At 36.7% G+C, this 72,089-nt stretch overlaps 1 protein-coding gene across 1 annotated transcript; it reads right to left on the bottom strand.

Moving 5' to 3' along the window:
* Positions 1–34,195: 34,195 nt before the first annotated feature.
* RAB18 (RAB18, member RAS oncogene family) lies at positions 34,196–70,106 on the bottom strand. The gene is made up of 7 exons (XM_047065007.1): positions 69,936–70,106; positions 65,157–65,212; positions 45,460–45,521; positions 40,908–40,980; positions 39,590–39,708; positions 39,451–39,517; positions 34,196–35,503 (listed from the first exon to the last, which is right to left on the bottom strand). The coding sequence occupies exons 1-7, from the start codon at positions 70,001–70,003 to the stop codon at positions 35,328–35,330; spliced, it is 621 nt and encodes a 206-aa protein (XP_046920963.1). The 5' UTR covers positions 70,004–70,106; the 3' UTR covers positions 34,196–35,327.
* Between the last annotated feature and the right edge of the window lie 1,983 nt (positions 70,107–72,089).

Below are 72,089 nucleotides of genomic sequence, written 5' to 3'. Positions count from 1 at the left end.
AATGGAAAGTAAAGAAACCAGTAAAATCATGACATCTTATTCTATATTACATATACTTAAGAAGCCATTTCTCTGAAAGTATGGGAATCATGGTTTTCAAACAATACAACTTTGCAGTTACAATTTCACATGTTTTTCAGAAAGTAAATTCAGTGGGTAGGCAAAGAGGGGTATTGAACTATGCTAAGATCCCTGACTGTTCAGACTACGAAAGAGGCAGGTAAAAAAGATGAATTGTCAGCGTTGACAGAAAAATATAAGGTTACCAATTTGAAGAAGAAGAAAAAGTTATATAACTTTGAAATCACAAAAATATTTTAAAAGGAAGACTAAGAGGGATGAAAAGATGGGGGAGAGGTAAGAAAGAAGACAGGATACGAAATAAGGTCACTTGATATGTTTAAAAAAAGTACAATAAATGGGAGGCATACACCAACATTAGAGGTATAAAGACTAAATTTACCAATTACTGCAGTAAAAATAAATGGGTTAAATCCAGCAAAAGAGAGAGAGAGAGAGATCTTTAGACCTAAAACCAGAAACAAATGAAATTCAGGGGTGCCTGGGTGGCTCAGTTGGTTAAGCTTATAACACGGCTCAGGTCACAATCTTGTAGTTCATGGGTTCAAGCCCCACATTGGGCTCTCTGCTGTCAGCACAGAGCTCACTTCAGACCCTGTGTCTCCTCTCTCTGCCCGACCCCTGCTAGCACACGCCCTCTCAAAAATAAACATTACAAGATGAAATGAATTTCAGCAGCATGCTGTTTACAGAAAACATATAAATCAAAATGACACAGAAATGGAAGATAATGCAGTCAAACAGATAAATGAGGTGAATGCTAACGCTGCGGCCCTACCAATGTCAGCCTAAACATAATCAAAGCAGAAAACACATTTTGTTTAAAGATACAAACAAGGGGCTCCTGGGTGGCTCCGTCAGTTAAGCATCCCACTTTGGCTCAGGTCATGATCTCGCTGCTTGTGGGTTTCAGCCCCTCGTGGGGCTCTGGGCTGACAGCTAGGAGCCTGGAGCCTGCTTTGGATTCTGTGTCTCCCTCTCTCTCTCTGCCCCTCCCCGCTCATGCTCTGCATCTCTCTCTCTCTCTCTCTCTCTCTCTCTCTCTCTCTCAAGAGAACTGCCTTCTGTGTAATAGGGAGAGACATAAACTAAAAAGCAGAGGAGGCTCTATAAAGCAAGTCAGCAGTGGGCGAATGAGGACAAAAGAGTGAGAGGAGTTATCAGAACACCAGTGTGGTACACTCAGAAGGTTCTCACTAAGCTGGGGAGGTGGTTGCAGGGGTGCAGGCGGATAATTACAAACTATGCCCTACGAAGGAATTTAGGCTGAGCAGTTTTACATGAGGCAGGAGAAATATCACTTTTTTTTAACTGATGTCTTACTGATTCATTTTTATTCGATTGAGATCTGAGAATAAAATCTGTAACATTTCATTCTCTTGCAAGCCATTGAGACTTGTGGCACAGCCCAGGATATGACCCATTTTGGTGAATATTCCATGTGTTTTTTAAAAGAATGTATATTCTGGGGCACCTGGGTGGCTCAGTCGGTTAAGCTTCAGACTCTTGATTTCAGCTCAAGTCCTGATCCCAGGGTGGTGGGATGGAGCCCTGCATTGGGCTCCATGCTGATTGTGCAGCCTGCTTGGGATTCTTTCTCTCTCTCCCTCTGCCCCTCTACCCTGCTCACTTTTTCTCTTAAATAAGTAAGTAATAAAATGTATATTCTGCAATTATTGAAATAATGTCTTCTAAAAGAGGTTGATGTTGTTCAATTGTTATATCATTCTAATTTTCATATAAATTAAAACATGAATTTCTGAGAGAGGGGTCAATGGGGCATCCTACAAATTACCTGACTGGTACTCCTCAAAACTGTTAGGATCATCAAACAGAAGGAAAGTCAGAGACACTGCTACAGCGAAGGGAAGCCAAGGGAGACATGATGACTAAATGTACTGTGGTACCCTTGATGAAATATTAGGACAGAATAAGGATAGGTAAAAACTAAAAACCATGCACTTTAGTCAATAATAATGAATCAATAATGGTTCAGTAATTGTAATAGTTGTACAGGTACCATGTTAACATAAGATGTTAATAATAGGGAAATTGCGTGCAAGGTACATGGGAAAACTCTATATAATTTTCTCAATTTTTCCTGTAGATTTAAAACTATTTCAAAAGGACAAGTTCATAGAAAGAGGTTAACGTGAGAAGCTAGTGGCACAATTCCCTGACATTACCAGAGTTAATCACAAGGATCCACATACGTTAGAATGGACATGGTCAAGACCCCTGGTCTACCGTGGCTCTGTTGTATTGCCATCACAGTAACTAGGAGAATATTCCGAGATGACTCTTACATCAAAGAACTAAAGGTAAATTTGGAAACTACTTCAGGTGATCTCTAAGAGTTTAGAGGCCGAAAGTCCTAGGTTGGAAATCCATCCTTGATCCTTTCCAACTGTGGGTTATACAGGTTATGATCATCTCCATTTTTTCAAATGTAGAATGGGAAAGACATCTACTTTATGCTTTTGTTCTGAGAATTAAGCGAATTACTACATATAAAAAGCCATAATAATATCGAAGTCAATAAACAATAGTTATTTGCTACTAAAAATGGTTCATTGCCTTTTTAAGAAAGAGAAATTTAAAAAGGTGGTCTTCGACATTTACCCACACATTTACCATTTGGGTGTTCTTTCATCTTGTTTCCAAGTTTCCACCTGTCGGCACATTAATCTGAAGTACTTTCTTTAGACTTTTAGGCACAGGTATTCTGGAGAAAAATTCTCCAAGTTTTCATTTACCCCCAAATTTCCTTATTCCAACTTCAGTTTTGAAGGATATTCTAGACTGATATAAAATTCTGGGTAAACATACTTTTTTTTTCAACATTTTATATGTTGTTTCATTATCTCTGGCTCCCTTTGGTCTGACGAGAAATAAAACATCCTTGTTCTCTGGTTTCAGAGATACTCTCTCCAGCCCTGGTTTCAGAGTTTTATTATGTCATATCTAGTGGGTTTTCTTCAGATTTACCTTACTTTAAGTTACCTGAGTTTGTTTGTTTGTTTGGTTGGTTGGTTGATTTTGTTTGGGTTTTTAGTTTTTTTGTTTGTTTTTTTGTTTTTTGATGAGTAGGATGGTATTTTTAAATTTTGGAAATTCTCAGCCAGTATACCTTCAACTATTCTCTCCATTCTCACTCTCTTCCATTCTGGGACTGCTGTTACACATATATGAGAGTACTTGGTATTGACCTATGATGCCTGATGTTTTCACCATTTACTGTAATCTTTTTTCTTACTGTTCTTTGGATCAAATGCTTACTATTGATTTGTCTCCAGCTCATAATCGTTTTTTCCTCTCATCTCTAAATCTATACTTAAGACCATCCAGTAAATACTTCATTTCAAATATACCACCTTTAGGGGCGCCTGGGTGGCGCAGTCGGTTAAGTGTCCGACTTCAGCCAGGTCACGATCTCGCGGTCCAGGTCACGATCTCGCGGTCCGTGAGTTCGAGCCCTGCGTCAGGCTCTGGGCTGATGGCTCAGAGCCTGGAGCCTGTTTCCGATTCTGTGACTCCCTCTCTCTCTGCCCCTCCCCCGTTCATGCTCTGTCTCTCTCTGTCCCAAAAATAAATAAACGTTGAAAAAAAAAATTTTTTTTCAAATATACCACCTTTCACTTCTGGAACTTCAATTTGGTTCTTTTTATTCATTTCTCTGCTGAGATTATCCATCTTTCACTAATTCTGGCCATGTTTTCCTTTAGTCTTTGCATATATTCATACTAGCTGTTTTTAAATTCCTGTCTGCTAATCCTAATATCTGGCTCTGTTCAGGGTTGGTTTCTCTTGACTATGGATTATATGTTCTTATTTATTCACTTGCCTAGTAAATTTTGATTGTGTAAAAAGATTGTGTAAGTATTTAGTCTCTAATGTGCAACTCCTTTAACAAACATCGTCATTTTTGCCCTTTAGAAAAAAATATTCTAGTAACACTGTGGCACTTAAGTCGAATAGAGGAAGATCATATTCGGAGAGATGAATTAGAGTATTTTAATATTCTAGGATATAATTGTAATAGGAGAGGTATTTAATGAAGACCTGGACTAAGGATAAGCAGTGAGAATTAATGAAGAGGAAAGAAATTAGAAATATTAATGAGAGAGCATCTACTATAAATTGTCAATGGACAAAGTAAGTGGAAGGAATCTGGGACCTCTTCTTAGCTTGATAGCTTGGGTCACTTATGTTGAGATAGAGAATATGCAAGGAGGGAAATTGTTGGGTTAAGCAGGTAAAGAATAGTCAACTGACTTTTAGAAATGTTGAGTTCAAGGATCCTGTGAGATCTTCAAAAGTCGGCTTTAGTGATTCAAGCTTCAGAAAATGGCCTATGTGAGAGATAGAGACTTTAGGATCAAAAGTTGCAGACATTAGTATAGATGAGATAACTCAACCAGAAGATATAGAACAGGATATTATAACCCCAGGCTCTTGAAGATGTACACAAAATTAACATGGAATTTAAGATGAATGACAGTTTGAAGAAAATATTTGTAAAAACTGTCCTAAGTTGCAAGACTCCTACAAATCAATACAAAAAACCCTAAATCCAAGAAAAGATGGACCAAAAAAAGCAATTCAAAAAGAAAACATTCAAGTCAAATAAGCATGTAAATAAATGTTCAACCTCAGTAATGATAAGAATTCAAATTAATCAGGTGCCCCTTGCCATCATTGTGATAAACTAAAAAGATGATAATACCATCTGTTGGTGAGGATGTGAATAAACAGATTCTCACATATAGCATGGAAACTGCTATAGACTCTTTGGGGAACAATCCAGAGTATCTATGAACATAGAATATGCCCATTATATTTCTTTCCTAGTATACACTCATGGTCCATCATTTAAAACAACTAGACAGAGAATTTATTTCTTTTCAAACACACATGGAACATTTACAAAATCAACTGTGTATTAGGCCGCAGAGGAAATTATCACAAAAAGTGCAAAATGGAGAAAACATTAAGTTCACAGTTTACACTCAATGCAATAATATCAAAAATTGATAACCAAGTAAAGCCTCATTCTCCTCCACCAAAATTCTATCCCTTGGGGGGAAAAGCTAAATTAAACATTTTAGAATAAAGAGCTCTAAGTCTAAAAGGATAAGAAAATTTTAAGTACCAATGACATATCAAAAAGTATGGAATGCAGAAGTAGAGCTAGTAAAAAAAATGTAATCTTAAATGCAAGAAAGAATGAAAGTGTTTGACTACCATTCAAACCAAAAGTTTGAAAAGAAGTAGAGGGTTCTGTTCTAGCATGTCAGGAGCTTAGACCTTGCCACTCTGCCCTAACAAGTACAAAGTTGAACAAATAGAAAAATCAATAATTCTTCTCAGATATGGCAGAGAAGTAAGGTCACAGGGCAAACCACTGTTTCCAAAATTGGAAAGACAGGTAGACAGAATTGCAATGTACTGGCCCAAAGACACAAATAGATTAAAAGTAAAAGGATATAAAAGGATATTCCATGCAAATAGTAACTAAAGGAAAGCAGGAGTGGCTATATACTACTATCAGAGGAAATAGACTTTAAAATGTTACAAAATACAAAGGACATTGTATATTAACGAAAGTTTCAATAGAGCAAAAAGATATAAAAATATTAAGCATCTTGTATCTTCATAATAGGCCATTAAAGTATATGGGGCAAAAACTGACAGAATTGATGGCAGAAATAGACAGTTTTATAATAATATTTGGGGAATTCAATACCACAGTCTCAATACTGCAAAGAACAACCATACAGATCAGTAAGGAAACAGAAAACTTCACACAATAAACCAACCAGATATAACACACATACACAGAACACTTTGTGCAACAATACAATACATATTTTTTCAAGTCCACATGGGACATTTTCCAGGATAGACTATAAGTTATTCCACCAATCAAGTCTCAATAGATTTAAAAAGATAGATATCATACAAAATGTCTTTGCCAACTACATGGGATAAAATTAGAAATCAATAACAGAAGTAAATAGAAAATTCACAAATTTGTGGCAATTAAACAGTGAACTCTTAAATAACCAATAGTTCAAAGAAAATCACAAAGAAAATTAGAAGACCCTTAGAGATAAATGAAAATGAAAACACAGCATACCAAAATATATGTGACACAGTAAAAGTGCTGAGTAGGAAATTTATAGGTTTAAATGCCACATTAAAAAAAAGGACCTCAAATCAACAACCTAATTTTACAATTTAAGAGCCTAGAAAAAAGAAGAAAAAACCAAACCCAAAGCTAGCAGTAAAAAGGAAATAATACACATTAGAGCAGAGATTAAACAAACAATGGAAACACAATAGCGGAAGACAACATAACAAAAAGTCAGTTCTCTGAAACGATCAACAAAATTGACAAACCTTTAGCTAGATGGACTAAGAAAAAAAGAGGAAAGACTCAAATTACTAAAATCAGAAATGAAAGTGGGGACATCAGTACCAATTCTACAGAAATAAAAAGGACTATAGGAGAGTACTGCAGCACCAAAACCCGTAAAATACCTAGGAATAAACCCAACCAAAGTGAAAAATCTATACACTAAGAACTATAGAAACTTATGAAAGAAATTGAAGAAGACACCACAAAAAAGCAAAAATCATTCCACGCTCATGGATTGGAAGAACAAATGTTGTTAAAATGTTGACACTACCCAAAGCAACCTACATATTCAAAGCAATCCCTGTCGAAATAACACCAGCATTCTTCACAGAGCTAGAACAAACAATCCCAAAATTTGTATGGAACCAGAAGAGACCCCAAATAGCCAAAGCAATCCTGAAAAAGAAAACCAAAGCTGGAGGCATCACAATTCCAGACTTCAAGATGTATTACAAAGCTGTAATCATCAAGACAGTGTGGTACTGGCACAAAAACAGACACATAGATCAATAGAACAGAATAGAGAACCCAGAAATGGACCCACAAATGTATGGCCAACTAATTTGTGACAATGCAGGAAAGAATACCCAATGGAATAAAGACAATCTCTTCAGCAAATGGTGTTGGGAAAACTGGACAGCGACATGCAGAAGAATGAACCTGGGTCACTTTCTTACACCATACACAAAAATAAACTCAAAATGGGTGAAATATTTAAATGTAAGACAGGAAGCCCTCAAAATCCTAGAGGAGAAAACAGGCAATGACCTCTTTGACCTTGGCCACAGCAACTTCTTACCCAACATGTCTCTGGAGGCAAGGGAAACAAAAGCAAAAATGAACTATTGGGACCTCATTAAGATAAAAAGCTTCTGCACAGCAAAGGAAACAATCAGAAAAAATAAAAGGCAACTGATGGAATGAGAGAAGATATTTGCAAACGACATATTAGATAAAGGGTTAGTACCCAAAATCTTAAAGAATTTATCAGACTCAACACCCAAAAAAAACAAATAATCCAGTGAAGAAATGAGCAAAAGACATGAATAGACACTTTTCCAAATAAGACATCCAGATGGTCAACAGACACATGAAAAGATGCACAACGTCACTCATCATCAGGGAAATACAAATCAAAACCATCTCACACCTGTCAGAGTGGCTAAAAGTAACAACTCAGGAAACAACAGATGTTGGCAAGGACGAGGAGAAAGAGGAACCCTTTTGCACTGCTGGTGGGAATGCAAACTGGTGCAGCCACTCTAGAAAACAGTGTGGAGGTTCTTCAAAAAATTAAAAATAGAACTACCCTATGACCCAGCAATTGCACTACTAGGTATTTATCCAAAGGATACAGCTGTGCTGTTTCAAAGGGGCACCTGCACCTCAATGTTTATAGCAGTACTATCAACAATAGCCAAAGTATAGAAACAACCCAAATGTCCATCAACGGATGAATGGATAAAGAAGATGTGGTAGATATATACAATGGAATATTACTTGGGAATCAAAAAGAATGAAATCTTGCCATTTGCAACAACCTGGATAGACTAGAGTGTTTTATGCTACAAGAAATTAGTCAGAGAAAAACAAATATATGATTTCACTCATATGTGGAATTTAAGATACAAAACAGATGAATATAAGGGAAGAGAAGGAAAAATAATATAAAAACAGGGAGACAAACCAGAAGACTCTTAAATACAGAGAACAAACTGAGAGCTGGTGGAGGGGTGTTGGGTAGGGGAATGGGCTAAATGGGTGATGGGCATTAAGGAGCACTTGTGGGGATGAGCACTGGGTGTTATATGTAAGTGATGAATGACTAGATTCTATCCCTGAAATCATTGTTACACAATATATTAACTCACTTGGATTTAAATTTTTAAAAAAGAGTACTATGAACAGCTGTAAAATAACAAATTGGATTAAATGAAATAGACAAATTCCTAGAAATATAAAACCTACCAAGGTGAGAAATAGAAAATCTGAATAGATCCATTACCAGTAAAAAGATTGACTCAGTAATCAAAAATCTCTTGTCAAGGAAAAGCCCTGAAGCAGATGGCCTCACTAGTGAATTCTACCAACATTTAAAGAACAAATAACATCAATACTTCTCAAACTTCTCCAAAAAATTGAAAAGAAGAAAACACTTCCAAGTTCATTCTATAAGGCCAATATCACTCTGATACTAAAGCCAGACAGACACTATAAGAAAACTACAGACCCATATCCCTTATGCACACTGATGTACAATCCCCCTAAAATACCAGCAAACCGAATTCAGCAGCGTATTAAAAGGATTATATACCATGACCAAGTGGTGTTTATTCCTGTGATGTAAGGATGGCTCAGAATACAAAAACTGATCAATATAATGCACCACATTAGCAAAATGAAAGACAAAACCCATATGATTATCTCAAGTGATGCAAGAAAAGCTTTTGACAAAATTCTATACCCTTCCATGATAAAACACACACACACACACACACACACACACACACACACACTCAACAAACTAGAAATGGAGGGAAACTATCTCAACATAATAAAAGCCATCTGTGAACAATTCACAGTGAACATCATACTCACTGTTGAAGAGCTAAAATCTTTTCCTCTAAGAACAGGAATAAGGCAAGGATGCCCATTTTTACCACTTCTATTCTACATAGTACTCTAACTTCTATCCAGAGAATCAGGCATAAATAAATAAATATAGTATTCAGATTGAAAGGAAGAAGCAGAAGTATCTCTGTTCACAGATATGATTTTTTTTTAGTTTATCCTCAAAATGGATTTTTCTTTTATATTTTTTTAATGTTTTCAGTCATTTGTTTTATTTTTTTAGCATTTTAAAATTTTTATTTAAATCCAAGCTAGTTGACATATAGTGTAGTAATGGTTTCAGGAGTAGAATTTAATGATCCATCACTTACATACAATACCCAGTGCTTCATCCCAGCAAGTGCCCTCCTTATTGCCATCACCCATTTAGCCCATTCCCCCACCCAACACCCCTCAGTTTGTTTTCTGTATTTGAGTCTCTTATGGTTTGCCTCCCTCTCATTTTATCTTACTTTTCTTTCCCTTCCCCTGTGTTCATCTGTTTTGTTCCTTAAATTCCATGTATGAGTGAAATCATATGATATTTATCTTTCTCTGACTTATTTTGCTTAGCATAATACAATCTTGTTCCATCTATGTTGTTGCAAATGGCAAGATTTCATTCTTTTTGATTGCTGAGTAATTGTGTACATACATTTTTTGTATCCATTCATCGGTCAACGGGCATTTGGGCTCTTCCCATACCTTGGCTATTGTTGATAGTGCTGCTTTAAACATTGGGGAGCATGTGCCCCTTTGAATCAGCATTTGTGTAGATGATATGATCTTCTATGTAGAAAATCCTAAAGATTTAACACACACACACAACAAACTGTTAAAACTAATAAATGAATTCGGTAAGTAGCTACATAGATAGATAGAGTCAACACACAAAATCAGTTGCATTATATATATTAGCAATGAACAATCTGAAAAGGAAATTATAAAACCTATTCCATTTATAAACACGAAAAAGAATAAAGTTCTTAGGAATTAACCAAGAAGATAAAATATTTGTACAATGAAAACTACAAAACATCGCCGAAGGAAATTAAAGAAGATATAAATATATATATTCCATATTCATGGATTATAAAATCTAATATTATTAAGATGTCAATACAATCCAAAGCAATCTACAGATGCAATGCAACCCCTATCAAAGTTCCAATGTCATTTTTTTAGAAATAATAAAACATCCTAAAATTCCTGTGACATCTCAAGAGACCTCACATAGCCAAAACACCTATTTAAGAGAACATAGCTGAAAAATATAATAAAAAAATTAAAAAAACAATAAAAGAACGAAGCTGTAAGACTCACACTTCCTGATTGCAAAGCTTATTCCAAAGTTACAGTAATCAAAGCAGTGTGGTAATGGTATAAAAACAGACTTATAGACAAATGAAATAGAATAGAGATACCAAAAATAAACTCTTATATACATGATCAAATGATTTTTGACAAAGTTGCAAAGAAATTAATGGGGAAAAGATAAATGATGCTGGGAAAACTGGATATCCACATGCAAAAGAATGGTTGGACTCTTATCTAACTTCATAGAAAAATTAACTCAAAATGGATCAAAGATGTAAATGTAAGACCTAATACTATAAAGCAAAAGCTTCACAACACTGGATTTGGCAATGATTTCTTGAATAGGACACTGAAGGCACAAACAACAAAAGAAAAAACATGAATTGAACCTCATGAAAACTTTTAAAATTTATGCATCAAAAGGCAATATCAATATAGTAAAAAGGCAACCCACAGAATGAGAGGAAATATTTGCAAGTCAAAAATGTGATAAGGGATTAATATCCAGAATAAATAGAGAACTCCCAAAAGTTAACACTATAAAAACAAACAACTTGATTCAACAATGGGCATAGGACTTGAGTAGACATTTCTCCAAAGAAGATATACAAATAGCCAATAAACACATGAAAATATGTTCAACATCACTAATAATTAGGGAAATGGAACTCAAAACCAAAATGAGATGCCACTTCACACCCACTAGGGAGGCTACTATCCAAACAAAACCAAAAACAAATACAAAAACAAAAACCCCAGGAAATAAGCATTTAAAACAAAGTGGAGGTGTTGAAACCCTTATGCATTGGTAAAGGGAACACAGCCACTGCAGAAAATAATATGGTGTTTCCTCAAAAATTAAATATAGAATTACCATATTTTCTAGCAATTCCAGTTCTTGGTATATACCCAAAATAATTGAAAGTAGGGTCTTGAAAAGATATTTGTATACTCATGTTAATAGCAACCTTACAGTAAGCTAAAACTTGGAAGCAACCCATGTGTCCATTGGCAAATAAATGGATAAGTATAATGTGGTATATCCATATGATGGCATTATTCAGACTTAACAAGAAAGGAAATTCTGCAATGTGCTCCAACATGAATGAAACTTGAAGACATTGCGCTAAGTGAAACAAACCAGTCAAAAAAAGACAAATACTGTATGATTCCACTTAACATTACCTACTTCAAATAGTCACAATCATAGAGACAGAAATTAGAATGGTGGTTGCCAGGACTGGGGAGAACAGGTTGCCAGGAACGGGGAGTTACTATTCAATGGGTATAGGAGTTCAGTTTTACAAGCTGAAAAGAGTTATGGAGATGAATGGTGGTGATTGTTGCACAACATTATGAATGTACTTAATACTACTAAATACTGTTCTTAAAAATGGTGAAGATGGTAAATTTTACGTTATGTATATTTTATCAAAATGAAAAAAAATTGGAAAAAAGATATGCTCAATTTCCTTTATAATTAATCGAATAAAAATTAAAATAACAAAAACAAAAAAGCTAGAGGTCAAGACCAATGTAACAGAAATCAATAATGCCTTTGATATGCTTATTAGTAGACTAGACACTGAGACTAAGAACCAAAAAGCCACTGAGCTTGAGAATATGTCAATAGAAACTTCCAAAACACAAAAACAAAGAGAAAAAAGAATGAAAAACAAAATGGAACAGAATACCCAAGAACTGTGGGACAAATAGGTAAAACATACACATAGCAGAAGTACTAGTAGGAGAAGAGAGAGAGAAAGGTACAGAAGAAATATTTGAAACAACAATGACAGAAAATTTCCCCAAATTAAAGTCAGACATCAGACTACAGATCCAGGAAGCTCAGGAACACCAGGCAGAATAAATGCAAAAACAAAACAAACAAACAAAAAAACCAAAAACAACAACAAAAACCAACCACACCTAAGCATATCATTTTCAAACTCCAGAAAATCAAAGAGAAAGAAAAAGATCTTGAAAGAAGCCAGAGGAGAAAACCTTGCTTATAGAGTAGCAAAGATAAACCTTACCTATAGAGGAGCAAAGATAAGAATTATATCAACTTCTCAGAAACCATGTGGCAAGAAGATAATAGAGTGAAATATTTAAATTGTTAAAGGAGGGCATCTGGGTGGCTCAGTCAGTTAAGCAACCAACTCTTTTTTTTCTTTTAATTTACATGTAAGTTAGTTAGCATATAGTACAACAATGATTTCAGCAGTAGAATCTAGTGATTCATTCCCTGCAGATAACACCCACTGCTCATTCCAACAAGTGTGTCCTCCTTAATGACCTTTGCCCATTTAGTCCATCCCCCCCACCTAAAACCCCTCCAGCACCCCTCAGTTTGTTGTCTGTTTTTAAGAGTCTCTTATGTTTTGTCCCCCTCCCTGTTTTTATATTATTTTTGCTTCCCTTCCCTTCATCTGTTTTGTATCTTAAATTCCATGAGTGAAATCATGTATTTGTCTTTAACTAATTTCGCTTAGCATAATACCTTCTAGTTCTATCTATGTTGTGCAAATAGAAAGATTTCATTCTTTTTGATTGCTGAGTAATATTCCAGTTTGTGTGTGTGTATACACACCACATTTTATTTATCCATTCATTAGTCGATGGAAATTTGGGCTATTTCCATAATTTGGCTATTGTTGATAGCACTGCTATAAATAGCATCTTTTCAGGTGTCGGTTAGCTATCTGGATGTCTTCTTTGGAAAAGTGTCTATTCATGTCTTTTGCTCATTTCTTCACTGGATTATTTGTTTTTTGGGTGTTGAGTCTGATAAATTCTTTAAGATTTTGGATACTAACCCTTTATCTGATATGTCATTTGCAAATGTCTTCTCCCATTCTATCAGTTGCCTTTTAGGTTTGCTGATTGTTTCCTTTGCTGTGCAGAAGCTTTTTATCTTAATGAGGTCCCAATAGTTCATTTTTGCTTTTGTTTCCCTTGCCTCCAGAGACATGTTGGGTAAGAAGTTGCTGTGGCCAAGGTCAAAGAGGTCATTGCCTGTTTTCTCCTCTAGGATTTTGAGGGCTTCCTGTCTTACATTTAAATATTTCACCCATTTTGAGTTTATTTTTGTGTATGGTGTAAGAAAGTGACCCAGGTTCATTCTTCTGCATGTCGCTGTCCAGTTTTCCCAACACCATTTGCTGAAGAGATTGTCTTTATTCCATTGGGTATTCTTTCCTGCATTGTCACAAATTAGTTGGCCATACATTTGTGGGTCCATTTCTGGGTTCTCTATTCTGTTCTATTGATCTATGTGTCTGTTTTTGTGCCAGTACCACACTGTCTTGATGATTACAGCTTTGTAATACATCTTGAAGTCTGAGATTGTGATGCTTCCTGCTTTGGTTTTCTTTCTCAGGATTGCTTTGGCTACTTGGGGTCTCTTCTGGTTCCATACAAATTTTGGGATTGTTTGTTCTAGCTCTGTGAAGAATGCTGGTGTTATTTCGATAGGGATTGCACTGAATATGCAGGTTGTTTTGGGTAGTATTGACAGCAACTGACTCTTGATTTCAGCTCAGGTCATGATCTTACAATCATGAGATCGAGCCCCATGTCAGGCTCTGTGCTGGGCATGGGGCCCGCTTGAGTTTCTCTCCTTCTCCCTCTGCCCCTTCCCCACTTGCTTGCACACATGCCCACATGCGCTGTCGTTCTCTCTCAAAAAAAAAAAAGTGATGAGAAAATAGAAACTTTTTCAGAAAAACAAAAATTGACAGAATTTGTTGCCAATAGATCTGTCTTGCAAGAAGTGTTGAAAGCAGTTCTTGAGAAAGAAAGGAAATATTGTGGGTCAAAAACTAAGACCTACAGGTGTGGCTAGCTGGCTCAGTTAATAGAGCATGCAACTCTTGATCTTGGGGTCGTGAGTTCAAGCCCCACATTGAGTATAGAGTTTAAAGAAATTAAGATCTACATAAGGAAATGAAGAGCATCAGAGAATGAGTAAGTGCAGGTAAATAAAAGCTTTTATTTTTTTATTCTTATTTGTTCTAATAGAAGAGTTTGTTCAAACTAATAATAGCAACAATGTATTTGATTACACATGTTTTTGTGTATACTTATGTATAAGTCAAATGAATGACAGCAGTGACACAGGGATGAGAGCAAAGAATTAGAAATATTTTGTTTTTATAAAATATTTGTACTACTCATGAAGCAGTATAGTATTACTCAAAGGTGGACTTGGATTGTACACTTGTATACAAATATACACTTTTAAGTGTATGCTGCAAAGTCGAGAGGAAACACTAAACATTTTTTTTTTAAATTTTTTTTTTCAACGTTTATTTATTTTTGGGACAGAGACAGAGCATGAACGGGGGAGGGGCAGAGAGAGAGGGAGACACAGAATCAGAAACAGACTCCAGGCTCTGAGCCATCAGCCCAGAGCCTGACGCGGGGCTCGAACTCACGGACCACGAGATCGTGACCTGGCTAAAGTCGGACGCTTAACCGACTGCGCCACCCAGGCGCCCCTAAACATTTTTTTTTTCAATGTTTATTTATTTTTGGGACAGAGAGAGACAGAGCACGAACGGGCGAGGGGCAGAGAGAGAGGGAGACACAGAATCGGAAACAGGCTCCAGGCTCCGAGCCATCAGCCCAGAGCCTGACGCGGGGCTCGAACTCACGGACCGCAAGATCGTGACCTGGCTGAAGTCGGACGCTTAACCGACTGCGCCACCCAGGCGCCCCTTTTTTTTTTTTTTTCAATGTTTATTTATTTTTGGGACAGAGAGAGACAGAGCACGAACGGGCGAGGGGCAGAGAGAGAGGGAGACACAGAATCGGAAACAGGCTCCAGGCTCCGAGCCATCAGCCCAGAGCCTGACGCGGAAACATTTTTTAAAAGAAGTGTAATTGGGGCTTCTTGCTGACTCAGTCAGTAGAGCATGAGACTTTTGATCTTGAGGTTGTAAGTTTGAGCCCAACATTGGGCGTAGAACTTACCTAAAAACAACAACAACAAAAGTGATGAGCTCTAAGGGATGCATAGAATTGTTGAATCACTACTGAACACCTGAAACTAAATAAAACACTGTATGTTAATTATACTGAAATTTAAAATAAAATAATCTTTTTTAAAGAAGAGTATAGGGGCACCTAGGTGGCTCAGTTAGTTAAGCATCTAACTTTAGCTCAGATCATGATCTTGTTCATGGGTTCAAGCCCCACGCTGGGCTCCACACCATCAGCAGCTTGGGATTCTCTCTCTCCCTCTCTCTCTGTCTCTCCCCCACTTGTGCTTTCTCTCTCAAAAATAAATAAACTTGGGGTTCCTGGGTGGCTCAGTTGGTAAGCGACTGACTTTGGCTTAGGTCATGATCTCACAGTTCATACGTTTGAGCCTCGCATCAGGCCCTGTGCTGACAGCTCAGAGCCTGGAGCCTGCTTCAGATTCTGTGTCTCCCTCTCTCTCTGCCCCTCCCCCGCTCATGCTGTCTCCCTCTCTCTCAAAAATAAAGATAAAAATAGCATAATTGATATGCTTAGAAACAAGAGAAAAAGAAATCATATAAAAAATTCAATTATGCCCAGAGAAGGCAGAAAAAGAACGGAAGGGGTGCCTGGGTAGTTCAGTCAGTTGAGTGTTTGACTTTGGCTCAGGTCATTATCTCACGGTTCGCTTTGTGCGTTCAAGCCCTGTGTGGGGCTCTGTGCTGACAGCTCAGAGCCTGGAGCCTGCTTCGGATTCTGTGTCTGCCCCTCTCGCTGCCCCTCCCCGCTCACACTTTGTCTCTCTCTCCCTCAAAAATAAATAATAAAAACATTAAAAAATTTTTTGAAAGAAAAAGAGAAGAAAAACAAGAACAAAGAGCAAGGGCAACAAATAGAAAACAGTCGCAAATATAGCAGACATTAAACTGTACCAATAATAGCTTTGACTGCCAAAAGTTAAAATGTACCAATTAATACACAGAAATTGTCAGTGTGATGAAAAACAAGACCCAACTATATGTTATCTACAAGAGACCCTCTTTAAATATAAAGACATGGGGGCGGCTGGCTGGCTTAGTTGGTAAAGTACATAACTCTTGATCTCAGGGTTGTTTGAGCCCACCATCAGGTATAGAGATTACCTAAAAATAAAATCTTAAAAAAAGAGAGAGATTAATAGAGAACGGAGATACACCACACTAACACTAATCAAAAGAAAATGAGAGTAGCTATATTAATTTCAGACAGATCAGACTTCAGAGCAAGGAAAGTTATTACAGATAAATAGGGGCATTAAATAATAACAAGGGGGTCAATTTTCTAAGAAGGCATAACAAATGCCTTCTTAATGTGTATGTACCTAACAACACAATATCAAAATGCATAATGCAAAAACTGATAGTTTTGCAAGGAGAAATAGATGAAGCCACGATTATAGTGGGAGATTTCTTCTTTTGTTTGTTTGTGAGGCTTATTTCCTTTTGAGAGAGAAAGAGAGAGAGAAAGACAGCATGAGCAGGGAGGGGCAGAGAGAGAGGGAGACACAGAATCCGAAGCAGGCTCCAGGTTCTGAGCTGTCAGCACAGAGCCTGACTTGGGGCTCAAACCCACAAGACGTTGAGATCATGACCTGAGCCAAAGTCAGACACTTAACCACTGAGCCTCCCAGGCACCCCTGTAACTGGAGATTTCTACATCTCTCTATTCGAAATGGACAGATCCAGCAGGCAGAACATCATTAAAAGCATAGTGGAACTCAACAGAACCATCAATCAACTGGTTATAATTGACAGCTGTATATTCTCCTCAAACTTATGTGGAACACTGATTAAGACAGACACATTCTGAGCCATAAAAAAAAAAAAAAGACCATAACAAATTTGAAAGAAAATAAATCATCTGCTCTCAGATGACACTGGAATTAAACTAGAAATCAAGAAAGGGAAAATAACTGGTGTGGGATGTTGATAGTGGGGGGGGGGGCTGTGTATATGCAGGACAGGGAGTATAGCGGATCACTGTTCTTTTGCTCAATTTTACTGTGAACCTACAAGTGCTATACAAAGTAAAGTTTATTTTTTAAAAGTAGAGAGAAGAATTAATACAGAAGTAAAAGTTAAGGAAATAGAAATGTTACTAATAAAAATGTGGACGTTATCGGGGCGCCTGGGTGGCTCAGTCGGTTGAGGGTCCGACTTCGGCTCAGGTCATGATCTCACAGTTCGTGGGTTCGAGCCCCACATCGGGCTCTGTGCTGACAGCTTAGAGCCTGGAGCCTGCTTCAAATTCTATGTCTCCCTCTCTCTCTGCTCCTCCCCCACTCATGCTCTGTCTCTCTCTCCTTCAAGAGTAAATAAAAACATTGAAAAAAAATTTTATAAATGTAGACATTATCAACAAAACCAACACCTTTAAAGTGGCAAGCATGATCAAGAACATTAGTGGAAAAAAGACTTCGGAACTTTCTAAAAATGACTTTACCATGATGAACATATATTTATATCAAGCATGTCTGTCGTTACTCAAACCAGAAATAGTGTCATTTAAGCAAAGTAAGCAGAGAAAGAAAGGTAGTGCCAGATTCTGATGAAGAATACAATGACAGAATTGTCTTATAATTCAAAACATTTGGAGAAGGAAGCATATTAGAATTAAATGTATTCAAAATACTGGAGTCCAAATCATCGAACAATTTAGTTTTAAGTTTGGTGGAAAATGAAGTGCAATTTTAAATCCTTTAACTGAGTATTTCCAGAAAATAGTTCCATCCACAAAAAAAGACTAATATAATCTCATCTTTAATCTCTAAAATGATTTTATAGCAAAAAAATATAAAAGTAAATAATTTCAAAGCCTTAAAGTAAGTGTTTTACAAGACATTGGTGGCATCCACATTTTATCTGTAATGCCTCTATTTAATCCCCTGAAACTTCTCTTTAAAAAAAAGATAAAGGCATATCATAGGAAGGAAGCAATCCTCTCCCCTAAAATGCAGGATCAATTACGTTTCCATTTTCTCAGTCTCCAGCCAAGCCAACCTCTGTAGATGCTGAACTGTAATTTGGCCCCGAGGACTGTTGTGAAATCTGCCTGTTGACTTCAGCATAAGTAGGCCATTTCAGAACAGGAAGGCTCAGATCTAATAAAAAGGTGATCCATGGCTGAACTTTGCCAAAGAAAAAAAAGAAAAAAAAGAAAAAACAAGAATGAGAGAGAGAGCGAAGGTGAAGAAAGGACAGAAATCTGGCAACAACAAAAAAGCACAACCTGTAAAAATTCTCAGTTGGACAGTCTGAGTGTTTGAACGTGACCTTCACTACAGGATTTCTCAGATAACTGAAGAGCTGCTGCCACCTCATGGAGAACTGGAAGATCTCAGTTAGAGGTATCGATTCTGCCATCACACGTTTACATCCTGCCTTTTCTCTTTTAATGGGCTGTTTTGTCCGTTTGTTTGTTTGTTTTGTTTTCTTAAAGATAACCACAAACATTTCTTATAGAAAGTTCATGTCCTTCTTGATGTATAATATTCCTTTAAAAATAACTGATTCCGTTTTTGATGACCATATAGTATACACATATGAAAGGCATAAAATACAGAATCTCTTTTAAGTTATTGTTACTTGGATTTAGATAGATCATCAAATTCTGTTCTTCAAACATGACTATACAGAGAAGTAGTCTGACGTGACAGGCTACAGTTAGGCCTTGAACACACACTTTACAAATCTAATAGCTGAATTTCAAAACTTAGAGAAGAGCTAAGTTGAAGTTACCTTGTGGTCCATATCCACCTTCCCTGCAACATCCTGACTGAAAATCTACAATCTTTCCTTCTTATTTTTTGTGTATTCTGTCTCTCCCCGGTCTTGGGTCTTATCCCAAGCCATGCGATCCTAGCAACAGAAATGGTCAAGCTCAAGAGTTACAATACAAAAATGAATTCATTTCCAAGAAACTTTGAAGTCTTAGTGGCAAAGCAATGCACTTTTTTTTTTTTTTTTTTGGCGGGAGAACATGCTATAGTGTAGATTTTGATATAAAAAAAAATGACCTCAAAATCTTTTTTAAAATTCCTTTTCATATTTATTTATTTTTCAGAGACGGAATGAGACAGAGCATGAGCCAGGGAGGCACAGAGAGAGAGGGAGGACACGGAATCTGAAGCAGGCTCCAGGCTCCGAGGTGTATGAACAGAGCCCGACGCGGGGCTCGAACTCACCCACCGTGAGATCGTGACCTGAGCCGAAGTTGGACGCTTAACTGACTGAGCCACCCAGGCGCTCCATGACCTCAAAATCTAAATGTAATTTTTTTTCTATCTCATCCCACAAGAATATAAATTCCGTAGGGAACTTGTCTGTCTTGTTCTAGGTTGTAGGCAATTAAAAATATTTCTTAAAATTTTTTTAAAAATTAAAATATTCCTTGTGTGAATGAGAAAGTTAATACTGGTTATGCAAGGAGGACCATTACTTTTTCACTGGTAACTGCATCTCCATCACATTCCCATGTTTATCAAAACATCTGATGCTGTATGAGTGGAAATATCTCCACTCATCCAAAATACAATTGGTTTTCTTTTAAATTCAAACAGAATCTAGAATTTGATACAATTTTAGAATCTCCTGAATTTACTTCAATCTGTTTTCAAAGACTAACCTAGGAACTGTAATACTTATCCTTTATCCTTTGTAAGTCAAGACCCATTCTTGGAAAAAAACAAAAGCTCTTTTTTACCCCATTTTATTGACGTATAATTAGCAAATAGAATTGTAAGATATTTAAAGCATACATTATGATGTGTATACATATGATGAAAATATTCCTCCCATCTAGTTAACTGACACACCTGAGATATAACTTACACAATGATACTCATCAGTGGAGACGGAAATGGGGTTTCCAATAATTGCATCTTAACCATTTGGAACTAAGTGAGTTTTGGTATTTCCGTGTCCTTCCCTTTGAATGCTGTAACCAGTTCCTTTTCTCCATGACAGTGGTGTATAAAAGTAAGATTTTTTTTACAGGTTTGTTCACTTACCTTTGATCCCAACCTAGTCCCCTACTCTCCTGGGCTCACTTAAAGCTGAAAACAGTTTGATAACAAAGGGACACCTGCGCCCCTATGTTTAAAAAAAAATAAAAAAGAAAACAGTTTGAAAACAAATCTGAATTCCTATATTTACATATTCTTCAAGTTTTTCCAAACTTGGTAGCAAAAATCTAATGATAAGTATTTGTTTTTTATATTATCACCAAGGCTGATTTATAGAGAACTTGTAATTTCCAAAATTAAATTATACTATATGCATACATACTCCCACACAAATAGTAGGACTTCAATGTGCATTCATCATGTTATTCTTTGTAACATATCTACATTATCTAGGCTCTTTGCTACTAACATGGAAAAAAATCCAATGAAATAAGCATATAAGAATACTATATGGTTGCAATATTATCATCAGATTAGCCAAAATTCAAGACCCTAACTAACAAAATAAGACAAAGAGGGAATATTATGTAATGATGAGAGATATAATCATAAAGAATATATACATTGTGTTTCTTTATGGACTAAACATAAAGCTAAAACTTATTGAGTTACAGGAACTTGATAAAATCATCTATCATGGTAATATACGTAATACAACTCAGAACTTGACAGCTCAAGTAGACAAAATAACAATGCTATAGAAGATGTGAATGATACAACATGCTTTACTTAATAGATGCATATGTATAAACTTTGTTTTCTATAAATCATATACACTAAATTTCTTATATCCATGAAATATTTTTAAAAATCAATCAAAATCCCAACTCTATTATTAGTTTTATAACCTTGGAAGTTACTTAATCTGAATTTCCATTTCCTTCTCTATAAAATAAAAATTTTCACACCTACTCACCGGATTCTAAGAGTGTAATGATTTGTTTTTGTAGTACTCTTATAAACATGTTTAATACATGTGCTTTAATATAATATATTCCATACAGTACAGTGTGGTGAACACATTGAAAGGTTTAATGATTAATACAAGTGAAAGCCAAGCACAGGACCTGGCATCTATGAGACAGTGGATAGTAGTGTTTTCTCTTTCTGTAATTATATTTCTTCTTGGTCTCCATCTTTCCTGACTTGAGGACTAAGTAAGTACCTTTTGGTCCCTCTTTGTATGACAGCTCTCCTCTACTTAGAAAGACTTTAGATACCCCAAAATGAGCAACCCCAACAGATTGTCTCATTGTAGCATGCCAGATGAACTGCTCTTGCCCTTGGCTGTCTTGGCCTACCCAAATGCAAGTTTAAAATATAATGATCAAATAGGAACCAACCAGAAAAAAGAAATCAAATTCCTGGCCATCAAGAAAACCCTAATGAATTCTAAAAAGTAGAGAGATTTTTATGTTCCACATTCTCTAACTATAACTGAATTGTAAAGTAGAAGTTTGTAAGAAGATGAAAAAATAACCTACAGGGAAAGAAACAAAACAAAGTTCTTACAATATGAAATTAAGCTACACTCCTTGAAATGGTTCTTAACCAAAGACATAACTAAAACTGACATTATAAATAAAAAGAATACTTGATATAAAAATAGATCAACTGTAGACAGTAGAAAATGGCTTAAATGTTTCTATTGCTAAAAAAAAATTGCCTATAGGGGTACCTGGGTGGTTCAGTCAGTTAAGCGCCTGACTTAGGCTCAGATCAGGATCTCACGGTTCATGGGTTCAGTCCCCTCATTGGGCTGTGTGCTGACACCCAGAGCCTGAAGCCTGCTTCAGATTCTGTGTCTCCCTCTCTCTGCCCCTCCCCTGCTCACACTCTGTATGTCTCTCTCAGAAATAAACATTTTTTATTTTTTTTTTCAACGTTTTTATTTATTTTGGGGACAGAGAGAGACAGAGCATGAACGGGGGAGGGGCAGAGAGAGAGGGAGACACAGAATCGGAAACAGGCTCCAGGCTCCGAGCCATCAGCCCAGAGCCCGACGCGGGGCTCGAACTCACGGACTGCGAGATCGTGACCTGGCTGAAGTCGGACGCTTAACCGACTGCGCCACCCAGGCGCCCCAGAAATAAACATTTTTTAAAAGTTTAATATAAAAAAGATTGCCTATAAGTATGCAATTAAAGAACATTTTTAAAAACTATAATACACGAAAACAAAGTCACAGAGAATTAAGAATCGAGGACAATGACAGCACACCCACACTCCTTGACACTTCCATCCACACAGTGTACACAATTGTTCATAGCAGCATAGCCCTAAACTGAAAACAATTAAAATGCCCTACAATAGGTTAATGAGTAAACAAACTATTTTAGAGCAAACATGTTATCACTACTCAGCAAGGAGAAACGAAAGAACTGCTGATACGCACAACAACTTAGATGGATGAAGGGCATATGTAGAGTGAAAAAAAGCTAATCCTAAAAGGTCACATACTGTATGAGTCCATTTATATAACATTCTTGACATGACAAAATTATATAGATGGAGAACAAATTACTGGTTGCCAGGGGTCAGGGATGGTGGGGGGAAAGGGGGCAATGGTGACATAAAGGGATAGAACAAGGGAGAGCTTTGCAGTGGTGGAATTGTCTGTACCTTGAATATAGTGGTTACGACAACTCACACATAATGTAGCATAGAAATATCTACACATGAATTGCACCAATGTAGATCTCCTGGTTTTGATATTGTACTACAGTCATGTGAGATGTAACTGTTGGGGGGAAACCAGGTACAGGGTACATGGGACCTGTCTGCACTATCTTTGCAACAACCTGCAAATCTGTAACTATTCCAAAACAAAAAGTGTAAAAAACCAAGGGATGAAATTTTAAAATAGAAAGTAAAAATAAAATAAAATCTTGTCCTTTCAAAATACAAATAAAGTAGATTAAATACCCAAGTCTGACCAAGGCAGGGAGAGTAAATAAAAATATACAATTAGATATAAGAAATAAGGTATATCCCCAACTACAGAAGAAATTAAGAGATCTTACAATTCAACAGCAATAAATTTGAAAATTTAGGGTAAACGGATCTACTATGAGTCATTTTTCTATTAGACGGTCTCCCTGGATCGCCACAGAGTTTGTGCTCACAGAATCCCTTCCCATAAAACACAATGGAACACCTAGAAGTCTACAGGGTGGAAGGGAGAAGCATAATTATATGTACGATTTGCCCTTTACAAATAAATTCACAAGCCATGGTCCATGTAGCTTACAGATGTAAAAATTATAAATATATAAGCTGAATCCAGAAGAATATTTTTTAACAGTATAATTCATAGAAGTAAGATATATTCCAAGACTGTAAGGATGGTTTTGTAACAGGAACTCTTATATTAAACCAAGCAACAAACAATTTACTGCTGTCAAAATTAGATGGTGGAAAAAAAAATAATTTGAAAAAATTCAGCTGCCATTCCAAATACGATTGAAGTAAATTATTAAAAGAATGAAGTCACATCATCATCCTAAAACAGAAAGACTATACCTTGAAATAAAACAACAATAGTACATTTAAAGGCAAAATAGCAAAATGATTGTCATAGAATCAGGAGCAAACAAAATTATCTTTATTCACACATAATTATGAAACTAGGAAATAAAAAACACTAAAGAGATTGGTATTAATAACAATTTTGGTAAGATGATCTTTTTAAAATTTTTAAAAAATGTTTCATTTATTTTTGAGAGAGAGAGACAGGGTGCAAGCGAGGGAGGGGTGGAGAGAGAGGGAGACACAGAATCCGAAGCAGGCTCCAGGCTTTGAGCTGTCAGCACAGAGCCCTATGTGGGACCCAAACCCATGAACGGCGAGATCATGACCTGAGCTGAAGTCGGATGCCCAACTGACTGAGCCACCAAGGCGCCCCAGTAAGATGCTCTTTATAAGATATACATGCACTAATTTTTTTATTACTGAAAACAATTAATGAGATATGAAAAATTTCAAAACCCCTTGATACAATGTAGGAACATAAACATGACAAAACGCCATCAACAAAGGTAGCTACAAGATATATATGAAAGAGATTCTAAAATTTTACTGAAGGATGTAAAATAAGAACTGAATAAATGGAAAGATATGCCATGGATCTGGATAGCAAGGCTTTTTTAAATGTCAGCTTATAGGGGCACCTGGGTGGCGCAGTCGGTTAAGCGTCCGACTTCAGCCAGGTCACGATCTCGCGGTGCGTGAGTTCGAGCCCCACGTCAGGCTCTGGGCTGATGGCTCAGAGCCTGGAGCCTGTTTCCGATTCTGTGTCTCCCTCTCTCTCTGCCCCTCCCCCGTTCATGCTCTGTCTCTCTCTGTCCCAAAAATAAATAAACGTTCAAAAAAAGAAAATTTAAAAAATAAATAAATAAATAAATGTCAGCTTATAAATTAATATATTTAACACCGCTCCTGTCAGAATTCCAAAGGATTTTATTTTGTAACTGGATAAATTGATTGGCAAAACAAGTTGTTAAAAAAAGTAGTGAGGGGCAGAGCTTGATTTATAAATATTCTGTAAAGCAAAACCAATATTCTGTTGATTCTGGCATAGCACTACACTGTCAGAACAGAATAGAACCTGGAAATAGATTCAACTGTGTATCTACTGATTGAAAAAAACATACATGATCCACCCGGCATCTTGACCTCCTCACTTCCAACTTCTATTCTTCCACTTCCTCGGGTACTCATACATGGTTATAATCTTGATTTACTCCCCAAATCTCTAAATCAAGCATCTGACATTGCCCAGCTTTCCCACTTACTTGCTTTGGTGTATCCATTCCAAAATATTGGCCTCATTATGAACCCCCATCCTTTGATTCTACCTTTTTTTTTTTTTTCCTATCAACAATTCCTTGTTGACCTCACTAGTTAAAAGACCAATGACTGGTTTAGTTTAGGAGATACACCCAAGCACGTTCGTTTCTATGCCCTCCCAAGAACATTTTAAAAATAAAGGAATTGAAGAACAAATCCTAATAGTAAAGGCACTGAAGCATATTATCATATTTCTGCATTTATGCAAAATGGAGAAAAGACAATGCCTTTAAAAGGAAAGAAAAAGGAAGTCTAGAGGAGCACCTGGGTGGCTTGGTCGGTTAAGCAGCCGACTTCACCTCAGGTCGTGATCTCGCGGTTCGTTGGGTTGGAGCCACAAGAGGCTCTCTGCTGACAGCTCAGAAGCTGGAGCCTGCTTCAGATTCTGTATCTCCCTCTCTCTCCTCTCTCTTAAAAATAAATAAAACGTTTTTAAAAATTAAAAAAAAAAAAAGGAAGTCTAGAATACACAGGTGAAGACTATAATAGAGGCCAGAGCCAATCTGCCTGGAGTCCAGAGAGAAAGCCCCAGGCAGCATCAGGTACAGCAGAGGTGAGAGGAAGAAGGGAGCCAAACATTACAAACAAGTGACCCTTTTCGTAATAGGTATGTCCCCTATCTTTATTGTGATAGTGATTATGCAAGTTTATGTATCTATTAAAACTCATCAAAATGTGATCCCCAAAATGGATGTTGTTCATATTATCTGAAATATACTGTAAGATTTTAAAAATTGATTTAGAAACTTATCCAGAGAAATGAAACAAACACAGTTATTCACCATCCATTCATGGGCCACTCATTGAATTAACTGCAATCCACAATGGGCTTACAACCATTAAAAAAAAAAAAAATGAGGCAGAGTCCCAGACTGATGATATATGGAGTGATTTCTTTAGTTCACATTAAAAAGCAAAATTCAAGAATGTATGTAATATGCTACCCTTTGTGTAGGAGATGGAAAAAAAGAATACTGCATAATTTTTATAAAAAGAAACAGGAGGAATAAACCAGAACTTAGTGATAATGACTACATATGAGGAGGGTGTGAGATCAGGATGGAATCAATAGGAATGGGAAAAAATCAAATAAATTAAAAGGAATGAAAAAAGCCCTTAAACACAGATGAAAAAAAGCCATAAAATTGAATATAAATAGGAAGAAAGGAACTTCTATCAAATAGATAACAAAACCATAAAGTATTCAAGTAATCTGAACACTTGATTATACATCTATAGTGAAATAACACCTAAGGACACAAAGAATGTAAATGAAGCTTTATATTCTTTAGCAGGTTTGTGATTAGCAGTTCTACTGGTATTGGAACTCAAATCATTTTGTAAGAGTGATTTAATCATATTTCTATTAATATAAAGTGAGCTGTGAGAGGTAAAGTGAGAGGTAAGTGTAAATGGACCAGTTTATAAATGTACATCTATCTAGTACTACAAGGCTAGTGTTGCTTTACAGAAAACTTAGATGTCGGCTGTGTTTAACCTAAAATAGGTGGTATGAGTGTGACACGTGGGAATATTTAACTAGCTTAAAATTTCTAGCAAAGAAAATATGGCTAAAGGAACATGAATCTAAAAAGAACATATGTCTTGTGGCAGAAGCCTACGCTATTTCCTGACACAGCAAGGTGAATGCTTGGAGCTCCTGTGGTGTGTGTAGACGAGAGTGCCAGGACACATAGGATGTTGTGAGGCCTGAGGTGAGGCCTGCTGTCGCTATCTAGGCCTTTGCAATAAAAGGAACTCGTAAGTATTCTCAACAGGCCCCTTAGCTGCATTTATCTACCTAGAAATCTACCTAGGTAGAAATTTATCCACCTAGAAATCATTATATCATTTATTTCCAGCTCACTGTTCTAGACTACTGTTTGCCTGTTTAAAAGACCACAGAGACAAAATGCTTTTAAAAGAAAAAAGGAAAACACACATATACACACACAGAATGAGAAACTGTAACTCTAGAAAAATAATTTTTTATTTATTTTTGAAAGAGTGAGACAGAGTGCAAGTGCAGGAGGGGCAGAGAGAGAAGGAGACACAGAATCTGAAGCAGGCTCCAGGCTCTGAGCAAGAGTTCAGCACAGAGCCTGATGCGGGGCTCAAACCCACAAACCACGATATCATGACCTGAGGCAAAGTCGGACACTTAACCAACTGAGCCACCCAGGCGCCCCTAGAAAAATAATTTAAAAAAAAAAAAATTTTCACAGTTCATTTATTTTTGAGACAGAGAGAGACAGAGCATGAACAGGGGAGGGTCAGAGAGAGAGGGAGACACAGAATCCGAAGCAGGCTCCAGGCTCCGAGCTGTCAGCACAGAGCCCGACGCGGGGCTCGAACTCACGCACCGCGAGATCATGACCTGAGCCCAAGTCGGCCGCTTAACCTACTGAGCCACCCAGGCGCCCCGAGAAAAATAATTTTTAAATGAGTATGTCCTATTTTGTTTCAGAAAAAAATTTAAATCTCAAAAAAAAGTATTGTTTTCTGTGAGTTATAAAAATTAAGAACAACAGAAAAACCGAGGCAGCTAGTAACCAGAATATGCTATAACAGCTAACACTTCTTGAAGCACACAGTGCCAAGCTCTATATTCCCTAGCTCATTTAATGCTCACAACCCTACGAAGCTGTGGAGACGATTATCCCATTTTCAATATGAAGAAACTTGAGACCCAAAAAGATTAAGTAACTGGCCCAAGATCGTAACAGCCATAAGCTGGAATAAGAGACTACTCTGATGTCAAATGGCCACATTCTTAACCATTATGCCATACTGACTTCTAGGAAACCTACACTGAACAGGCAATTTCCCTTTTTAAAATTAAGTATTTCAGCGTGGAGAAAGAAGATACAATCTTCCCAATTTTATGAATCTCACGACACATGAAGTTATCAGCAACAGAAACAATAGCCCAGTCTCACTATTAGTACATTAGAAAAAAGTCAGAAACTGGTGGATCCCAGGGAGAGCTTGGCCCATGGAAATCCAAGAGCTATGGCTTGGGGACAGTTGGGAGATCTGGGTGCTACTGGCCAAGGAGCTACCATGAGTGGCCTCTACAGAAGGCTGAAGTGTGCAGGCCTTAAGAACTGGTGTGAAATGGGAGGTTTCCTCTAAACAGTTTGTCAGGGCACACATTCAAAACATCAAAATAAAGCAAGGTGCCTGCAATTTCTTCTAAATAAATATATATTTTAAAATAAATTACATTTTTGTTACTTTACCTAAGAAATCAAAGAAACTAGTTTAAACCAAAGCATCAAACTGATTAGGCACCTGGACAGACAGAAAAAGCAACTACATAGATTCTGAAATAAGAAAACCAATTCTATTCACACTAATGGGGAAAAAAAAATCCTGAGAATAACTTTTAAGAAGGTTCAGGACATATGCAATGAAAACTGTGGAATTTCAAAACAGTAAAAAACCTGAATAGACAGATATCCCATGTCTCCTAATGGCAAGTCTTACCATTAATCAGTTTTCTCACAATAAATATAGAAATACGTGATTCCAGTTAGATTCCCAGTTTAAAAAAAATGATAAAAATGACTAAATTTTTGGCTTAAAATGTTTTAATTATACAACATTTCAAACAAATTCAAAAGAGAAACCACTAATTGGGAAAAGACTTCAGCAATACATATTAATGGCAAAGGATTAGTATCCAGATCACATTTTAGAAAAAAACTTTATTAAAAAAAAAGATCCACAAAAAAAAATGGGCAAAGGATAAAGTGATGTTTAAGACTCATATGTGAAATCAAATTGAAAAAGAGTGAGAAAGGACTTGCTTTACAGCCAAAAACACATTATAGGGCCACTAACATCAAAACTCAGGCACCTGAGACAGTGGGATGAAACCTGCAGAGTCCTTTTAAGAATGTTTTTTAAAGTATAAAATGATATACATAGGATTAAAGAAAACCAATTACACTGAAATATGTAACTTTCCAAGGTTAAGAGACCCCCAAAACAGGAATTTCATCTAGGACAAAAGTGGTAATTCAGCTCAGCAGGGAAAATAAAATTTAATGTGTAGTGTAGGCACACCAGCTATCCATATGGAGTAAGATGGCTCCCTATTTTGAGTCATAAGCAAAAATAATTCCAAGTTTTTAATAGTTCAAAATAAAACAATCTCAGAAGACGCTAAGGAGACATCATGTACAACCTGAAAGTTGGGGAACCCAGAAGGTACAGAATATAAAAAAATAACTTGTAAGAAAAATCATATCATCATCAAAGGGAAAAAACATAGGTCAGAAAAAATGTTTAAAACATACACATATGGGTTAAAACCTGTACTATACAAAGAGCTGATATCAGATAAGACCACAAAAACTGAACAGAAAAACTGGCAAGAATATGAATAATCCTTTCAAAAGAAGGCCAACTACAAATGGCCCACACACATGAGAAAATGCTCTACAGAGATGCAAACTAAAATAAGTTACACCTTGCAAATACAAAGTAACAAAAATTAAAACTTCAGAACACTTCCTGCTGATGCTGGGAAATGCTAATAGAAATGTTCATCGTTACAAATTTTTGGAAAGGCATCTATAAAATACATCAAACCTAAAAAATACACATTTTTGTTTGACCCATGGATCCAACTCTTAGATACATATCCCACAGAAACAACAAGATCTGTGGATAGGATTTTTATTGCAGTACCATCTGCAAGGGCAAAAAATGGAAACTATATAAACGCCCGTTTCTATGGGAGTGGTTAAATAGTGGTAATCCATACCACGGAATAGTAACATTGCACAATCACTAAAATAGAGGTTAGATGCATATAAATTGGTTTGAAGTGATTTTCACAATGTACGGTTAGGTAAGAAAGGAAATAGGAGGAAATACACAGATGATACCATTTTTGTGTGACAATGTATATACATATTTTTGCATTGGAGGAGAGCTCGGAGGCATGGAGAAATGCAAAAAGGGTATATACATGCCAGGTAACACTGATTCCCTCAGGGGGGAGAGAGGTAAGTATTCATGTGAGTATCCATGTGACAGAGGAAACTAAATCAAAACACAGGAGACCTTAGAAACAAAGAAGTCCTGGGGCGCCTGGGTGGCGCAGTCGGTTAGGCGTCCGACTTCAGCCAGGTCACGATCTCGCGGTCCGTGAGTTCGAGCCCCGCGTCGGGCTCTGGGTTGATGGCTCAGAGCCTGGAGCCTGTTTCCGATTCTGTGTCTCCCTCTCTCTCTGCCCCTCCCCCGTTCATGCTCTGTCTCTCTCTGTCCCAAAAATAAATAAACGTTGAAAAAAAAAAAAATTAAAAAAAAAAGAAACAAAGAAGTCCTTAAAATCACATGTATGAATGTAACTCATTTATATGTCTATATCTATAAAGAAATACATGAGAAAGTAACCTCACTAATACTAAGCTATTTAAGAGTAATGGTTCTTTAAGTGATAGTTTTACTTCTTTCTTCTCTATGCAAATAAATATCAACATATTGAACTCAGTGTACAAAAAGCCCCTACTAATAAGAACACATACACTCATGTGGCATACATTTGGTTCCAAGAAAAAAGAAAATCCGACTCAAATTGGCTTAAAACACAAAAGGAATTTATTGGCTCACATAAGTAAAAAGTCCAGAAGCAAATCTGATTTCAGGTCCAACTTGATCCAGAGGTTCCAAATTGCATCAGGGCTCCAACTTAGACTCCCTCTCATTTTCTTGGTACAGCCCTGAGGCTGACTCTTTTGTAGTAGAAAAAATTAGCTGCAGCAAGTTCAAAACATGAGTCTTTGCACCGCACTATCTCCAAGAAGGTATCTTCTTTCAGCAGGTCCTAAGGAAGCCTCAGCAAATATCTTGTATCTAAGAAGCCTGAGCTGGGTCAGGTGACTATCCCTGAACCATTTATTTTGGGGGGTGGGGGAAAAGGGAGAGTTAGTAGCACTGGTTAAAGATAACCAGGTCAACTCTAGCTGGAGGTGGGGGTGTGACAATCCCATCTAAACCACATGCATGATGGGAGGAAGTTGGTTATCCAAAGAAGACATGGAAGTGAATGCTGAATCGGCATACATGAGCAAGGAATTAAAGAAAATACAAATATCCGATAAAATACTAAAAGTGCCCAATCTCACTAGTAATCAAAAAAATACAAATAAAATTAATCTGTTGCTTATCAGGCTAATAATAAAAAAAAAAAGTACCGTTTGTGTGTGAGAGAGGTGTGGGAGGGCAGGACTGACAATAGGTGCTCACACAACTGGAAATGTGTGTGTAACAAAACAGCTCTAAGAGGCACCCAAACTTTATACCACAACCAGAAACAACACCGATTCTTAAATATGAAACAGAAAGCTAATAACAATAGGAAAATTTAAAGCCCCATAACAGAAGTTGACTCCTTTTCTCCCCCTCCGAAGAGATGTTCCCATTTGGACGGGAAAAAAAGAGATCTGGGTAAATCTGTATTTATATTCCTTAGCTCCAAGTCTTGATTTAGCCTACTTCTTCTTATTCACTTCTTTCAACATTCTTAGACAAAACCCAGGATAGAATCTCTAGTTAATAACCCAAGGTGTGGCTGGGGTCAGAACTAGAATGTCTTCTGGAAACATTAAATGCTTTTATCCCTCTATCTAAACAGATAAAAAATTTCCAAAGTATGACTAGTGAAATGGAACCCAAGATACAGAAGCATAATATTTGAATACTGAGAAGACCTATAAATGAAAGGACCTAGAGGAATATACCAGTTTACTTGAAAATCAGAAAAACTATACAGTAAACTGTGTTTAAAGATACTATGTTGGGCGGGCGGTGGGTGGGGGGGTACCTGGATGGCTCAGTTATGGGTAAGCATCCGACACTCTTGATTTTGGCTCAGATCATGATCTCATGATTTATGAGATCAAGCCCCGTGTTGGGCTCTGCACTGACAGCACAAAGCGCTTGGGATGCTCTCTATCCCCCGCCCCCTCTGTCCCTCCCCCACTCATGCTCCCTCACTCTCTCATTCAAAATAAATAAAAAACATTAAAAAACATCTTTAAGGATATCATGGATATCCTACATACTCGAAATGAAAACATCCCCCTCCCCCCCCCAGATTTCAATTTTGAGCAAAAGACTGTTCCCAGATTTAATTTCTTTTCTCAGGGCCAATTAAAAAGTTAAGGTCCCACATGTCTCCTGCCTTTGTATCTTTCCTAAACCAGGGATTTTCATTCAATCCTGAGAAGGCCAAAGAACTAAAAGACTACCCACTCTCCTACCTTAACTTTTAGGTCAAATGACTTACCTGGTTAGTTTATACCAGTGGAATTTACTTAATAGAAGTAGTTCAGATTTTATAAAGTAAATAACAAAAGAATGATTTTTTAAAAATAGGGGAACTCCTTTAACCCTGCTGTGTTAAAACAAAAAGCTAGTAAACAGCCACACAAAAGGAACAGTGGTTAGGAGTATAGGCATATAAAAAATGCCTTCACTGGAATCCAGCTCCATCACTGATTAAGCTATGTGATCTTTGGGGAGTTACCTAACATATCTAGGTTTCACTATCCTCATTTTTTAAATGGGCATAACAGGTGTAGCAACCAATCTCTTAAGGTTGCTGTGAGGCTTAAGGAATTAATCCAGCACTAAGAACAGCACCTTGCACCAAGGAAGCTTTCAGTAAATGTTAACTATTACTCTCAACATAAATTAAATATTTATTTATTTGCTTAGATCTGTGTCAGCACTCCTAGAATCCCAAACACTGTATTCCAACTGTTCTAATTTGCACCATCTGCAAAAGGCACTTCTAAACTACTTCCAATGATGTGAAAATGAAGAACTGACAAAATCCTCAGCTATTTAAGTGGCCAACTTTAGATGCTATAACTACTTCACTTAGAAAATCTCCACCACTGGGGCGCCTAGGTGGCTCAGTCAGTTAAGCATTTGACTCTCGGTTTCAGCTCATGATCTCACAGCTCCTGAGATCAAGCCCTGCATCCGACTCTGCACTGACAGCACAGAGGCTGCTTAGGATTCTTTTTTTCTCCCTCTCCCTCTCTCTCTCTATGCCCCTCCCCACTCGCTCACTCTCAAAATAAATAAACACTGGAAAAAAAGAAAAAGAAAGCCTCCACTATGAAACAATAAGCTTGCAACAAAATAGTAAAGTGAAAGCCATATGACAGAATAGAATCTGAGTCAGACTACATTCAGATGTTCCTCAGCCAATGAATGTAACAGGGAGATGTAGAATACTTCCTTCGCAAATGCATCTAGGGAAAGCAGGCTATATTTATTTCAAAAACTACAAAAGGTTACAATATAATTCTATCAAACAAAATTAGTGTTTAAAAGTGACTCATATGTATCCAAATTTTGACCAAATCAACAGGACAATCCAATACACAAAAAGATTATTATATAGCTCAAAGAGCAAAAAGCACAAAGAAATGAATGTCTTGTCAATACAAACACTACATAAATACACAAATCTACAGCTGTAATGTGACACAAACAAATCATAAGTACGTGTTAGCTACCTTTCTCCAACAGTAAAGGAGTAAATGTTTTATATTTAGTAAATACATATATAACGTATAAAACCTTTAATCACATGTAATGTAGTCTAAGAAGTGTGAACCAAGTAGAATGTAAGATTCTCTTACGTGAAGGTGTACATTTTAGAACCCAACTTGAAGTAAATCCACTATCACGAGTATTGCAAAAGTGACCCCCAAAAAGTATCACCTGCAACTCTATACAATTAGTATTTGTACCCAGAAATTAGTTATCAGAAATTTTACTGAGGGGGTATCATGGTAACCTGCCTGAAAGGACAAATAACTTATTCAGGGGCATAAAACAGCAGATATCAATGTAAGTTAAATAACATACGAGTGAAAAAAAATATGCAATGTATAATAGCAAGAGGTTAGAAAACTGTATACTGTGGAAAAGATTTATTAGTCTGGACAAGTTGGTTTTGATAAACTATTGGCTACTTGTTACAGTAAATTACCAAGATTTTCATTGCAACAGTATTTTCCCACACACATCAAAATCTGGAAGCAATATGTCTTTCTCAAATGGTCATTTAGTGTTCTTTTTTTCCCAACCCTCAACACACAGAAATAGGTTTTTGAATCAACTAGCCATTTAGGGGAGTCGTAAGATACAGATGTTCATAAACATTACACGAGCTACAATTGAGGTACCTGGACAAACACCATCAACGTTTATGGAAAAAGGTGTTGGTTTTAAAAGTGGTTAAGTACTACATGAGTTACATAAACACACTATCCTCATCCTTCTGAAACCAAAATGGGGGAAAACCTTATTGCCATTTTGCCAAACACCACATAACTAAAAATGATGCACAAAGAGTCAGAATCCAATGTACATATCACAGAATTAAAACTCCAGTTAAGCAACTGAGCTACTCATTGAAGAAAATGTAAAAGTAAGACCAAACTTCTTAACATATCAATGCTATTTCAGAAGCATCATCAGAACAAACAGAGATTTAATTATAAATTGGCCTGGATTGCATCCTCTAAAGAGAATTTTGCTTAGTACTAAAAGAGAATCTGTCTGCAAACATCCTACAAAAGCTGTGGAATCATGCTCTTTGTTATTCCTGAAAGGAAATTTGCCAGGTTTGATGATACCTGAATATCTCCTAGTAGTTCTAGGAGTTCTACATACCAATTAATTCAGTAATTGATAGAGGAGTATTTATGCAAAGAGGAGACCAAAAGTAGACCTTGTATCAACATATACTAAATAGGTGGATTTTTTTTTATCACATGATAAATGTAAATCATAAAATCAAATGTACTTATAAAAGTACACCTATTTTATGTTACATAAAAAACTGTAGACTGCAAACTGTGCATGCTTACCATAACATTTTACCTGGGAAAGCCGATGAGTGGGATTTCTTGCAAATATTTACTGCCATGATACAAAACAAATATGTGCAAACTGCAAGGTCCCTAAAATAGCAGTTAAAGAGTTTATATACAGAAAGATGTCACTATCTGATCAAATATGCAAGAGACGGGAGTTTCCCAGAGTTTATAACACAGAACAGTAACCACCACAGGCTCCGCCTCCAGGGCCTTCTTCCCTGTGTATCAGTTTGACTCCTTTATTCTGGTTCTCACTTTCCCACAGTCCAGGCGTCTGAATGATCTTTTCAACAAGTTCCTCAAAGGCACACTGTACACCATCACAGGTTTTTGCACTTGCCTCTGAAATCCGAGAAAAAAATGTCATAGTATATTCTTTTCTGGTCATATTCCTATGTTTTTCTGGGAAATTATTATGGCATATCAGCCGACAATATATAAAAAGACAAGTCATGAGCAATTTCTCCCCACAGGTTTAATATTCATGACTTTACCAACTCTCAAAGTTGAGCTATTTAAATTCTATCCATAACAACAGTAGTATATAAGCCCAAAATTTTGTGACAGAATTGCACATTGTAAAACCCCACTCATATATGATGCCAAAGTTCCTCCTTAATTTTTCAGTTAGCTCTTAAAATCAGCCCCAAAGGAGATATTATTCCCATTTCAGAATAAGGAAACTTAGTCTCCAAGTTGAACCATCCGGTTGTTCCATGCCTGCAACCAAGCAGCTACTGGCGGTTGGATAAATGACATACAACCATGGACGCCAGTCTCCTTTGACATTTATGCTCATGAAACTCATGTGCACATTTAGCCCTGCTCCCTTAGCCTACCTTTCCCTAGTAATTACCTTTTTTACTGTCTGAGGGGACTCTCTCATTCCTTCATCATAAAACTCTTCTATTTCAGCTCATCACATAACTTTATGTTGACAAAATTTAAAACAACCTGACAGGGGCTACTGATCATCCCACTAAGGGACGAACGAGCCTGCTTGCATTTGCAGCCTTGGGCTCTGCCTTCAGTCTTGTTACACTGGATGAAATGCTGTGCTGCCATCTAGGAGCAACCCCCTTTCTAGCTCCTGGGATCCCATCCTTCCTCATTCAATGAAAAATCATGTACCCCCACTACTGGATCACATCAGTCAGCTTAAAACCCTACCAAAATTACTGTCCATCTTACTACCGACCAAGCAACCAACCACCCTGCCCTGCAGCCCACAGAGCCTTCCAGTAGCCACCCAGTTTCTCTACTCTATTTCAAAGCAAAATCGTCATCCAGAGTTACCTACGAAAGCTGTTACCACTTTCTTACCTCACAATTTTTTTCAAACTAGTCAACCCTTGAACAACACAAGTTTGAACTGTGCAGCTCCACTTGTACATGGATTTTGTTTTATAAATACAGTATAGTACTGTAAAGGTATTTTCCCTTATGATTTTCTTAGCAACATTTTCTTTTCTCTAGCTTACTTTATTGTAAGAACATAGTGTGTAATACACATAACAAACTACGTGTTAACTGACTGTCGATCAGGAAGGCTTCATTCAGGTCAACAGCAGGCTATTAGCAGTTCACTTCAGGGGGAGTCAAAAGTTATATGCAGAGTTTCAACGGCGTGGGGGGTCGGCATCCCTAACCCCACAATGTTCAAGGGTCAACTGTACTCTATCTAGGCTTTTGTTCTCACCACTCCATTGAAACTTTTAAAAAATACCAACACTCTATCTTGTCAGATCGAATACCTTATCTTATTTGACATCTTGCTGCAGTTGATACACCTGGTCACTTTCTTCCTGTACTAAATACTTTGTCTGCTTTTGACTTTCAGGATGCTGAACACTCCTCCTCTCAAGGTTACATCATTCACAACCTGTTTGCTGACACTTCCTCTTTCTGCTGACCTCTAACTGCTGGGAGTACCCCAGGCTTCAATTTTCAGCCGTTTTCTATCCAGTTCTTCCTGTGATCACTACAATCCCATGACTTTATTATGTTTTAAGTTTTTAAGTTTATTTATTTATTTTGAGAGAGAGAGGGAGAGAGCGCACAAGCAGGGGAGGGGCAGAGAGAAAGGGAGAGAGAATTCCCAAGCAGGTGGAGCCCAACGCAAGGCTCAAACTCACGAACTGTGAGATCATAACCTGAGCTGAATTCAAGAGTCGGATGCTTGGGGTGCCTGGGTGGCTCAGTCAGTTAAGCATCTGACTTAGGCTCAGGTCATGATCTTGCGGTTTGTGAGTTCGAGCCCCGCGTAGGGCTCTGCGCTGACAGCTCGGAGCCTGGAGCCTGCTTCGGATTCTGTGTCTCCTCTCTCTGCCCCTCCCCCACTTGTGCTCTGTCTCTATCAAAAATAAATAAACGTTTAAAAAAAATCTAAATAAATAAATATAAATAAACAAAAGAGTCGGATGCTCAACCAACTCAGCCACCCAGGCACTCCAGTTCCATGACTTTAAACACCAGCTAACTGCCAATGACCAGCATGTCCACTAGTTATCTGAAAAACAGGCCATTCTTATACTATGCAGATTTCTTGATTCCCTACTCACTTTCCCAAACCTGTTCTTATCTCAGTCTTTCACACATGGTTAACGGCAGCACAATCCACCTATCTGCTCATGCCAAACACTCGACGTTATCCTTCATGGCTCTCTTTCCTTACCCTCCAGACCCAATCTATCTATCTACACAGCCTACCACCTTTACCATCAAAATATCCCCTGGATCTGCCAAATTTCCACGACCCACAACCGCTCCCATATTCAAAGTCAACAGCATTATTCATCTGGGCCATTGTAAGAGAATGATGAGCCTCTTGTTTCTGCTCCTCATGGAACATTTTCTATACAAACAAGCCTTTTTAAAGAATATCAGATCACAGCACTACTCCCCTGCTTTTCACACTTGGAATAAAATCCACTTCCATACCATATCCTATGATGCCCAAATGACCTCTATCTCATCTCCCTTCACCACCATCCTTTCCCCCAACATATACCATTCCTTCAGCCCACAAGCTTTCTTCCTGCCCCTTACACACCTAAACTGGTTCCTACCTCAGGAAATATGTGCTATTGTCTCAGCCTGAGATGTTCTCCCTCTAGGTCTTCATATGATGGATTCTTGCTCAAATGGGACTATCTCAAAGTTTAACTTGCCCTAATTTCCTCCTACCCCCATCATACTTCCTCCCCTTAGAATGTTTTATTTCCACCATAGTGCTGCTTACTTATTTAAGTCTATTTCCTCTACTAGAATGTAAGCTTCATGAGGGCAGGGAGTTTGTCCATTTTGCTCGTTATATATGTGTTCAATAAATGTTTATTGAACTAATATATCAAAATGAAGGACACCCAGCAAGTAAGCAGAAGAGGTAGTATTCAATTCCTTTCTAAATTTCCCCATTACCTTCCATTTATACCACCCTGCTTCTATCTATAGAACATCTATACGATGTTCTTCGTTTCCATTTCCTAATTCCTAAAAGGTTCTAACACAGTGGAATAGCTACATCAGTAATTCTTAAAGCTGCCTTCACACAGAATCAACTAGGGTGTCTATAAACATCTTCCAGGCCCAGTTTCAGACATGTGACAAGGCCCAAGAAACCTAAAATGTTAAAACCTCCACAGTGATATAGCCAGTCCACTTTTCCAGACAGGCGGTCAACAAACTTTTTGTTGTAAATATTTTAGGCTTTGAATGCCATATGGTTTCTGTTGTAACTATTAAACCCTGCCTTGAAGCATGAACGCAGCGAAAGACAGCATGTAGATAACTGGGTAGGTATGGCTGTGTTCCAATACAAATGGTGGGGCCAGAGTTGGCCCATGCTGTAGTTTGTCAACCCCCATTCTACCAAGCTTCTCAAATATCAATTGCATACAAATCACATGAAGATCTTGTTAAAATGCAGTCTCTGATACAGAAAAGCTGGGCTGGGCCTGAAATGAAGCATTTCTAACAAATTTCCAGGTGGTGCCACTGCCACCAACACAAGCACCAGCAAGGTACAACCATGGCACTGGGCACCTGGCTTTACCGAATGCCATTATACCCGGAGACAACTGATCTGTGTCCTACATGACTTTACATAATGTGATCCTATCTTTTATACAGAAGGAAAAAAGAAACTGGCTCTGTAGTTAGATTTTATAGCACAAGAAAATACTGAACTAAGTACATACATTTTACAGTCATAAAGAGAAAAAATGTAGCAGAAACTTCATTTTAAAATTCCTCATTAACAATGAAAGGATAAATGTTCATACACCTACCTATAAATAACATGGAATGTTTTCGGGCAAATTTTAGGCCTTCATTTCTATCGACTTCACGATTTTCCTAAAATATAAATGCAAAGATTAAGACAAGCTACTAAAATGTAGTCAAAATGCCAACTGTCTGACTTCTTACCTTATCAATTTTATTTCCAACTAGCATGTTTACTATGTCATTTCTCGTGCAGTAAGTTTCCAATTCATTCAACCAATTATCCAATTTAACAAAGGTGTCTCTTCTTGTGACATCATAAACTGAAATAAAAAGGCTCACTCATTAAATAAGCATTTAAAATAAGAAGCAATCACATTACATTTCTGATATGTGACTAAGAGCAATGTTATTATATAAGCAAGTCTGTTTTTAAGTCTTCAATTCTTAACCATCAGATAGTACCAACTAACTCAGATGAAAGAAACAAGTGTATTAAACAACAATAATACATATACATACACACACTTCGATTTTATTAACACACACTGAGAGAAATGAAATTGTATCCTGTGCTGTAACTGAAAATTAATTTCAGCAAAACAACAGCTGTTCCCATTCATAAAATAGAAGATGTTTATCCAAAAAACAAAAAGCATTTTAGATTCAAATCTGTGGCAAAATACCACATTTTATATGACTTTAAACATCTATGACCCTGTTAATTTATTTATCACAAGGAACAGAATTTGCAATTTTGAAAAAATTTCTAAAGTTAATAGATAGGATCCTGATTGTTTCCCTGTTATCACTTTCATTTTACATCACACTGCATTACAATATATAAAGAGCTTATTAATTTAAAGTATCTTCTAAACTTAAAGATGCTGAACCAAAATAAGACTTGCTGTTAAATTAACAAAATAAAATAAAATAAAATAAAATAAAATAAAATAAAATAAAATAAAATAAAATAAAACCAAAACCTCACAAGCTATGTTCTCCCTAAAACTGATCAATATTTATTTTAAAAAGTTTCCCAGGATTATCAATAACAAGTACTTTTTAAGACTTTTTAAAAATTCTGTGTGATTATGAATCAACAGTGACAAGTGATTTCTGATATTTTTTAGGACTAATAAAACAGACTCCACCAAGAAACTAGCCATCTTCTTTTATAAACTACAGCATATGTCAACACAATGCGGACTGAAGATCAGTTTTTGGTGACACTCTTAAGACAGACCAATTACATGTGGATTAATCCTCAATTATGTCCACATCAACATGTGCTTTAAAACCAAATAGTCTGATCTTTATTTTTTAATTGCTAGACAAAGGACTGAAAAGAAATTCTGAAAGTTTAAATATTCATTAATATTAAATGAAGCTAATATGACTTCAAGTTACATAAAGGTACCCCGAACCTGAAGAAAAATAAAAACTTGCTGACCCTCACAGACAAGGAAAATCAGAAACTGCAATAATAAAACAACAATAGTATCTTAAAGTAAAGCCTTACCTAATATAACACCTTGTGCACCTCTGTAGTAGCTGGGAGTTAATGTTCTGAACCTCTCTTGACCAGCAGTATCCTAAAAGTGACAGTCATTATTAAATAAAACAAAATATAATAGATCTTCAATGTATTAAGAGTAAAGTCAAACAGCATTATTAAAAATAATATCTATGCACAAGCTCATGTAAAACTTGAAATTTAAAGATGTATTCTTACTGACAATTGTTACATACAATAAAACTAATAAATACTGACTCATCTCTAGAAAAAAATGCATCTAAGGAAAGAGGTTCTTTTTAAAGATTTTTATCACACATGAGGGGCACCTGGGTTGACTCAGTCGGTTAAGCATCTGACTTCAGCTCAGGTCATGATCTCATGGTCTGTGAGTTCAAGTCCCATGCCAGGCTCTGTGTCGACAGCTCAGAGCCTGGAGCCTGCTTCAGATTCTGTGTCTCCCTTTCTCTCTGCCCCTCCCCCACTCACACTGTCTCTCTTTCTCTCAAAAATAAAAACATTAAGAAATTTAAAAAAAAAAGATTTTTATCATACATGAAACACATTTCATTGAAAGCTATGGTTCTCTCCACTCGAGATGCACAATGAAATTTCCTGGGAAATCAAAAATACTGATGCCTGGGTCCAATCCCCAATGGTTCCGATTTAATTGGTCTAAAGTAAGACTGAAGTTTTTAAAATCTTCCCAAGTGATTCTAACATAGAATCAATTAAAAGAGAATTACAGGAGTGTCTTATTTTAGGTAAGCAAATTTTAGGTTGGACTTTTCAAGTGTTTTCTATTTATCTTCTTTTAGGAAAATGTATAAAACCAAGCCACTTGTTATCACATGTTTCTGACACATCTCAGGGTGATAAACAAGATGTACACTAGCTAGGAAGTTTAAGTTTCATGAGGAAGGAGACCTCGTCTGCTTAATCACCAGTTTAACCCCCATGCCTAGAGCAATTCTTGCCACAGGATTGTTGCTCAACTTTTGTTGAAAGAAAAAAAACCAAAAAACTAACAAGTCTGTACTTCTGGGCCTGGTTCCTTCCGTCTTTTTTCTACCACCTTGGACTGTGGCTTCAAGGTACCTAAGATTTTTCAAAACAGCAGTTGACAAATGGCTCCCTCAGCCTACCACCTGTTTATTAAATAAAGTTTTACTGGAACACAGCCAGGCCCATTTGCTTGTGCATTGCCACATGCCTGCTTTAGGATTAGACTAAATATTTACTATCTGGCCTTTAAGAAAAAATTTCCAGTCTGCTAATATAAAATAACCTGAAGAAAAGTGAAGACATATATCAAACATCACCTTAGCTGCCAGTCCCATGGCTGTAAATTGGAGCTTAGCTACGGGGCAAGCAGAAGCTCCTTCAGATATAAAACATGTTAATAACCTCTAAGAGGTTTATAAGATTGGAGAGGAATTTTAAACCAGCAATGACAGACACCAGCAATTACCTACTTTCTTTGCCTGGTCAAAATACAGACTGCTTTAAGACAAGAGCAATAGCTAGAGAGTATATGAGTAATTTTAGCCCCAGAAGAGAAACTTAAGATGAAAATAACTTTCAAAGTAAACCACTTTACATTTCCATTACTCTTCCCTTCCTCCAGATGAGCTTCCGTAAACGTACACTGTCCTTACTTCCAGATTCTTACCACTACAGAAACTGCCCCTAACCCTGCCATGTTGAAGTGAAAAAGATAACAAAATTAAACTTTCTAAACAGATAAATTTGAGATAAAAATGATCTCTCTTTACAAAACTCCCTTTCCTCCAAAGTTTCTTACAAAACCTCTCTGATATTTAAAGTTATTCAATCTGCAGACTGAGTCAACTTTTCAAAAACAATAATATAAACAAGTTAACAAATAATAAAAATAATAATAATACATAATAAAAAATTATAACACAAAGATTAAATTAAAGTGAAGTGCACTTGCTATCTAAAGCAAATTATAATTTGGATAATCTGACATAGGTTAGGGCAAGGACCATGCAAGAAATATTTTAGTCTCAAGACTTTTTGTTATAAGAGAAAAATTCTGTTTGCATAATGAAACCGTATGCATGCTGCAATAAATTAATTTCCAGAACTAGCAGAAAGCATTTGACTATGAATTTTGCCCCCTTGGTCCTCACTGAGATCAAGTTCATTAACTGCCTTGATGAAACACAACATAAAAATCACAACTGCAATTCTAGTTAAAATAAAATCCTAGAGCAAAAAAAAAAAAAGTTTTGATGTTAAAATACTGCACAACTTAATACACAAATATTTAAGTTAGTCCAGCTGTTTAGAGTCTTAATTTTTTTAGATTCACTTATAAAGATGTTTAAGTAGATATGATAATTTGGGCAAAAACCCTGTGCCATAGTATGGGATCAGGAGTTATAATAACTATAAAATGTATATGTTTAAATAGTCAAAAGTTAAGATTTTTGCTTGTGTTTGTTTTCAAGACAGGAATCTGCAATAACTGTAATGACATCTCTGTAAGATAAGAAAAGCAGACCTTATTATCTGTGGTTTTCTTCTCTGATGTGAGAGGAGAGATTATTAAAGATAGAAATGGATAAAGGGTTAGGGAGGATCTGGAAAGGCAAAGTATTAGAATATGGGAGTGGCAGCGAGAGCAGCATATAAAGAAAAATAGCATCAGAGGTGCCAAGTAGGCCATGATGTGTGTGCAGCACTTTCAGGAGCAATGAGGACAGGGCTATACTTGATTATTCTATTTGACTGATCCTGGGAGGGCCATCCAAATGGGAGGGGAACTGATTTTATGCATATAAATAAAACCACGGAAGAATTAGAGCAAACAATGGATTCATGTATTTCTTTTAATGAGTGAGAAGGCCTTCCTAAATACGACACGACACCCAGATTCATGAAGAAAAATAACTGGTCTGACCATGTAAGTACTAACACCTTGGTCTGGCAAGAACATCTCTCCCCTCATCACCCACACCGCCCCCACACACTCATCCTAAACAAGATTTGAAGGTAAACGACAAACTGGAAACAAATATTTGTAGCATATTTTTTCTGAACAGAAAAAAGCCAGCATTCTTTTTTTTTTTTATTTTTTTTAATGTTTATTTATTTTTGACAGAGAGTGACAGAGCATGAGTGGGGGAGGGGCAGAGAGAGAGGGAGACACAGAATCCAAAGTAGGCTCCAGGCTCCGAGCTGTCAGCGCAGAGCCCCTCGCAGGCCTTGAACCCATGAACGGCGAGATCATGACCGGAGCCAAATCAGACGCCCAACTGACTGAGCCACGCAGGCGCCCTGAAGCCAGCATTTTTAATTAAACTGTTCAATACATTTCACTATGGCCTAGTCCAACATATGCCAATTTGTTTTCTGTTAGACATTACTATTCTGATTGATATCATAATTATATTTCAGGGAGAGGGGCAAATAGGCTACCAATCGTGTAAAGTACTGTATGTTAGAAAAAAATTAACAAGAAAACATGAGACACACACAGTTAGTTGTTATTTAGGATAAAACTTGTGTTAGAAATAATATGCCATTCAGAGAATGCCAGGAAGATGAATCAGATGATACAATGCATGAAAATTTGTTGTTTCGATCTGTAGTTGATGTCCATTTACTATTTAATCACCATGCTGAAGTACATCTCATGTGATGACTGCTGACCAGTTCTAATATTATCACATGTAATAAAAATGGTTTCTATATTTAATTAGAGTATATGTGGGAATCAGATACACAAAACAGTATAATTTTATAAATTATATGTATAATATATTTAGTATATTAAATATGTATTAGCAATCATTTAGATAGAAATAGGTAGGTAGGCAAATACATACATAGGTAGGTAGTAGGTGGATAGGAGGAGGGAAAAGACACGCAGACAGACATAGACACTGAGCATCTTGGATGTTTTTGACAGTTAATGCTACTTTATTTGGTCAGCACTACCACAAAAAGGTCTAGTTAGGAAAGCAATATGTATCAGAATGTTTGGATTCAAGGGCAGATAAAAAGAAGCCAGTAAGTAAAGAAAGACTGGGAATCAGTATTAAAAAATAAATCCAAAGTTGGCAAGCTCAGTTTTTATAAATATACTAACAAACATGAAAAAATTATTTTTTCCTAAGTATCACTTCATCCCTTTCTCCCAAATAATTGCCTCAGTGTTAGCTGAGTCTATATTGTCTTCTTAAAACTTTAAAGAAACAGATTCAATAACAATAATTCTCTCTAGCAGACAAGATGATTTTTCTATACTTTTTTCTGTTTTTAAATGTTAAGGGATTATATACTTTAAAAATTTAAGTAAAACAAGTATCTATCTCATATCCAATTATAAGCCATACTATTTATTGTTTATCCCTTAATCAATATCAAATTTCCCAAAAGATATTTAATATCCATTGTTCATTTACCTCTAGAACTCTACACACATCAATTTATGCTTCTTTAAAAAGTAGAAGTTGAATACTTATATTAAATACATTTTTAAAACTCTTAAAAAAATTTTTTAAAAATAAATAAATAAAACTCTTACCCAAATTGCAAGTTTGGCCTTATTTCCATCCACTGAAATTGTTTTCACCTTAAAGTCAACACCTTGAAAAAAATGAAAATACTAGTAAGAATCTCAGTAAAATAATACTTTTAAAATCAACTACCAAGAAAACCAGAAAGCTGAAAATTCTAATTCTTAGAGTTATGGATGTGAAAATTTAAAAAAAAGTATCACTCAAGTTCAGCAGCTTAGGATTTAATCAGGATAAATGAAAACCAAATGCTAAATGCTTGCAGAATTCAAACACTCACCTATTTGTACTTGCTTGAAAAAAATTAAAAGTTTAATGAAAAAATAAAATTCAATGCAGTATGGTGATTAACAATGCACATTAAAAGCCAAGTCCTGGAATCCATGGTACTAATGTAGAGAAGACTACTGGGCTGATTCTGGATCAGGGCAATTTTCTAAGGGGTTCCAAAAGCATCTACAGTGCATTGTCAAGAGCCAATCCCCTAACTCAGATTCTGACTGTAGGCATCTTGGTAAAAATATAATAAAAAGTCCCCTATTCCTTGTCTTATGAATTCTTTGTTTTGTTTTTATCCAAAAAAACAGTATTCGTTCTATATGACTTTATCGATGATCACTTGCTACTGCATAATTGCAAAAGGAGAGTTTACACACAAAAACATCTGGGCCCAATCTGCTAAGAAACTTCCTAAGTCAAAGAGGAGTACTCAACGTGCTATGAAAATCTTCTGTAAGTACTAATTTATGTAAAGAGAAGAGCTCCATAAGAAGACACATAAGGTTTTACCACAGCAGCCGCCCCCCCAAACTCTCCCCCTTTCCAGGAAAAGGAGTTGACACATGCCATCTGGCTTAAATGAACAGTAACTGCCCACATGTCTTCAAAGAGTATCAAAATTAACATGCAGTCTACCCCACTGGCCAGAGAGAAAGCATTAGCTCAAGAAGCTTGGAAAGAAACTTTCAAAAGATCGTATTAGCTTGTCACAATTAATTCAGAACAGCACAACTAAGATGAACAGCACCCTCATTCACATACTACTTCCTAGAATACCTGTCACCAATATGGAGACATATTAGTAATTCCTGGATGATTTCTGGTGATCCACTACAAACACAAATTAGATAATAAAAATACACTTCAAAATGTGCATTACACCAGCTCTTTCTGTATACCAAAGATTAAAAAAAAAAAAAAAAAAGTTTGGTGTTTTGGGCTCGGGTGATAAAGTTGCTGATAAAGCCAAACCTAGAATCATGGGCAATTAAAGGACAGTGACAATTACAGCCCAAGGAAAAACCGAAGTGTGAAGTTTCTTTGCAGTTAAACAAACAAAAAATCTCATATTAAAAAATCTTGTATTCACCATGTTTCTAGATAAAGAAGTATTATACTATGCCATTTATGAAAAAATATATAAAATTATTTCCATTTTATTCATATTGCTTTAAAAACAAAACCTGAGAAAACTCAAATGAGGGAAATGGCTCTGACTTGGTGCAGGTACTAAAATAAATTAAGGTCACTGGTAGACATTACAGAGAGACAACCTGTCATATATATTCTACAGCTAAATTCTCACAGTTTTTCAGAGAATAAAGAACGTTTTTCTCCCCTAATTACTCCAGACAACATGTTCAAGGGCAGACTGGCCTTTTTGCTAGCTACTGGCTAATTAATCTACCCAAGAAAAGAAACTCACTGTTGCAGAATGTTTGTTTACCTTCCCTTTCCCAATCTCCTCTTTCTCTTTTACAGTTTCCTGTTTTTCATGTTAACTGACAATCTAATGACAGTCTCTGTCATATGTATAATTTATGTGTTAATAACAGTCTCAAAGTTACTTTTCTGAGATATTAAATGTGAAAGTCACAGATAACATCCTTAGGAAACAATGCCCACACAGGTAGCCTGAAAGGGTACCTCATCTGGACCCAGACCCTTCAAGTCCCCATTTCATCCTTCCCTGGTTCCTCTGCGGAATCTCATACTCAGATACTGAGCTCTTTAGCTTTCATATGCTCAAACTGCTTGCTTCTTCACCAAGTCTGGTGGTTCTGTTTTACAAGTGGCTCTTAATTTGCTTTTACTGGTGGCCATAGTGAGAATCTTTTTAATAAATTTGATTTTGCCAGCTTCTTACTAGATTTGATTAAACTATCTTTTCAACTTCCTCATGTGGATGACAAAAAGCTGATACCAAAAGCAGAATGTCTAGGCAAAAAACACTCCTGTGTTTCTCCTCTACTCTATTACAACAATGAACATGTCTATGACCAGATATTGTGAGGGTTTTTCCTACAAGTAATTCTCTGACTCTGCAGGGACATCAATGTCCTACAATTCAATTCAGTCTGATAGCATCAGATCCCACAGGGTAAGGGCTAACTATAAGTCCTTATAAGTCTTTTAAGTCCTATAAGCCTGCTGCTTCCATTTCAGATGCCATCCCAAATCCAGGTTGTTACCTGTGCTTCCAACTATCCGGCTATAAATCAAAGGTTCCCACAATCCCATAATCCCCTCCCTTGATTGGATTAATCTGTGGCTCACAGAACTCAGGAAAACAGTTTAGTTACTAGACTGTCGTTTTATTATAAAAGGATATAACCCACATGGAAGAGATGGAGAGAGGAGTAAGGCAAAATAAGGGGGAGTAGCACAAAGCTCCCATGCCCTAAGTGTGCCATCTTCCCAGAACTCCCATGTGTTTGCCAAAACAAAATTCTCATTAGCATTTTTAGGAAGGCTTTATTATTTAGGCATGATTGATTAAATCAGTATTGCTCTTCAGTGACAATAAAATCTCCAGTCCCCTCTCCCCTCCCCTCAGGTAGGGAAGAACACAGTAGGACTGAAAATCCCAACTCCCTCTCCAGGCAACCAGCCTCCACACTTAAAGGCTTTCCAGAAGTCACAGTATTAACATAAACTCAGCTGTGCTTGCAAGGGGCTTCTTAAAGAAAAACCAAAGACTGCTCCAATCAGTTAAGAAAATCAAAGAGTTTTAAAAGCTCTGTGCCAGGAACCAAATATATATTTCTTACTATAAATCATAATATTCACAGAAGAACTACCATTTTGGCTTTTTTCTTGTTGTTCATTTGGGCTTGCATTTTTAATTAAATACTTAATTCAGTTTTTTTTAGGCACACCTCTGTATCAATGGAATCACCTGCCTTGTCAAAAGGAGAAAAAGCAATCAACAGAAACTGACTCAGAAGCAACAAAGTTGTTAGAATTAGCAAACAGGAAACTAAAAACTATTTTAACTGTATAGCACATGTTGAAAAAGTTAAGTAGACATGAGAGATTAAAAAGACCCAAATCGGGGTGCCTGGGTGGCTCAGTCAGTTAAGCTGTTCTCACGGTTTTTGAGTTGGAGCCCTGTATCAGGCTCTCTGCTGTCAGCACAGAGCCCACTTCAGATCCTCTGTCCCTCTCTCTCTGTGCCCCTCCCCTGCCCATACAATCTCTCTCTCCTTTTCTCAAAAATAAACATTAGAAAAATAAATAAATAAAAGTAAAATAAAAAGTCTCAAATCAAACATCTAGAGATGAAATGACAATGTCTGAGATGTAAAATACATGGGATAGATTAACAAAAATTCAACATTGTAGAAGAAAACATAAGTGAATATGAAGACACAGCAACAGAAACTATCCAAAAGGATACACAGGGAGAAGACAATTCAAAGAAAATGAGAAGGCATCAGTGATCCGTGAGATAATTTCAATAAGCAGGCAACTATAGTGGACAAGTAAGAAAGTAGAAAGTCAAAAGACAGATCTGAAAAAATAATGGTCCTATATATTTCACAATTAATAAAAAGTATAAGCCCACAGATCAAAAAAGCTCAATGAACCCCAAGCACAGAAACATGAAGAAAACTATACTAAGAGACATCATAACAAACTGCTCAAAGGGAAATAGGAAGCATTTCAAATGAACATTTTGAGTGAAAAGAAAAACATACATCAAAATTTTGTGGGATGTCATTAAAGCAACACTTACAGGAAAACTTATTAGCACTAAATCACTATATGAGAAAAAAAATTATTTTACATGAGTGACCTCAGCTTCCAAATTAAGGCAATTTAAAAAGCAAATAAAATAGAAAATAAACAGAAGAGTGGAAATAGTAAAGTTCAAATCAGAAACTGATAAAATCAAACCTGCAAAACAATTTTTTCTTAAAAATCAATGAAACAAGGGGCACCTGGGTGGCTCAGTAGGTTAAGCATCCAACTTTGGCTCAAGTCATGAACTCACAGTTTGTCAGTTCAAGCTCCTTGTGGGGCTCTGTGCTGACACCTGGGAGCCTGGAGCCTGCTTCAGATTCTGTGTCTCCCTCTCTCTCTGCCCCTCCCCTGCTCACAATCAATCTCTCTCTCTCTCTCTCTCTTTCTCTCTCTCTCTCAAAAATAAAGATTAAAAACAAATTTATTTTTAAATAATGAAACCAAAAGTTGGTTTTATAAGGAAAAATCAATAAATATAAATTCTAGGCCAAAGTAATCAGGAGAAACAAAGACAAAAATTACCATTAAAAAGAATGACATCACATGACTATAGATTGTACAGAGGTTAATAGGATACTGAGGGAATGTTATAAACAAGTTCATGCCAATAAACCTGACAATTCAGATGAGATGTCAATTTCCTTGAAAGATTAAAACTACCAGAACTGACTCAAAAAGAAATAGATCATAACAAAATACCTAAAAATATCACTACAAAAAATTAACTAAACCCAAAAGAAGACAGTGCTGGAGGAAATAAAGGACAAAAACTCTATATAAAGACACACAGAGAACAAATAGCAAAATGTCAGTAGTAAATCCTTCCTTATCGGTAATTATGTTAAAGGAAGAGATTATCAAAATTTATATATATAAATATTATCTAAATACACAAATAAATATATTTAAAAGATCCAACTATATGCTGTCTACAAGAAACTCACTTTCAAGCTAGAGACACATTTAAGGTCAAAGTAAAAGGACAGAAAATGATATTCCATGCAAACAGTAACCAAGAAAGAACAGGAGTAGCTTTAATAATATTAGACAAAATAGAATTTAAGTCAAAAACTATTACAAAAGACAAAGGACAAAATATATTGATAAAAAGGTCAACTCATCAAGAAGATGTAACAATTATAAACATATGCACCAAAGAAAAGATCCCAATATATATAAAGCAAACATTCACATAATTGAAGGAAGAAATACAGCATTAGTTGGAGGGTTGTTTTGTTTTGTTTTTTTTACTATTTTAATGTGATTTATTTTGGAAAGAGAGACAGAGCATGAGTGGGGGAAGGTCAGAGAGAGGGGGAGACAAAGAAGCTGAAGCAGGCTCCAGGCTCCGAGCTGTCAGCACAAAGCCCAACACAGGACTCGAACCCACAAACTGCCAAGATCATGACCTGAGCCAACGTCAGATGCTTAACTGACTGAGCCACTCAGGCACCCCTACTTGGAGATTTTAATACACCACTTTCAATAATGGATACAACAATCAGATAGATGACCAATCAGAAATAGAGCATTTGAATGACAATACAAACCAGTAAGAACCAATAGAACATTCTACCCAACAACATGAGAAGAAACAGTTTTGGGGGCACCTGGTTCAGTCGGTTACAAGTCTGATTCTTGATTTCAACTCAGGTCATGATCTCACGGTTTGTCAGATCAAACCCCACATCGGGCCCTCTGCAGAACCTGCTCAGGATTCTGTCTCCTCTCTCTGTCCCTCCCCTATTCTCATCTCTCTCTCTGTCTCAAAATAAATAAACATAAAAAAATAAAAAATAAAAGAATAAATAGCTTTCTCAAGTGCACATGAAACACTGTCCAGGACAGACTATATGTTGTCTATAAGTATTATTAATACATTGTAAAGACTAAAATCATATGAAGTATTCTCATCACAATGGAATAAAACTAGAAATTAGTAACAGAAAGAAAACTAGAAAGTTCACACACATGTGCAAATTAAATTACACCCTTTAAACAACAACCAAAAGGTCAAAGAAGAAATCAAAAGGGAAATTAGAGCATACTTTCATACAAATGAAAACACAATATACCAAAACTTATGACATGTAGCAAAAGCAGTGCTAAGAGGGAAATTTATAGCTATAATACATACGTTATAAGAAAATAATTATCTCAAATCAATAACCTAATTTTATACCTTGAAGAACTAGAAAAGAAGAGCAAACTACAGAAAGAAGGAACTAATGAAGATCAGAACCAAGATAAAGGATATGGGGAATTGATACACAATAGACAAAATCAATGACCAAGGGTTGGTTTTTTTTAAAAGATCAACAAAATGGACAAGCTTTTAATTAGACAAAGAAAAAACAAAAGATTCCAATTACAAAACTCAGATATGAAAGTGGGGACATTACTAATTTTACAGAAAAAAAAGGCTATTAAGAGAATACTATGGACAATTATATACAACCTAGGTGAAATGAACAAATTCCTGAAAACACACAATTGACAAACTGACTTTAAAGAAAATGTGAAGAGACCCATAACTAATAGAGATAGAATCAGTAATCAAAAACCTCCCAACAACAACAAAAAAAAAGGCCAGGACCAGATGGCTTCAAGTCAGAGAAAGATGCCACAAGTGAAGAAAACTACAGACCAGTATCCCAGAGGAATATTGATGCAAAAATCCTCAACACAATACTAGCAAACTTAATTCAGCAGCCTATTCAAAGCATTACACACCATGATAAAGTGAGTTTATTTCTATAATACAAGATTGGTAGAATATAAGCAAATCAAATTAGTATATCCCATTATAGAATGAAGGGGGGAAAAACACATGATTATCTCAATTCATGACGAAAATGGATTTTTACAAAACTCAACATCCTTTTATGATAAAAAACACTCAACAAACTAGAAACAGAAAAAAAATTTCCCTAACATGCTAGAGGCTATATAAACTCATAGCTGGGGTGCCTGGGTGGCTCAATCAATTAAGTGTCTAACTTCAGCTCAGGTCATGATCTTGAGGTTTGTGTTTGAGCCCCTCATCAGGCTCTGTGCTGATTGTGCAGAGTATGCTTGAGATATATTCATATTCTCTCTCTCTAGTCTGCTTGGGATATATTCATATTCTCTCTCTTTCTTTCCGCCCCCTCCTCCCTCCCGCCCTACTTGTGCACTCTTTCTCCAAATAAATACACTTAAAAAACAAAAAAACAAAAAACCTCACAGCTAACATTATACTCACTGGTGAAGGACTGACAGCTTTTCCCCTCAGATTAGAACACAAGGACATCTACCCCCACCACTTCTATTATACACAGTTTTGGAAATCCTAGTCACAGCAAATAGGCAAGGAAAGAATATAAAAGGCCCCCATATCGGAAGAAGTAAAATTATTTGTGTTCACAAATGATATGTTCTTGTATGTAGAAAATCCTAATCCTATACACACACACACACACACACACACACACACACACACCAAACAAAAAAAAAAATCTGTTAGAATAAATGAATTCAGCAAAGTTGCAGGATACTAGATCAACATGCAAAAATTAGTGGCATTTCTATACACTAGCAATGAAGAATCTAAAAAGAAAATTTTTAAAAACCATTCCATTTACAACAGCACCAAAAAGAAAATACTTAGTAATAAATTTAACCCAAGAGTTTTAAGACTCACACTGAAAACTACAAAACACTACTGGAAGAAATTAAAGAAACGAGTAAGTAGTCAAATGTAAAATGGTACAGTCACTGTGAAAAACAGTTTGATGTTTCCTCAAAAAGCTAACAACAGAATTACCACATCATGCAGCAATTCCACTCTTTGGGTATAAAGAACTGACAGCAAGAGCTCAGATACTTGCACAACAATATTTACAGCAGTATTATTCACAACAGAAGGCTGTGGCAATTCGAGTGTCCATGAACAGATGAACAGATAAACAAAATGTGGTTTATACATACCATGGAACATCATTCAGTCATAAAATAGAATGAAATTCTGATACATTAAGCTATAAGATGGAATGAAATTCTGATATATGCTTCAAAATGGATGAACTTTACACACATTATGCTAAGTGAAATAGGCTACTCACAAAAGGACAGATAGTGTATGATTCTACCTATATGAGGGACCTAGAATAGACAAGTTCATAAGGATAGAAGGCAGAATAAAGGTTGCTGCAGACTGAAGGGGAAGTGGAGTGAGAGCTATAGTTTAACTGGCAAAGAGTTCCTAGTGTTTGAGGTAATGAAAAAGTTCTGAAAATGGGTAGTCATGATGGTTGCAAACAATACAAACGTACTTAATGCTACTGAATTGTAAACTTAAAAATGGTTAAAACGGTCAATTTTGTGTTATGTATAGTTTACCACAATGAAAAATAAAATAGATAACTGAAGAGCCCTGAATCTATTTAAGAAATTGAATCTATAGTTACAAACCTTTCCACAAAAAAATATCAGGGCCAGAGTGAATTCTACTGAACATTTAAATAATAATCCATTCTAAACAAACTCCTCCAGGAAACTGAGGAAGAGTGAATACTTTCTTAGTCACTCTATGAGTTGTGCCTTACCCTGATTCCAAAACCAAAGACATTAAAGTTAAAAAACTATAGGGGCGGGGCGCCTGGGTGGCGCAGTCGGTTAAGCGTCTGACTTCAGCCAGGTCATGATCTCGCGGTCCATGGGTTCGAGCCCCGCGTCAGGCTCTGGGCTGATGGCTCGGAGCCTGGAGCCTGTTTCCAATTCTGTGTCTCCCTCTCTCTCTGCCCCTCCCCCATTCATGCTCTGTCTCTCTCTGTCCCAAAAATAAAAATAAAAAATGTTGAAAAAAAAAAAATTAAAAAAAAAAAAAAAAACTATAGGGGCACCTAGGTGGCTCAGGAGGTTGAGTATCCAACTCTTGATTTTGACTCAGCTCATGATCCCAGGGTCATGGGATAGAGTCCCATGTTGGGTTCTGTGTGGAGCATGGAGCCTGCTTAAGATTCTCTCTCTCCCTCTGCCCCTCTCCTCCACTCATGGGTTCTCTTTCTCTCTCAAATAAAAATATTTATATATACATATATGTAATTAAAAACTATAGATTAATATCCCTTATGACTACAGATGAAAATCCTAAATAAAATTTTATCATAACTAATACAAATATGTATAAAAGAACAACACATCACATAACCAAGTGGGGTTATCTTAGGAACAAAAGGTTGATTTAACACTGAAAAAAGCAATGTGGACTTTACTACATTAAACTAAAAAAAGAAACTTCATATGATCATCTCAACAAATGCAGAAAATGTACTTAACAAAATTCAACATGCATTCCTGATAAAACCTCTCAGTAAACTAGAAACAGAAAGGAAATCTCTCAACCTGATAAAGGGCATCTATGAAAAAATACACCTAACATCTCACTTAAATAGTAAAAGACTTAATGTTTTCCCCTTTATACCAGGAATAAAAGAAGGATATCAACCCTCATCACTTCTCTCAACTTTTTTTTTTTTTTTTTAGCCAGGGCAATAAGAAATAAAAAAGTCATCCAGATGGGAAAAAGATGTAGAAATTCAATGGAATATACAGGATTAAAAAAAAAATGTTCCTAGAACTATTAAGCAAGTTTAGCAAGGTTGGAAGATACAAACTAAACATTTAAAAAATGTATTGTATTTCTATATATTAGCAATTAGCAAAGGATTTTTTTAATTTTAATACCACCTTTTAATAAAAATCTATTAAATATTTAGGGCTAAATCTGACAAAAGATGTAAAAAACATATAACCACTCTGAAATTTTAAAAGACCTAAATGAACAGAGATATTTAATTTGTTCTCTGATCATAAGACTCAATATTGTTAAAAGGTTAATTCTCCCCAAATTGTTCTGTATAGATTCAACTGCAATCCCTACAAAAATCCTGGCAAGCTTTTGTTGGTAAATCAACTATCTAATTATAAAAATTAATTGGGAAATGCAAAGAAACCAGAATAACCAAAATAATTTTGAAAAAAGTACAAAATTGGTAGACCAACAATATATGACTTCTAGATCTATTATAAAGCTACAGAAATCAAGATAGTAAGGCACTGACATAAAGACAAATAAATTAATGAGACAGAGTCCAGAAACAGACTCACACATATATAAACAACTGATATTTTTACAAAGGTCCAAAAGCTATGCAGTACAGAAGGGACAGCCTTTTCAACAAATGATTTTAGAACATATACACAATAGGGCAGGTGAGGGGAGGAGGAAAAAGAACTTTGATTCATATATGTTTTATACTGTACCCAAAAATTAAATCAAAATGAAGCACAGACCTAAAGTAGCACATAAAACTGTAAAACATCTAGAGGAAAACATAGGGAGAAAATCATTCCAACCCTCTGTTAAGCAAAAGGGTACAACACTGAAACCATCATTTTTTTTGAGGGGGCAGGCAGCTCACAAGTGCACACACTTGGGGCAGAGGGAGAGAGAGGGAGACAGAGAGGGATGGAGGGAGGCTCTACGCCCAGTGCAGAGCCAGACACAGGGCTCAATATCATGACCATGAGACCATGACCTTAGCCAAAATCAAGAGTGGGACACTTAACTGAGCCACCCAGGCGCCCCTGAAACCACTACTGATAAGAAAAAACTGACAAATTGAATTTCATCAAATTACGAATTTCTGCTTTTAGAAATTTGTTAAGAGAATGACAAGAGGAGCCACAGACTAAGATAATATCTGCAAAGCACATATCATGTAATAAGGGACTTACATGCAGAATAAAGAACTCTCAAAACTCAACAGTAAGGAAAAAAAATTTTTAAATGAACAAAAGATTTACACACTTCACACACACACTCAAAATACAGATAGCTAGCTAGCAAATATGAACTTTAAAGACACTCAACATCATTTATCATTAGGCAATGCAAATTAAACTACAATGAGATTACCAAGACATACATATTGGAATGGTTAAAATTTTTAAATCTGATTGTGCTAAGTGTAATAGGGGAGGATGCAGAGAACAGGAACTTCCATACACTACTAGTGGGAATGTAAAATGATGCAATCACTCTATTAAAAAATGGATGAAAGTTAAACATGCATTTACCATATGATCCAGCAATCCTATTACTGGTCTATTTACTCTAAGGTTATAAAAATTAATATTTATATAAAATCCTGTACCTGAATGTTTATAACAGGTCTATTCATAACCATCAAAAACTGGAAACAATCCAATGTCCTATAATAAGTGGATGGATAAATCAACTCTGCAACATCCATGCAATGGAATACAACCCAGCAATAAAAAGAAACAAATGACGGGGTGCCTGGGTGGCTCAGTCGGTTAAGCATCCAACATCAACTCAGGTCATGATCTCATGGTTCGTGAGTTTGAGCCCCGCGTTGGGCTCTGTGCTGACAGCTCAGAGCCTGGAGCCTGCTTCGGATTCTGTGTCTCCCTCTCTCCCTGCCCCTCCCCCACTCATGCTGTCTCTCTCTCTCTCAAAAATAAACAAACGTTAAAAAAAAAAGAAACAAATGACTGATGTGCAACAGCTTGGATATAGTTCAAAGGTACTATGTTAAGTGAAAAAAGTCTAAAAAGTTTGCATAATATATCCCATTTACATGACATTCTCAAAAAGATAAAATTATAGTGATGAAGACTGAGCAGGGGCAGTCTTCAGGGGCTAGAGGCAAGGAAAAAATAAGACTGAAAAGGCAACAGGTAGTTTTTTGGGGGGATGATGAAACTGCTTAATATCTTGACTGTGGTAATAGTTAAATGACTATACAAATTTGTATAATACACGTTAAAATTCAAAAAACCTGTATCCCCAAAAAAGCCAATATTACTGTGGGATAACTTTTAAAAAACATATGCTAGTAACAGAACATATCAAAAATATTTTCTGAAAGAATAAATTATCAGAGAACATGTATTATTTCTGCTTCTTTCCTATTTAAGATTTACTTTGGTGCTAAGTCAAAGACTGATTTTGTAAAATTTTTCCATGGGCTTTTAAAGTAATGACTTCTTCACTTAAAAGATTTGTCAATTAAGGGGTGCTTGGCTGACTTTCAGTAGAGCACACAACTCTTGATCTTGGGGTTGCAAGTGCAAGCTTCATGTTGGATGTAGAAATTACTTAAAATAAAATCTTTAAAAAAAAAAAAAGATTTGTTGATTGCGTTATGCTATTTCCCTATGGCCGCATTTGTGTCTTTTGGATTTATTTATGAAAAAGATATAACAAATCTCCTAATATAACTGTATTCTCATCATATTATTCCCTTGTGTTTTGAATAGGTTTTGGTTTTATATATATATATATTATATATATATATAAAATCTATGTTTGGTGCCTACTTGTTTAAGACTGTTATAACTACACTGTTAATTAATTGGGCCTTTCATTATTGTAACTGTCCTATTTCATTATGTCCAGTGCATTAACCTTAAATTCTACTTTAAATTACCTTATAGTACTGACTCTGCTTTTGTATTGTTTACATTTGCCTGGCCCATCCCTTTATTTTCAACCTCTCATTATTTAAGTATTCCTCAATTCCATTTAACAATATAAATTATTAGGAGGCCTGGATCTATTCACATTTAATTAACTGATATATTTTAATTCTGTTGCTTCCTTCTCATGTTTAACATTTTTGGCATTCTGCTCAAACCTGTGTTTGATCCTTTTTATTTCTGTATTACTATGCTGTGATTAAAAGATTACCAAGTTAGAAGTTAGGAGGCTGGGTTCAGTCTCAGCTCTCTTACTGAGGTCTAGAAGGTGACGTCTAGATAGGCAGGAGGTTAACCTCTTTAAGTCAATTTCCCCCTTCTCATCAAGGAATATAAAACTTGCTGCTTTACCTGGGTTTTAGTTTTTTGGTGGGAGGGAGGGTGGAGAATATCAGGGGAAAGGGACATCAAGAGGGATACTATAAGAGCTTTAAGGATCCAATGGGGACAAGATTACAAGGACCTAGATCTCCAAATCTGAGTTTACAAACAACTTTAAAAGTATCAACAATGAAACGAGGGAAGTGCTCTGCTACCCAGAGGATAGAGTAAATATGTTTTAAGAGTTAAGAAAGAGTGGAAGCTAGGGGTGAGAAATGAAGATGTACAAAACCTCATGAAGATTAAAGTCTGGGAGATGAAGAATAACCTGGGAGGCCAGGGGTTTTTGTGATGACTACTCAGAGAGGGACAAACAATAATGGTTTTAGGGCAAAAAGCAATAGCAAGTTTAAAAATGTTTGAGAGGAAAGCGGGGGGGGGGGGGGGGTGGGGGGGGTGGAGGAAGGTCTTCTGAGAGAAGTAGGCTGAATTCCAAGACCCCAACTTGACTCCTGCTGATGGACAGGAAGCTGGTAGAGGGTTGGATGGTCTTACTCCAAATGAATATCATTACCCAATAAATAAGAAATAAAGTGACAACAAAATAGCCTGGAAATTAGGAAACACATCCCTAAATCAAAGATTTCAAATGTTTGGGGCACCTGGGTGGCTCAATCAGTTAAGCATCTGACTCTTGATCTTAGCTCAGGTCCTGATCTTGGGGTCGTGAGTTCAAACAATGCAGTAGGCTCTGTACTGGGCGTGAAGCCTACTTAAAAAATAAAAATAAAAATAAAAAAATTCAAACGTTCAAAGAAAGCTAAACTGAAAATTCAGACTATCTAGTGTGCAATGAAAAAGTACTAGACACCCTACTAAAACCTATGGGGCACAGCAAACGTGTTCTTCAAGAATATCTTTATTAAATAAGGACTGAAAAGAAGGCAACTTAATACTCATCATAAGAAACTAACAAAATAAACCAAAAGAAAAGTAGGAAGAAGGAAAAAAATGAAGCAATTTCTCAAACAATTAAATAAATATGTTCCTAAGAAAAGACAGACTACAAAAACATCCAAGTTTAGAAATGAAGGAAAAGCATAAACAATTAACTTAAGAGATAAGTTGGGAGGCTTTCCCAGTTCCACTCCCAAGGCTGTCCTAAGAAATAGAAAACCGGAAGAGGTTAGAATGGTAAAGAAGGGAGAAGGATCAGAATGACTCACAGGTAAAATGTAACCTCTACAGAACAGATAGTTCCAATATTGAAGCTAATAAAGACAATTTTAAAAGATAGAAAACTCTTTCATTTTATAAACCAAAACTCTTTCATTTTATAAACCAATACAACTTTAATATAAAATCCTGTTTTTAAAAAAATAAAGACTATCTTGTGTACAAAAACAGATGTAAAACTCCTAAACTATTAGTCAACATAATCCAGAAATATGTCAAAAATATGAGCGAAGACCTATCTAGGAAAGCAAGGACCCTTCCGTATTAAAAAGTCTATCAACCATTAATCAGTGCTGACAAGGCATATGAAAAAAGTCATACTCTCTCCCAATAAAACCCTTAGTAAAAGAGGAAAAAAGAAATTATTTACATATGATGAAGACCATTTGTCATTATTCTAAATACAGAAATGCTAGAGCCCTTTTTATTGCTTTACTCCAATTAAAATGTTTAACTGAATGAAATTACATGAAATAGAATAGTTACATTTTTCTTCTAACTACCTAATATTTCCAAATAATTTAACAGGTTTGTGTTATGGCATTAAACAAGATATATAAAGTCACTATTTTAAATAAATTGTCATTTTGTTAAGTCAGCCCAAACCATAAGGTAACTTGTGGATGGAACAGATTTGGCCGCTTGTCCTTAGAAGCCAAACACAGGTGATATGAGGGCACACTCATTAATATTTTTAAAAGCTTAACAAGGGAGTAATAAGAATCACTGACCTAAGTCAACCAATCACAACCAAAATTTGTCTACATTGAAATGTATCAAACCTCAAACCATTTTCATATACTTTAGCAATTATGTCTTACAACCAGATTAAGGAACAGTTTGTGAGCTATCTTAAGTAGAGAACTCGTTTTAAATTTTCTAATTTTTATTTGAAAAAAAGTTTTACTTAAAGCACTTTTTCTACTCAAAGGTAAGTTACCTAAAACAGAGTAAATTAAAAAACAAAAACTTAAAAAATATTAAAAATAAAAACTTTAACATGAAGCCAATTTTTCCCACGTAATCAAATTATATGAAGTTAGTGTAACTAATTTCTACAAGATCTAACCGATGCTTACCATTTCAATTAGTTCTATTTATGCAGCCGATTAAGTACCATCATATGGCCTTGCCACAGCAGAAAAAGAAACTTTATGCCTTTTTCTTTCAAACACCCCTACGTAGCAAACAAAAAACCTGTTCAATATATTCTTACAATTTTGTGTGTGTATTTATTTTTATGTCAGAAATAATTACCTTGGGTTATACCTTTGTATCTGTTGCCTCATTCTATTTCTTCTTCTAAGATTCAAATACACATATGCTGAATCTCCTTTTCTGATTTCCACATCATTTTCTCTAATGTGTTTTAACATTTTTATTCACTTTGATAAATTCCACCCACTTTTTCCATTTCTAGCTTCCCTGTCCTTTATTTTGTTTTCCACAGTCTCTACTGTCCCTTGTGATCCTTCTAATTTCACCTTCATTTCAGCGATGGTTTTATTTTCTTACCTTATTTTTCTTTCTGCTCAATCAGCTTACATTGCATTTTCTCATGCGGCTACACTGTCTCTTCCCTGACCTCTTCTATCACTGTTTTGTGCTCTCAGTGGTAAATACTTCCAAAAGTGTTTTTGTTTTTTTTTAATTTTTTTTTTTTAACGTTTTATTTATTTTTGAGACAGAGAGAGACAGAGCATGAACAGGGGAGGGGCAGAGAGAGAGGGAGTCATAGCATCTGAAGCAGGCTCCAGGCTCTGAGCCATCAGCCCAGAGCCCGACGCGGGGCTCGAACTCACGGACCGTGAGATCGTGTCCTGAGCTGAAGTCGGACGCCCAACCTACTGAGCCACCCAGGCGCCCCCAAAAAGTGTTCTAAATTAACAAAATGGTTGGACATGATTTTCAACTCCCTTACAGAAGTATTTTTTCTGTTGAGTATGCTTTATCTGTCCTTGGTTTTTCTGCTACTTTCTTCCTTTTTGATTCTGGAAAGGTAGGAGTGGCCTTCAGCTGAAATCCTTTTGTTAATTCATCTTTAAAGGAGGTTGGGGGTTTTTTGGATAAGCTATTTGTAAGAGGTTCATGAAGAAGGCCATAGTGACTCCAGTTCTTAACCAGAAAAACTTTGTCTTGATTCAGGGTTTTACATGAGAATCTTTTTTTTTTTTTTTTTTTTTAATTCTCAACAGCCACTGGAGACAGGCAGCCCTGAGGTTTTCAGGATGCAAAGACATCTCTTCCCCACTGCTACAGAGACAGAAAAATGCCAAAAAAAAAAAAAAAAAAAAAAAAGCCTGTTTGGCTTCATCTCCCCAACTTCTTAGAATCAAACCAGGTACAGGGAAACTCCTGCCATCAGCTTTAAAAGCCCATGTTGCTTTTGCAAACAAGGGATTTTGGTTTTGCATCTCAGGGTGGGCCTCTCGGTTTCATGAAGCATCTCTTGCTGGTTCCAAGCTCTATAGCTGTGGCATCCTCGCTCCACTTCCCACATGCAGCCTGCTTGTTCTCGCTGCTTTTGGCAGACATTCCGCCTATTTTGTGGCCTAGGGTTTTTAGCTCTCTTCTAGTTCAGTGGAATACAGCGTATGTGTTTTACTTTTTCCCTCTCTTTGTTGTTACTCTGGCCAACTGCCAGAAAGGAAAAAAAGAAAATGCCAACTTTATTGTACCATCCTCAGACTCAAAAATCTAACAAATATGTTAAAAGGATATGTTATACAAGACAAAAACTTGAGTGTCTCACCATATTACTGAAAGATAAAAGTATGCTTTCCTTACTATTTTATTGATAAAATACTAATTTTCCACAATGTGGACCTTTTACAAGGTCATTATAGCAAACGGGCTAATTGCTTTTATTTTAAAAACTCATGTGTATGTTAGTTATAACCTAAGGCAGAAAATAATCTGATGCCTAAATGTAAAAGACACTTTTCAAGACCCAGGGCCCATCTGGGGAACAAATTATGTATATACTCATCAGTATGCCACAACCCCAGTATTTGTTTTTAAAGCAGACAAAGTCTTTTTAATAGTAAGGACAACACATAATTTATCATACTCCCCAGATTCCAATCGGGTTTGAAATGAGGACAGATGGCTTTATATTATACATGGATCATTCCCTGAGTAAAATTTTAACTCTAGGCAAATTTATTTTCCTGCCAGTTACTACCCTTCTCCTCACTATCCATTGTTAGGCATGTTCTGAGTGAAATGAAGTTTTACTACCAATTTTTTAAAGGAACAAGTAATACATAAAAGCCAAATTAAAATGGATTTTAAGTTACTAGTGTTTTAAATTTTGTTTAATGATTTTATTTTATTTTTGAGAGACAGTGAGAGACAGAGCGTGAGCCAGGGAGGGGCACAGAGAGAGGGAGACACAGAATCTGAAGCAGGCTCCAGGCTCTGAGCTGTCAGCCCAGAGCCCGACGCGGGGCTCGAACTCACGAACCATGAGATCATGACCTGAGCCAAGGTTCGATGCTTAACCGACTAAGCCACCCAGGTGCCCCTAAATTACTAGTGTTTTAAATGACTCCTTTTCACACACATAAAAGTAAATCGGTAAATGTTAATATGCCACACAAAAGCTAAATAATGCTTGGTATAACTGACTAAACATTTAGAGGCACTGTGAGTACATATTGATAGAAACAAAAAAGAGACCTCCTCCTTACAGAATTGTAAATAAGAAATGTAGATGGAATGATGGGACTTGAAAAATCACCGTTTGATAACCACCACAGTTAGAATGACAGAATGACACTTCATAGTAAAGAAATTTGGCATATGTCACTTTAAGTAACCTAAATCCCATCACAGGAATGGTACAAATATCCACTATGCTCTGAGAAACACTTTGAAGAATTCCTGTCAAAAAGGCATAACTTGAATCTAACCATGAGGACACTCTGGACAAATGCAATTGAAGGATATTCTACAATGTAACTGACCTGTAAGAACTCCAAAAATGTCAAAGCCATGAAAGACAAAGAAAGACTGGAGAGAAATGACAACTAAATTGTGTGTGATCCTGGACTGGATCCTGGACCAGAAACAAAACATAGTTTTTTTCTTTTTTTTTCTAAATAAGACATTAGGGAGACAATTAATGAAATCTGTCTATATAGAGTAGAATTGTAACCATCTTCATTTAGGAAATACACACCAAAGTATTTAGAGGTTAATCATATCTCCATTTTTATTCTCAATTAAAAAAAAAAAAACAAGAATACTGGTATGTATATGTAAAGGAAGAATGACAAAGCATATGTTTAAAGCATAAATATTAATGTTTGGGGCTATACAAAATTCTTGTACTATTTTTATAACCTTTCTCTAAGTATGAAATTATTTAACATTTGAAAAAAAAGGAAACAAAAATAAATCTACACACACAATAAATGAAAACAAATAAAGCCAGTTAAGAGAAACTCATTTTCCCTAATAATGATGCTAGGATCGTATTTACTACATTCTGCTCATCAGATCATGAAATTTTAGAGCTGTAAGAAAAATGTATTATCTCTCTGAAAACAGTGAAGTTAAAGGACTTGCTCAAAATCTAGACAACTGGTTCAAGGCAGAGCCAAGACTACTATCCCACTCTGACTCAGCTCTTTCACATACTGCACGCTGTCTCTTGATACTTTTCTATTGTCATCTACTCCCTAAACATGTGACATATTTTGGTAAATATTTAGCTCTATTTTCTCATGTATTCTAGTAAGCTAGTGTAGCAAACCACTTTCAGGCAATCTAAATTTCATTTTAAAAAGCCACTTAGGTATTACTGCTTCTAACAATCTTTAACAACTAATATCAATAAACCTGTTGAGTTCAGAACATATGCAAGATACTGTAGCAAACGCTAAAAAGGCAACACAGTCTACTAGTAGGTGATACTGTTAGGTCCATGATGATAGACACCAAGTCTGCATTATTCACCATTATAACCCGACCTCTCAGGACAATGCCTGGCATACAATAAATATTCAGATAATTATATGCTGCTAAATAAAAGACAATGCATAGTACAAGAAAGAAATGTGTGTACAGATAATCATAATATCCACAGTGATAAAACAAAGTGCCATGAACCAACAAATAAAGTTAGTTTTGCTTGGTGAGATCTACAAAGGCTCCAGAAATTTAATGAAACCAAGTTGAGCCTTGAAAGATAAAGAAGACATGAAAGCAACAGATATGGAAGCAATGGGGTGGTGAGATGAAGGATAGAAGGAATCAGATAAAACAGACTGAAGGCAAGAAAATATGTGGCATTTCTATTGAATTTTTTTAATTTAACTTAATTTTTTTAAATTTTTTACATTTATTTATTTTTGAGAGACAGAGAGAGAGAGAGAGCGTGAGCAGGGGAAGGGCAGAGAGAGAGAGAGACACGGAATCAGAAGCAGGCTCCAAGCTCTGAGCTGTCAGCAGAGCCTGACGCAGGGCTCGAACCCACAAACCGTGAGATCATGATCTGAGCCCAAGTCGGATGCTTAATCGACTGAGCCACCCAGGCGCCCCTCTACTGAATTTTTAAATACAGGCTTACCTATCGTTGCTGCAAGTTCTGGATCAAAAGTATCATCTGTGAACCTCAAGAGCAGGCTAAAAGAGATGTTAAAAAGACAGATTAGAAATTTCTCTTTTTTCTTAACCATGTATTACATTTTGTTACAAATTAGACACAAATAAGAATCGCTGATGTTGGTCTGCTCCCACAAATACTGCCTCAGTGCAGGTATATAAATACTGCTTCAATACAGGTATATTAAATTATTGAAAATAATTTAATTATTTATTATTATAATAATTTAATTCCAATAATTAAATTATTGAAAAGGCAATAAAAGAATCCCAAGAGCAAAATAGTTTACTTAATATAGTCCCCATGCTCCCCTACATAATTCCCAAGTGTGAAAAGATTTGGGCTGTGTTTTGGTTTTGGTTTTGAACTGTACTGGTACGTCCTTGTAAGAAAATAGTATCGGCAAAAACATTATACTGTGACATGGACAAAAGGGGGGAAAATAAGTCTCTTGGAATACAACAAATTAATGTTTTGTTTAAGTCTGATGTGTAATCCACTCTGAATTCAAGTAAAAACATACAGGTGAGAAAATCTATCATTTTGTAACAAGTAGTAGGACTACTACCTAAGTGGGAAGAAAAGATCTAGCAAAAAGTGAGGGTAGACAGATCATACCAGAGACAGAATAACTACATTCTGGCAAATGCTAAGAAGGGTGTATGAAATCAAGTAGGCCACAGGGAGCTACTGAAAGCTTAAAAAAAAAAAAAATGGCAAGAAATGCTCTTACATTTTGAAAATGTAAAGAAAAGTTAATGACAGGAAAAAAAAAGCAAGAAAATTAACAGAAGACAACTGCCATGGTTATGGTGAGAGATAAGGACTAAATCCAGGAAACAGTAAAGAAACTAGAAGGGAAGAGATGAAATAAAAGCAAAAGACACCATTAGGAGTACTCTAAGATTATATATCTCCCAGAATTACTTATTTAATGTAAGGTAAAGTGCCAGTGATTAAAAGCTCTTCAAAAATAAAATCTAAGCTTTTCTTAAAGCCCTGGATTTTATAAAATTAATCAATCCTCCCTCACATCATCTCCAACAATAGGACTAGATTGTTCTATTCACCTGTATGCATTAGTAAGATCAAGGAAATAGCTATCAGATGTTTGAACTGAAAAAAAAAATTTATATATATATATATATATATATATATTTCTACAGATTGTAATTATTGCTGCTAGAGATTTTTTTTTTTTTTTTTTTTTTTGTCCAGAGTATATTGCAACACATAATGGCCTTTTGGTATTCAAAATCTGGTGTTAAGGGATTAACTCTCCTTTTCTTGGTTTTGCCTTCTTGTGTTTACCATAAAACCAGCACCACAAAAGTGAAACAAATTGTAGATTTTTCTACTTAACATTGAACCCTCCTGACTGTACGGTTTTTACTTCCAACATGAGTTAGGTGACAGCACTAACAAGGATCTTAAAAGGCTGCACTTGTAAAAATCTTCTCTCCCCAACATTAAATTTTAAGTTAATAAAAGTGAAGATTTCACTAAAAATTTAGTTACTCATAATTTTAGAATGGAAAAGGTATGTATCCATACTCAGTCACCAAAGAAATATTATTACAAAAACATAAGAACCTTGTAGAGTAGTAGTAGCAATCATAACACCAGAACAATACAATAACAACAACAGTATTGGCTATGATTTATTGAACATCAACAATATGCCACACACTTGAGCCAGCGGTTCTTCTTACACAATTGCTAATCCTTACAATAACACTTGCCATTAATGGTACTTTGTCAGGAAGGACAGGGAACTGATATGGTACAAAGCAACACATTTTAACATAAGCAGAACTTAGCCAGGGGTACACTGTTAGCTGGAAATGTATTCTAAACTCTATGCTCTGCTTCCTTCAAGGCAGAGAGTCTATTTCTCCATTAGATTTTTTAAAGAATCCACAACCAGAAAATGATTAAGAACCAAAGCTCTAAAGGATGTATATTTAAGCTTTCATATTTTCAAAGTTAAAGGAGCAAAATACCCTCCACGCAGAGCGAGAGATGGAAGGAGTAACTACCACTGTATCACTGAGAGGAGACCAAGTTTCCAATAAACAGTGTGATCATAATTAGTCTGCCTTTCCTAATTTACAAATGAAATTGGCCAAAAAGGATGGGGACACAAGAGGGATAGGACAGACAGCAATTTAGATAATACAAAGTCTCTATAATCCATTCCAGTCTCTGAAACACTTCGCTACTTCTTTACTTCCCCACTGTGAGCCACAGAAGAATCTCATACATTTAACATCAGTTAAGGTTTGAGGGATTTCCATTCGAACCTCATTTTTCAAACACGCCTAGAGTGTTCAAGTATCACACACAAGGTCACACAAGTGGCAGCACCAGTTTCATAATCCTGATCTGACTGCTATCACCCATGCTCATTATACTCCAACAGTCTGAAATAAACTGGAAAAATAACCCACTAATTTGAATTAGTTAAGATATTCTTTGTAGTGACAAAACAGATGAACATAAGGGAAAGGAAGCAAAAATAATATTAAAAAACAGAGAGGGAGACAAACCATAAGAGACTCTTAAATACAGAGAACAAGCTGAGGGTTGCTTGGAGGGATGTTGGCTGGGGGGATGGGCTAAATGGGCAAGGGGCATTAAGGAGGACACTTGTTGGGATGAGCACTGGGTGTTACAAGTAAGTGACGAATCATTAAATTCTTTTCCTGAAATCATTATTACACCATATGTTAACTAACTTGGATTTAAATTAATTAATTTAAATTTTTAAAAAAGATGTCCTTTGTCATGCAACAATACAAGTGATGTTGCACTTCTACTAGCTCTAGATCATAGAAACTTACTGGTCAGAACAACCCGTGAAGATTGTATCCATGACAAATGTTTTTGTACTAACTCACCTTAAAAAGCATAGGCTTCTATTTTAGCAGAGTCATTTATTCTCATCCAGAAAGTGTTCAAGGGTGTTTTCCATAGTATATCACATACACCAATAGTGCTTGTCTAGTATATCTACATCTAGATAGGTATATAGACAGATGCCAACTTTCTCCCTAAACACAATCCTTTCTTGAAAGAGGAAGTTAAAGGTGTTAAAATTTTGCAGTAAGCAGCTGAAAATTCACCATTAAGTTCTTAGAAAAGCTTGGAGATTAGATCCAAACACGTTTGTTTGTCTGAGGGGAGAGAAGGAAACCAGTAAATCCATTTCACAGATTTTATGCTAGAGGAAGAACCTCAATTACGTAAACACTCCAATTAACCTTCCAGAAAATTTTAACAGGGCCTAAATAGTCATCCCTCCAATACATTTTAAAAAAGGGCCAACCAAACTTGTATTGGGTTGAACTGCAGAAAATGACATTTAACCATTCTTGAGTTCAAAATCAGCAATTTCATATGCCTTAACCTAAAATGAGAGTCACATCTTATGAAAAAAAGAAAGGTCACGAGGCTATCGAATTCCTTTTGACAATGTTCAATATATTAACTAATTTTTTAACCCTCAAATATAATAGATGGTGATCATGAAAAATATTGAAACCTTTAAATAACACACACACCGCACTATTTTGCTAGCCCATAGATTCATAAATTTATTCCCCGTTATGTGCCAATCCCCCACTCCAATATACACTGAGAACATTAAATGAGGAAAATTAGAAACTACATTGCCATACTTTAAAAATATATACAATTGCAGAACATATTACAGAATAAAATTTCAAACCCGTAAGCATCTAAACAAAAGGAAAACTTTATGAAGTGATTTGAACGATACGGTTAGCAGGAGGCACAGCTAAACCATGGAATTATTTACAGCTCCCGAAATTTGAATATTGTTTAAAAATCAAGACAGCCTAGAATATAAGCCAGTGATGATGATAATCATCAGATGGCAAGGGTAACATTCCTTGGGGAACTCTGTTCTAAGGCTTGAATGAAATCACACCCCGCTTGCAACACCCACTGAGCCTTCCCTGACTGACATTTAACTCGAATTTACCGTCCGTTACCACCGTCCCTCAAGAAAAAGTCAAGAAAGAAAACACAAAATACTACTTTGTTCTTTTACCTCCAGATGATGTGGCAGAACGCGAGGCAACAATAACATGTTACTCTCAAGGGTGGTCCGCCGCTTCAACTAATATCTTAGGCTAAGGTGAATTACTCAAGGGGTCAGAAGACCAAGGAGTTCTTTCACAGCTGACTCATAAAGAAACAGAGAAGCGGCAACGGGGTGCACCAAAATAGGCCAGGAATGTGACCTAAGGCGTCGCGAAACTTCCCGTGCAGAGCCCTGCGTGTTCCGAGAAAGCTTGACAAAAACCAAAGCGCTGGAGTTCCAACTCAACTCGCGGGGTGAATGACAGTGAGCCTGGACCCCGGGGGCCGAGACCCGGCTTCGCGCTCGGCCTCACTCGGGCCAAACCCGCCCGCCACGCCCTAGGCTCGTCGGCAGCAAACCTGCCGGCCGAGCGGCGGCCCTCGGAATTGTTTATTCGGCTTGACGCGAGGAGAAGCGATCCAGACAAGTCGGGCCTGGCACAGGCCGAGAACCGGGCGGGCGCCGGGAGGACAGGGGCCGCAGGACCGCGCGGCCAAGAGGCCGGGAAGAACCCGCGGAGCCCGCCCCCAGCCTGGCCCGCCGCCTTTACCGTTCCCGTCGCGGCCCAGCAGACAGAGGCCACGGCGGCAGGAAGAGCCCCGCTGCCCTCGTCACGGCCCGCAGGCTCGCCTCACCTGGACTTGCCCACGCCACTCTCGCCGATGATGAGGATCTTCAGGGTGGTCAGCACGTCCTCGTCCATCCTGACCCTACTCCGCTCTCAGCCCAGCTGGCCGCCCGGGTCCGGCTCTCAACCCTTCACCCGAGAGAAGTGTCCGCGCATGCGCACCGCTGCACGTCTGCCACCTTCCTTTCTCCCCGGGTGTTTAGGTTGCAGGAGCCCGGGTCGCCCCAGTTCCGCCTTGAGGAAGCTCTGCGTCTGCGCAAACTCAGAGTCCCAGGCGTCTTTCCGGGGAGTTTAATTCCTCCTCTGCGCAAGCGCAGAGTGGAAGAGGTGTGGGTGATTTCGCCCTGCTTTGTAGGCTGTTAGTAACCCCCGGTCCTAACCTAACCCTCCTTCAGTGGTGTACTTGGGAAAGGACTGAGTTGCAGAGCACAACGCTCTTTTATTTCAGCAGCTGCTCATAACAGCTGCATTGCAGTGGGAAAAGCTTTGTGTTTGAAGGCAGATTATCTTAAGCCCCAACTCCACCTGATGAGGGATAGAAGCAAAAATATGTTCAACTTTAGCCCACAAGGCTGACCTATAGCCTGCATAGTTTTGATAAGGTTCAAATATGTGCTGGTTGCTACATTCTTAAAGGGTTTCATGACTGCCTGTCTTACCAATTATTAATATAGAACGGAGTGAGAGGTGCCTGGGTGGTTCAGTCGGTTAAGCGTCAGACTTCAGTTCAGGTCATGATCTCAAGGTCAGTGGGTTTGAGCCCCTTGGGGCTCTGCGCTGACAGCTGGGAACCTGGAGCCTGCTTCAGATTCTGTGTCTCCCTCTCTGCCCCTCCCCCGCTCACATTCTGTCTCTTGAAAATAAATAAATGTTAATTTTTTTTTAATATGGAACTGAATGATAATCACCAGAGAAATTTTGTGAAAGTGGTTTTATGAGTAGAAATTCAAAGAAAAACGTTTATGATCGAATACTCCCTGCGCGTTTCCTCCACCCTGAGCACTAAGGATATAACCACGAGGTTCATACAGCAAAAGTACAGCCCTTTCTGCCCACAGGTCCGTCCCAGTGCTACTTTAGATAAACTTACTAAGTTGTACCACAGAGCTTCCATTGTGCTCAAAGACCCCGCAATATACCCTATAACCACTTTAGCCTTCCGAGCCTGTTTCCCATCGCACAAAGGCAATAACACTTCTAAGAATAATACCCACTTCTGAAAATGGTTATGAAGATTAAATGGATTAATTAGCGAACACGCTTTGTAAACTCAAGTGCTCTGTAAAAGGTGCGATTAGGTGTTATTAACTTCCTGGCTTGCTTTCTGCTACATTAAAGAGTAGTACCCTTCACACGTCAGTTCAGTGGAAGAAATGTAAACTTCAGGTAGATCAGGTGCATAGAAGCCTCTGCTGGTGCAACTTCAAACCGACTACTGTTCCTCGTAAGAACTGCTACACTGCAACTGCAGGAATTGTACGTGCATGCTTTGTCTTCTTCACTAAACTGTAAACATTAATGAAGGTACCAAATTTCATATATAATACCTATAATACCTGGCAGAATACCTGGTCCATGACAGACACTGAATGAACATTAGTTCTCAAATCTTATTTTCTATGCTTGCAGCTACTGCCAGATACAATCGATGCCAGATTAAAGAATACGTATTAATTAAAGTTAGACTAAATTTTAAAAACTAATTTTTCAAATACCTAGAAAAGCTCTTCCGCCAGATAACCAAATGGCTCTCTCGCCTCCTTCAGGTCTTTGCTCAAATGCTGACTTTGCTGAGATGAGTCCTTCTCTGTCCCTGCTACTGAAATTTGCAAATCCTTCCAACAATCCCTATACCTCTTTGCATTATTCTTCTGCATAGTACCTACCATGCTCCTGTATACTATATATTTTATTATTTTGTTTATTGTGTAATCTTTTCCAGCAGAAGGGAGGCTTCATGAAGGCAAGGCTTTTGTCTGTTTTGTTTATTGGTATATCTTCTCCTTCTAAAACAGTTCCTGGCATAGAATATGTGCTAAATAAATACATGTTGAATGAATCAGTTGAATGAACATTCTAAAGTCCATTCCTAACTTTGGAAGGTAGTATCAACCAGGCCACCTCAACCTCTCATAAAATAACCCTTGAAGCCTTAGTTGAC

This window comes from Lynx rufus, unplaced genomic scaffold (genome assembly GCF_022079265.1).
Source record: "Lynx rufus isolate CCGP_SWC_20201006 ecotype Redwood Valley unplaced genomic scaffold, mLynRuf1.p SCAF_7, whole genome shotgun sequence".
Classification (NCBI taxonomy): Eukaryota; Metazoa; Chordata; class Mammalia; order Carnivora; family Felidae; genus Lynx; species Lynx rufus.
Note: the sequence above shows the minus strand (reverse complement) of the source record. Positions and strands in the feature narration are given on the sequence as shown.

Coding starts and splice junctions, on each gene's coding strand:
- RAB18 (XM_047065007.1), bottom strand. CDS start 70,003: ATGGACGAGGACGTGCTGACCACCCTGAAGATCCTCATCATCGGCGAG. Junction 65,213..69,935: donor AGTGGCGTGGGCAAGTCCAG/GTGAGGCGAGCC, acceptor CATCTCTTTTAG/CCTGCTCTTGAGGTTCACAG. Junction 39,709..40,907: donor TGCACAAGGTGTTATATTAG/GTAAGGCTTTAC, acceptor TTTTTATTTCAG/TTTATGATGTCACAAGAAGA.